A 72089-nucleotide genomic window follows, 5' to 3' on the forward strand; every position below is an offset into this window, starting at 1 on the left:
ACTGATACTACTAATCATGCTATCAAAAGTAGTTATAACTTGTTCAGGAAAAACATATCACCTGCCATTTATAAGACATTTACACCCAGCAGGGCAGACACTATCACATCCAGTATACCTGATTTTGCTGAAGATGAAACAAGTGTAGCTGCGGCATCTGATTGAAGGTTTAATGGTTTTCCTTTAGCTTAGCTTTCTAGTGATGACATTTCCAATATGGATGAAAACCCAGCTCTTACTTTTTCTCCTTTGAGAAAGATGTCGTCCATTAAACCAAATGTTCCTGCTATCTCCACTGAGGACAGAAATAACATGGCCTTTCTAGCCTTCCATCAGAGAGTGTCATGTCTCTAAAACCTACGTCTGTTGGAGTACCTGAAACTCTCATCTTAACTGCTAATTCTCATACTAAAGACACTGCAGCTCCCAGACTTGCAAAAAGTGAAAACTTACATCATCATCCAACAATGTTAATTTCAACAGCATCGGAGCCTATGCCAACAGATTTCGCTTACTTTAAGGAAGGTATTATCTCAGGAAGGCAAAACATTAAAAGTCAAATTGTCCTGAATGCTCTTCCATTGGTCTGTATTGTTCTCCAAGCTGCTTCCACTGACTCTTCAGACAATATTGGAGATGTCAAACCTAACACATCTGCTACTCTTATTACCAGGCACAAAATTTTTGATATTAATGCCTCTGCCATTTGAAATTCAGAACCTAAGAAAACAAGCACCAAGTTTTCTACTTTTGTTCCTAATGAATATGATGATCCGAATTTCTATCACACAAGAGAAATAGCTAAAGCTTCTACAGAGAAAAACACAGCTAGTGAATTTTAAGTCAATCACCTTATAAATGTAAATATAATAACAGGAAATGATCTAGTTATCCAGATGGAAACAAACTCTATACAAAATGGCATTTTTAAAGCCTGTTTCTAAGGTCTCTTTTCCTAGTCAAGTATCCCTGAAAAATCATAGATGTGCCAAATGACCTTCCTGGGGTTTTATTAAGAAATCTTCCTATATTAGCAGTTTTCATGTTTTCACTTGAATGTAAGGAATATACTCTGGAACACATGTCAATAGATATAAATTTAATACTTTCCTTGGAAAAGACAAAATGTTTCAATTAGTGTAATAGACACTCCAACAATGGAAGAAATTACTATTCAGATTAAATAAAATTTATCTATAGAATCTGATTCTTTGTCCTTTAGTCAGATAATGTCTTCAATGGGAATGATCATTTGGTCAAAAATGAGTATATTATTATGTATTCCCTGGAGCACATAACTTCAGTTTCATCCTCAAGAGTGCTAAAATTCCTGCAGTTCCACCAGGATTTTCACCATATGCTTTCTTCTCTTTGATGGATGACACATAGTCAATCTGAAGTGTTCTTTTGAAGGGCAATGTTTTAGAAAACATAGATAATGTGAATAGCACTCCCCTTAGAGAAGGAATAATTATGCTGCAATCAATGTGATCCTACCTCACAGCTATACTAGTGGAAGCAGAGTTAATGGGATCACAAAATTAATGCCTGAAATTAAAGACTATTTGACAAATTAATATCAATGAAGATGATGTAATTATTTAAACTGACATATCTAATTGCAGATGAAGCACTCATAAAAGTAAATATTTTATAGCTTATTCCAACTCTCTTCATCATAACAAATACCTAGTCTTACAAGATATCTTCCAGCAAATATACAGCTAACCTAACCATCTTTTCTTTTCCTTTTTGTACACACAAAAAAACTTCACCAAAGTAGGTACCAAATCTTCTGTTTACAGCATGCTTTATTCTGAATTAAGCTTTATAAAAACTAAATGATAGGGGACAAAAATAGAGGTTAAGAAAATCCTCCCACTAAGTAAGCTTACTGAGAGAATGACTGTCCCTGTGGCATTCTTTACTGGCCCAGGAACTGATGGTATTTCTGTTCAGAAACATATTTTTATAGAGAATTATGATATATCTGCAACCAGGCTAATCGTCTAAGACAGAAAGCTGAAAACTTTGAGGTTGAGTTCATATTTAATAAAGAATAACTATTTGTCCTTGAGATGGAACCCACTATTCAGGCTGATGTTGCTGTCCTTTCTCAGATTTAGTTGTGTCTGAGTATGAAAATTCAATTTCTTCTAACAACACTGGAAAAAGACTCATTCTAGCATTAACACTAGACTGCAATCTGCTTTCATCTAATTAGCTAAACCTTAAGGTTGATAACATAATGATGATGTTTGATATAATTAACATTATTATAAAAAATACTCCCTCTGAAATTGAGAATATAATTCTTAAAAATAATGTAGTTATCCACATCTTGATTCTTGTTTCTGGGTGAATTTTGACACATGACACCAGCTCCCTGCCACTGATAACCCTCCCTGTCTTCTGGGTTAAAATAACAGCCTGCAGAAAAACATTCCTAAAACAATTTTAACCTACAAAACTTGAGACTCTCACTGTTACTCAAGTAAATTCAAGAAGAAGTAAGAAATACAATGAAAAAGAAAACACTAAAGACCCCAACAGGCCAATAACTATTTGTAATTATCTCTACTGAAAAAGTGGGACTTCCTGTTATGAATAAGGGAACTAACTGAATTCCCTGCTACCTAATTACCTTCTGTAGCTATACTTACTGACAAAAACACCATTAATTTTTTTAGATACCAATTTTTTTAATACTATGAATCTTAAGGGAAAACGGCTTCACCTCAAAAATACTCTGTTACTTGCTTGGAAGATAGACGACTTTAAGCTGATACTGATAAACTTGTGGCTTCCAGAGTTTTCCTTACTAATACTAAACCCACAAGGTGCCTGGCAGTCTCTGCTATGTCTGTTTCAAGTGACCCTAGCTCTATATCAGGAGACATTTTCTTTATAAACAGCAACATGGTAAACCTTAAGCTCCCTGCAATTGAAATGCTTGGCTGTAAATTTGATTTCATAATCAGAGCAGACTCTATAGTCTTTTCATCCAATATTCCTGCAATTAGATAACCAATCGCAGCCTAGAAACAACCTCCAAGGAGACCCAGTGACATTGCCCCCATAGTTGATGCAACAATCACCATGATGACCCAAGCTTTAATCACTCTGATGAACACTGCTCTCCTGCCTAGAGATACCACTGAGTCCAGAAGCAAGACCTGTGAGAGTGCACAGTGCCACTTCGCCCCATGGCTGAAGATGGTTTGCCCAAAATTTACTCTCATCCTCCAACAGAAAGCAGTAAAACACCAACTGCAGCAACCATTTACTTTGGGGCTGACAATGCTATTCCCAAATCAGAAACAACTATTACTTCAGAAGGAGACCACGTCACTTCAGTAAATGAATATATGCTAGAAAGCGATTTTTCAACAACTACAGACAACAAACTGACAGCTAAAAAGGAAAAATTCAAATTAGAAGATGATATGGGGACCGACTTTATTAAGTCAACAACTCACCTACAGAAAGAAATTACCTCTCTGACTGGCACTACAAACTCCATAACAAGAGACTCTATTACCGAAAATTTCATGCCAGTGAAAATTGGGAATATTTCATCACCGGTTACTACTGTTTCTTTAATAGATTTTTCCACTGACATAGCAAAAGAAGATATCCTCTTAGCTACCATTGACACAGGAGTTGCAGAGATCTCAATAACATCTGAAGTCTCTGGCACACTAAAGGACAGCAGTGCTGGTGTTGCTGACGCTCCTGCCTTTCCACGTGAAAAGGATGAAGCTGATATGAACAATTATAATTCCTCCATCAAATCCAATGTCCCTGCTGATGAGGCTGTCCAGGTCACTGATTCCATTATTCCTGAGGCTGAAATCCCTCCTGCTCCTGAAGAAAGCTTCACTACTATTCCAGACATAACTGCCCTTGAAGAAGAGAAAATAACCGAAATTGACCTAAGTGTTTTAGAAGATGACACCAGTGCTGTGGCTACATTAACTGACTCTGATGAGAAGTTTATCACTGTGTTTGAACTCACTACCTCTGCTGAAAAAGACAAAGATAAACGGGAAGATACTCTGCTAACTGATGAAGAATCTACCGAGGGAGCCAGTATTTGGATGGAGAGAGATACTGCAAATGAAGCAGAGACCCATTCTGTTTTGCTTACTGCTGTTGAATCCAGATATGACTTCGTTGTCCCTGCATCAATAGCTACAAACCTAGTGGAAGAATCATCTACAGAAGAAGATTTGTCTGAAACTGATAATACAGAGACTGTACCTAAGATCACTGAGCCATTTTCTGGAACTACCTCTGTGTTAGATACCCCAGACTATAAGGAAGACACCTCCACAACTGAAACGGATATCTTTGAACTACTGAAAGAAGAACCCGATGAGTTCATGATTTGAAAGCAACAAAAGGGATACCATGTAGAATTGTGCAATAGTCTAGCCAGCTAGGCTTAACATCTAAGAAGTTTTTCCAACAAGCAAAAACCTTTAGAAATGAAAGAATGTGGGCATTTAAGGCAAGTATTCGACTTAATAAATGCAGATGCTTAGGACTACAGGTCATGTAACAGATTTATGGAAACTTAGAAAAAAAAACCGCAGCGTAAGGGTCCCCCTAGTATCACAAAGTTTCAATATTCTAACAATTACTTAATGTAAAATTTTTCATCCTGGCCTTCAGGGAGTATGAAGACAGAGCAATGTAGGGGCTCATTTCCACAACATTTAATGATGCATATCATTTAGTTAACAGTCAATATTATACTTAAGTGAGAATTAAGGATATGAAGAGAAGCAAATTAACCTCTCAAAAACATTACCATAGCCTAAAAAGTTCTCCCAAAATTTGTTCTAAGCAATTTTTTCATTAGTATTTCACCAGTGATTCTCTTCTATTTAAAAAATTTTTAATCCTCATATAAGAATTAAGACAATTCAGTAATTGTTTAGCACCCACATGTAAGATACATAAGATTTATGATAGGGTTCTTGGCACATGTTAGATACAAACTAAAGCAAAATGATATTTTACAAATATGCATATTTGTCAGAAAAATGTTCTGTAAACATATACATCAATTTAATTTTCTTTCTGTTAAAATGTGTTTTCTGAATTTTTGTCCATGTTTTCCAGGTCTTAAACACTGAATATCACACCCTTCTTATGATTCCTCTTAGCGATTCAAGGACATAAATCTCATTCTTTTCCGGCACAGACTACTTAAATGGGTCTGTTTTCACTTTGCTCATTTTTCTTCAATAAATCTTTTTGGCAAGCAACTGATTTACTGTGTGTAGGTGTGTTTGATATTCTACTACAGACTTCTCAAATTAGGAGAAATAAAGAGAAATGAAAATTCATTGTTTGTTTAAAGAATAATATAGCTCTAATCCCCAGAAGTAAAATTATTCTATAGAGATTCATAACTGTATTACACTAAAAAAAGAAATAAGAACAATGCCAAAACACCAAGTGAATGAAAGATATTATGTACGGGGGGTTTGTATAGGGATTTGCACCATTAGATAAACTATAGACTAGAATAATCACAACAGTGTGTTAAAACCCAGAAACAAATTACGAAACAAAAATTTGTTATACAGTGAAGTGGACTTCAAAAACATGGGATATAATAGTTAATCTTACTTGAACAATCAGTATTTGGGAAAAAAATATGTTGGAATAATAAACAAATTTTTAAATTCTTTTTAAGACCATACTTTAAAATAAATTCTACCTGGATTAAATACTTTAATGTAAAAACTAAAACCATACAAAAACTTAGGAGGAAATGTACCTGTATATCTATCCAAACGGACCTGAGAAATGTAACCATATATGAAAAGGTGATAAGAAGATTGATAGGTTTGACACCATGAATAGTTAAAATTCTGAAACAAAGAAAATTAACATAAAATTAAAAAGTAAATAACTAATTTTATTTTACATAGCAGTGAAAAGATTACTATCATTTTTCTATAAAAGTTTCTACAAAGTATTTTAAATGAACAGTAGAAATTAACATAATTCATGAAACACAAATTGTTAATGAACATGTGAAAAATATTCAATAGACATATTCAAAAAATTAAAATAAAGCTATTACACATCAGTTTTAGCCATTTGAGGATTGACAGTGATTATTGTACATATTCATTGTTGACTCATTTTCCAAACTTTCTCCAAATTTCTCCAGCCTTTCTGGAAGGCTGGAAGCCAATTTGGCAACACATGTAGCAAGCATTTTAAAAACTGGAAGTTTTGGCCCAGTTATTTTACATATTTTACATATTTTAGCCCTGAGAATTTTCCTAAGAATCAGAAATTATTAAAGTTCCAGCAGTTATTGAGCTCTGACTACTGGTCAGCATAGTTGTGTTTATATTTAGAATAACATTTGATCCTCATGATACCCTAGAAGGAGAAACATTGCTATTCTCATTTTAGTGATAAGGAAACAGAAAAGCTACTCAACATGCACCAAGCTTCAAAGTTAATATGTAGCAAAGAACGCTTCTAACCCAGGCAGTCTTCATCCAGAACCCATGCTCTTTTAATCACTATACTGTATGGGCCCTCAGATTTAAATACAAGAATGTTGGCAAACTCTTACACTGAAGAATGTGATTTTACATGTTCATAAGGGAAAAACACTGAAAACAATCTACAATTGTAGTCACATGTAATTAATTACACTTCTATATACCCATATGAAGCCATAGCTTGCATCTTTTAAAATGGTTCTAAGGAAGAATATTTAATCAAATGGATGATATTTTCATACAACTCTAAGCAAATTTACACAGTGGTATGTATGCAATATACACATGCATACACATACACACGCAAGCAGAATGTCTGGATTACATATATCACAATATATAATCTCTAGGAAGGACTGCAGGTGATTTTGTTTCATTCTCTGTGCTTTCGTGCGTTTTTAAATGCTCTCCAATCATCCAGAACATAAACTGTACACAGGAGAGGATGAATGTTTGTCAACCCCATTAACTAGAAAACCTGGAAGCCAAGCTAAATCTTTCACTCTTACTTGCTTCCCATACCCAATTAAAATATTACAATTATTTTGAGTGTTCCCTATGTATCAGACGCTACTTTATTTTTCATTTACAAGGCATGTATATGCACCGACTATGTTCCAAGCACCATGAAAGTGTTTTGAGACACTGTAGTGAATCAAATGACACCATCCCTGCCTTCATGGAAATTAATCTACCATAAAAGACAAATTTTAGACAATCTCAAATAATCACACAGGAAGAAATGACTACATGCAAAATGTGGTGGGTGTTTCAAAGAAAAAACAAAAGATTATAATTGCAGATTTCACATACATTTAAGGCCAAGAAATTGTCTCTGAGGGGGTAGGATTTAAGCTAAAATATTGAAAAATGTGGAGAGATAAGGAAACAACATCTCCAAATCCTTGAGGCTAGATTTTTCAAGGATATGAACAGACACGATATCAGGTGGAACATAAGACGAAACTGGAAAGGTAGGAAAGAGACAAATTATACAGTACTTGTTAAACATCCTGAATCTTATCTGTTTGGAAGATATTAAAGGTTTTAATCATTTTATCCTCAAAACAGTCTTAGTACTGAGAGCACTGGCTAGCTGAAAAGCATCATTATTTTATAAACTCCAACTATACTTCTTTCAAGGGCTTTGTTTAGGAAAATAACTTGATAGTCCCCTTTGCTTGGAGGAGATGAGGCTCTGAGGCATAAACCGAACTGGAACAGTTAAACAATTAAAAAGATCATGTGCTCTACAATACAAGTTAACAGGAATTTGGGGCTAGGGCTTAGAAATAATATGAAGAACAGCACATTGGCAACTGGTTAGAGTCCAGGAAGATGAGTGGCCAGTGAGATTCCTGGTGGTCAATGAACATTTTTCCAAGAAAGCGTGCCTAATTATGCGTTTTACCTTGCGCCATTTCAAAGTTTCTCCCTGCTCTGAAATTTGATTAAACGTCTGTAAGACACAAGGTCTTAAATATGCAATTCTTGAAAAAATAAAGAAATACAGGAGGCAAAGAAGAAACAGATGAGTAATTAGAGAATGAATATGAGACAGTCTTTCTTCCCAAATATTCTAAATAGTGATGACCTGAGAAAGGAGTGATGGGCATACAGTGAGTAGACATTTAGAATAGTCACATTTCACAGATAACCAAAGTGAAACAGAAAAGTCATTGGCCCCAGATAACGATGCTAGTAAGTAACAAAGCTCAGCTCCAGAGACTTGAGTGGCTCCAAAACTCAAGTTCAAATCACACTGCTTTGTGTGAACTATTGAATAATGAATCATTCCATCTCTTTATCATAACCCTTGCCCTTGATCCATTCCCATTGCCACTGCTTTGGTTAAGGCTAATGGCTCTCTTGTAGCTGGTCATCTCACCTCTGGTCTTGTATTTAGCAAATTAATTAAGCCCCACAGCACTCATCTCTAAACCGTTTTGCTCACTCCCTGTTCCCACATGCCTTGCTACAGTCATGAAGAATAAGCACATGAACCAGTCAGAGCAAAGGGGACAAGAAGAAGTGCTTTGGGGAGACTCTGGGGAACAAGTTTCTGAAGGAAACGTCTGTCTAAAGACATTTAGGGCCAGGAGCTGCTAGAATCACCTTGGATGACAAGGAGACAGGTTGCTTGACAGTAAAGTGAACACTGAGGATATTAGAGACAAGAAATATAAGTATGAAATAATAAAAGAATGTGAGACTAGTCACATCATGTAGCAAGCCTAACTAGTCTGCTTATTTACCTGAGACAATGCATTTTCTAATTAAACAAGTTTGGGTTATGCTTTCTGTTGTTTGAAACCAATACACCTTAAAAACTGACAACCCAAGTTACTTCAAGTCCCTGAGTCTATTTATTTATTTATTTATTTATTTATTTATTTATTTATTTATTTATTTGGTAGAGACAGGGTCTTGCCCTCTTGCCCGGAATGGTCTCAAACTACTGGCCTTAAGCAACCCTCCCACCACAGCCTCCCTAAGTGCTGAGATTATAGTGCCTGCTGTTCTCCCAGTGCCACAGTCTCATGTGGTAAATATCGTCTTTCATATTCACCTCACATGCTATCTTCTTTAACCACCCCTCGGTATGATTACCTGTTGTGTATCCCACTATATACATTCTTTAATCACACTACCTATAATATTTCATTGTATTTACTTGATAAAAGATCCTCCTGTGTCACAAGATAATCCTACCCATAGTTTCCTCTGACACATATATCTCTGTCCAAAGTTCCCTCTGTCCTAGTGTAACCCCTGTTTATAATCCCCACTGTACCCCTTCCCTACAAATAACCTTACCCTGGGGCACAGCACTCTCCTCCAAGTCACAGGGAGCTTCTGACCACAAAAAGAGAGGGAGAGAAGCCAATCTTAAGAGGCAAAGACTCCTGACCATGAAGAAAGAACGTTATCCTGAGGAGATTCCCAAAGTTAAACTAGCTCTACACGAGGATGCATTAAAGAACACTCATAACTTCAAGGCACCAAGAACAGTGGGAAATTAAGCCAGTGTCTTTGTAGCATATGTGCTTCCACCAATTCTACCTATTGCAAATTAGGAGTAAACAAAGGATACATGAATTACATTTTGAGTCTATGGCCTTTATTTTCATTACAGCACTACTGGTATGTTGTTTTACTTTTCTCACATGTATTTCAAACATAAGAGAAGGCTGAATTAAAATTGGCATTTCCCTTCCCTCAAATTTCTCCTCTTCTAATATTCTCCATCTCAGCAAAAGGCACTATCTTCACAGTTGTCCAAGCCAGAAACTGGGGATCAGCCTTCACTTCCCTCTCTCTCATTCTCCATACCTAACAAATACAAAGTTTTTACCATGGCATTCTAAATACAGAAGAAATCCATTTGCCCTCCTTCCCACTGTCATTTCTTTATCCAAATCTCTATCAAGCAAAAGTGGAAGTTTATTACACAAATATATCATATCACTTCCACCTCCTAATTCAAAAAATTATCCAGTGACTTTCCACCAACTTTAGGATGAACTCCAAAATCTTTACGATATTCATCAGAGTCACCACAATGGAAACCCTGCTTATCTATGCAGCCTTGTAATATGCTACTATCACTTTCTGTTCTGAAATTTCAACTATATAGATCTCATTTTAATCATCCTTAGAACATAAAGTTATGTCTTGTATCAGGATCACCGAATGTGCTATGCTCTCCCTGAAAAATTCTGTAACTCACCTTTTAAAGTACACCTAAATGTCACTTCCTCAGTTATATCCTCCCTGGACCCTAAATTTATATAAGCCCCAGTATTCTTCTGTCATATAATATTCATAGTACACTATACCTTGCTTTATGTAGCATCCATAATTATTTCAATTGCATGTTATATTACTTTTTTCAGACTACTGTAACAAAGTGCCGCAAACTGGGTGGTTAACAACAAGAGAAATCTATATCCCCCACAGTTCTGGGGTATATAAGTTGAAATCACGGTGTTAGCAGGACCATGTTCTCTATACACTTTCTAAGGGATTTTTTTCTTGTGTTTCTTCCTAGCTTCTGGGAACCAACTGCTGGCAATCCTTGGCATTCCTTGGTTTGTAAACAGGTCATTCCACTCTCTGCCTCCTTGTCACATGAGGTTCTCCTTTGTGACTCCATGTCAAGATGTCTCTCTATTTATAAGCACACCAGTCATTGGATTAGGCCCATCCTAATCCATTATGACCTCATCTTAACTTGATTACATCTGAAAAGACACCATTTCCCAATTTGGGGTCTCACAATTACTGGGGGTTAGGACTTCAGCATATTTCGCGGGGGAGGACATAATTTAACCCATAACCTGGTTAATGCTTATTTTCCCTCCCAGACTGTATATCTGATAATTAGGATGATCACATCATTTGTTATGAAAACCAGAACGTTTTTGAGACTGAAAGAGACAATATAATAATGACTCCAAAACAACAGCTGTAAACCAGAAAGTCCTAATAGAGCTATCAACACTGCATTCAAAGCAAAGAAACCAGATACTATTGTTCACTGCTCAATTCTGAGAGCTTGGAACACAATAGATGCTCAATAAACATCTGTTAAATAAATGAATAAAATGTACCAGTAAATGAGGAAATGATGTTTTCATTTATTAAACTGAATGCTCTCAGAAGAGAGATGGTCTGTACTAGATGCTTAGAATTGAATACCAGTTGGCCAAGACAAAAAGGAGCTCACTGGTTGCAAGCTGTGAAAAGGGGAAGGTCAAAAACACAGAAGCATGAAGGCACTTGGTGTTATTAATAATTATGAAGTAAGCACAATGGGTCTGAGTATAAATCATAACAAATAGATTGTAAGTGATATTACAGCTTTACAAGCAAATCAGAAATATAATCAAATTGTATCAGACCATGCATATTAGGCAGGATTCTCCAGAGAAACAGAACCAAATGGGATATATAGAAAGAGGGAAAAAGCCAGGCTGGGAATTCAGGCAAGAGTTGCTATGGCAGTATTGAGTCTGAAATCCACAAGGGAGGCCAGCAAGCAGAAAACTCAGAAAGAGTTCTGTGTTACATTCTTGAGGCACAATTTCTTCTTTTCCAGGAAACCTCAGTCTTTGCTCTTAAGGCCTCCAACTAATTAGATAAGGTCTACCCCCATTATGAAAGGTAATCTGTTTTACTTAAAGTCAACTGATTGTAAATGTCACAGTAACACCTAGACTAGTGGTTGACCAGACAATAGGGCATCATAGCCTAGCCTAGTTGACACAGAAAATTAACCAATCACATCTTGTGTAGCAATTTAGTGTTAAAACTTCATATAACTAACAGCTCATATTCCCTGAACTAGTTTCACTGAAATTAGAGTTTCAGGGTAAAATGCATTGATGCAATATTGGAATGAATTTCCTGGAGTCTTTAAATAAGAATATATGTAAGAAGGGTTCATTCAGCTCTATCGTCATGGAGCTCTAGTAAACTCCTCTAAGGATAATGCTCTGTAACATGTTTTGGGAAATGCAGATATAGACAATGGGAGGCAACCAAAGTTTTAAGCATTGGATTTGCATGTTAGATTGTATTTTAGAAAGATAATTTCGGTAAAAACGTAAAAGTTGGATGGGGTGATCGAGGAAGCTAAAAACAGAGATACAACCAACTATGGCATTCATGTAAGAAAGAGAAAATAAAGCCCAAAAGAAGAGCAAGAATTAGTATGAATAATTATCAACATTTTAATATTTATCAAGGTATTCCAATCACACTGTTAAACAAAATGATGATGTAATAAAGCATGAGCTTAACTACACAGACTCCTCGACATGAACAATTTACGTTGAAATCTGAAAGCTCTGACCAGCCCTGTTAGGTATGGTAGGTGTTCCTAGCCAAGTTTTCTAAGCAAGAATCTTGTGTATTGGAATCCTGACATTTTCTCTTAGTCTACAGAATTTTACATTAGAATCATTTGCAACAAAGGAAAGGAAAGAAAATTTATTTTTATAAATACATATATTTACTTGGTCAAAAGCATTATATTTCACCTAGATTAATGCCAGGAAATCTACTAACTGATAGAGCCACAAAAATGCCTAAGACAGACTCTCTCTGTCTACAATTTATTCACCATAATGATTAGCCAGAACGTCTCACAACAAAAGTTAAACATACATAAGAATATCTTGGTGCAGAGGAAAGAAAAAGCTGTGGAGAAAAAAAACTGTATTCAAATATTGGCTTTTGAAAATATGAGCAAGTTATTTATTTTCTCAAATTTCGGTGTCTTCCCATACAAAATTACCATCTATGAAAAAGCACACGGATATAGATCTACATCCTGATTTATACTTTAGGTTGTTCTCATTGTTTTTAGTGATCCTAAAATAATTTTTAGAAAATATGAGTAAACTGAAAATCCAATAACCAAAGAGACGTTGCACCTAGTGCCCTCCAATTTACCTTTGGGATAAAAAGTCTAGAGGTCCTTCTCCGTTCTTTCGTTCATCACAGCATGAATTAATGCCAAGAGGATATACCACTGTTAACAGCTAACTTGAAAGAAAAGCATTGAAAATCTGATTATCCACCAGTAGTTTTTCCAGATGACGTTTTTCTATCTTTCTGGTAACAAACAACATTTTCATGGAAATTAAAGCTTGCATCAAAGCAAATGTCAAACTACTACAATGCTCACATTTTGTATTGGTTAATAACTGTCACATTTCTTCTGAGCAAGGTTTCTTCTGTGATACAAAACTCTTGTGTAATAAAGAATTATTCTGAATCTAGTGGTAAAAGATGTATAGTAAGGGGTGTCAAAATGGTTCATTAGTTGCCTTTTTCTCTTTCTTTTTTTTTTTTTTTTTTTTAAGACAGGGTCTAACTCTGTCATCCAGGCTGGAGTGTAGTGGCATCATCACAGCTTACTGCAGCCTCAATCTCCCAGGCTCAGGTGGTCCTCCCACCTCAGCCTCTGAAGTAGCTGGGACTACAGATGCACATCACCATGTCCAGATAATTTTTTAAATTTTTTGTAGAGACAGAAAAGGGTACCATGCCCAGCTAATTTTTGTAGAGATGGCATTTCATCATGTTGCCCAAGTTGGTCTCAAATTCCTGGGCTCAAGCAATCCTCCCACCTCAGCTAATTCTTGCGTTTTCTCTAGAGATGAGGTTCCATCATATTGCCCAGGCTAGTCTCACACTTCTAGGCTCAAGCGATCCTCCCACTTTGGCCTCCCAAAATGCTGACATTACAGGTGTGAGGGTCCTTTTTCTCATTTTTATGTTAAGAAAATGTGAGAAAAGAGCCATTAATGTTTCAATTGAGCTAATTTTATAATCTCTAAAAATTTACTTCAGCAATATTTTACTTTAAAAAGCCAAAAATGAACATAAAAGAAGCTATCATTTTCAAATACTTTCTCCCAGCTCAGAATACACATTAGCATATAATAGCCAAGCATTATATTATAAATAGCAGAGTACAGTTAAAAAGAAAGAAAACATTTTAAGCCTTGGGTTTCTGGTCAAGTTTCAATAATTATTGCTTTGCAGTAAAATGTTAAGTAATATCTGAAATGAAGGAAAGAGTGGATTCAATGTATCACATTTAAATTATAATGAATAAACCTTCACTTTTTCTAATACACAGATAATTAACCATGACATTCCTGAAAAAAATGAAAAGGACAAATGTTAACTTTTAAAAATTATACCTGTCCTTTTTTTGTTTCAGGAAATGATTTGGATTAACCCAGAGGCAAAGGCTAAAATAATAATAATAATATTTTGCTTCACAATATAGAAGGGATAAAGAAGAGAAAAAATAACCCTTTATAAGGCACGAATCACCTGTGCTCTTTCACTGAGCTTCCAGATTTCACAAGCTGAGGAAAGGCTGACATTGCTGGACAAACAAAAAGAAGACCCCCTCATTACAGTATCTTTTTTTTTTAATTTCAAAGGCTTAAAAATCCATTTTCTTTATCTTTGATTATATGCAGTTTCTAATTAGTGGAAGTATTACAAAATCTCAGACTGCTTTCCACATAATTCTAACAGAAAAAAAATGCATTTGAAAGGAAATACTGTAAACAGAAAAAAAATTGATACTGATTTAATAAGTTCTCAGCCTACAAGTTTTATCTATTTTTAACAGTAAAATGGTAAGAATTTCAGGAAAAATGATAATGATAAAAATAGCCTGTCCTCCAGAATCTCAGAATCTTTAAAATGGCCCTTTCTAGACATAATGCCATATTTTAGTTTTGAACCTATAAAAATGAAAATGTTCTCAGTGGCAGAAAAATCAATGTACTAAATGATGCAGGAAATCATTGGGCCTGATTTTATATTAGATGATTGCCTCTATTTTATTTATCTCTTTTGTTACAAAGGGACCTACATATTAATTTTGAAATGTGTCTCATATTTTGCTTGAGATTATGACTGTTTCATATGGAAGCAATACACTTGTTAATTTGGTTTTCTATTCTTATTTTTGGGGTATTGAAATCTGACCACTTCATCAATCAAAAAATAAATCACCTTATTTTAAAAATTAGAAAAATAGGCCTCTGATAGGTTAGGTAATATGACTAGGATTTGGCAACTAAAGCTCTTAGCTACTTTTCTTTGGGAAAAAAATGAATGTTAGCAAAAAAGAAAAAAGAGAGAGAGAGATTCATTATTGAAGTATCATGTGATTGCAAAATTATGAAGAAAGAATATTTTTATAATAGTCTTCAAATAATTACCATTTGAGATGGATTTGTTTTTTACATTTTGTTTGGATGAGAGAATTCAGAAGTAATGATTGTATCAAAAAGATGAAAGTTTAACAGAAACACTAAATTTTAAGAGTTATTTGTCGATAATAAAATTAATGCTGATGGTAAAATTAAATGAGTATTTCATATTTCTAACAATATATGTATTTTATGTTATGAGTTAACATTAAATTTTTCTGTCCAGTGTTTTAAGTATGTAAGGTGAAAATTAGAGTCAGAAGATCATTTTAGTGGAAATTTCTTAGGTTTTTTGTGTGTTTAAATTATGATATCAATAGAATACCATAAATTTTTTTGAGAACAGAAAATCCACACATAAATTACACAATCATCTCATATCTAACTTCATTTATGCTTACATTTTTCTGTCATCTATGTGGATAATTTACATATAGCATGATATTTAAACATTTACCTTATCATTACAACATAAGCATTTTTCAAATTTCCACAAATTTGTATGATTACGAGTATTCATGATTATGAGCATTCATATTATTAATTATGATTATGAGTATTCATATTTTTAATTATCAGTAACACTGAAATGAACACAATTGGGTTTGTTCTATTGCTTAATTAGTTGAGGATGATTTCCATAAATTAGGTTGTAAGTTACAGATATCAACATTTTCATGTTTATTTTGTGTAGTGTTATACGGCTATTTAAAAAATTAGCTAAATTAATAGAACTAATGGTTGTGTAAAAGGTCATATACCTTACCACATTCTCAATCTTATTTTGGGTTTGCCTTCTTAAATAACTGTTTAGTAATCATAAAATAATAGACAAAAAGGTAGGCTCAATATTTGTTTTCTTGACAATTAAATGAGAAATTTTGTCAGGATTCTTCTTTTACTTTATGTAGTATTATTAGAATTCACTATTCTTAACCTTTGCTCCTATCTGTTGAACTCCATGTTTTTCTTTTAAATTGTATGTTCTTCTTATGCCATAGATATGATATATGCCATAGATATGCCATAATAGACATAAGTGTTTTTCCATTGGTTAAAATTTACCAAAAACAAATTTTTATTTCTTTTATTGTCTCATCACCAATGAAGCTGCTTGGTTCCAGAGGACCCAAAGACAAGATGAAGGCTCTGATTTTGTTTGCAATCATTTTGATCTTTACTGCTTACCTCACAGTTATATAAAATATTTTACATATATTTATTTTCTTATTCAGTTCCTAATCATAAGGGGTACATTCAGTTCATTATTTTATGCCAATGTAGCTTTATACTAAATGTACCCTGTTTTTATTTTATGTCTAATACCTTAATTTAAATTCCTCTATGATCTTTTGTTGACCTTAGAATGCAATCTTAATATTTTTCTTTTCCCACATACTGATAGGTCTTTAGAATTCCAAACACATGTAAATTGGACATTGTAGTGTTGTGATTTTTAAGTTTTTAAGGTACTCTGATTCTACCTCTGTGGGAGAACTCCTAAATAAAGTTTAGTTCTTGGTGGACTCTCCAGAAAGAAAAAGCTGGGAAGAAGAAAACTGATCATAAGAAACACTATAAAATGAATATGCAACCACATAAAGAATTCCACACGGATCAAATAAATTAAGAAAATCTAGACATGCTATTAACTTCCAAGCAAGAGCATGTGCTTGCTATCCCATAATGTTTTTAGATTTGTTAACCTAACACCTGCACCTAAATAACATTATCTAGAGGATGAGAGGGACATTGTCTAAGACTTACTGCTGCGAACATAATCCAGTATCATTTCATGAACAAACAGTGTCTCATGGGCACTGCTAATTATGGGAACTGCCTCTTCTTCTCCTTCCCCATGCTAAAATGCAGCCAGGATGATTTCCCATCCCATGAAAAACCCTATTCCAGAACTTCTTTGGACCACTCATTTTTCTCTTCCGTAAAAGACAGGTTGGTTTTCTTTCCTACACCAACTTCTTAAAGATGCTTGTAGTAGTAGCATAGTGGTCTCCAGGCTGGACACCTGAGTGAATGGTAGTTATAATGATAAAGGAAGCCAAATCTAGCAGTACTTGGCCACTGGAGACCAGGCGCCGACACACTCATGTGAATGTGGAGGAAAAGGAATCCTTCTGCTAAAAGGATTCAAGAAAAATACATCATCCTTATTCCACAGACTGTGCACCCTTTAAACTGTTAGAATGTTGCTCATGCAATGATGACACCAGAAATTCTAAAACTGTATTTCATTCTATTCATCCTAATGCAAACACATTTTGCCCTCATACCTGACTTACAATCACTACTCTTCCCAAAATGTCATACGTGCTCTGGATCTAATTTTTTAATGTTTCTGTTTCCCATCTCATTTTAGTCTGTTGATGCGCATAAGAAAACACAAAGTAAGTTTTATTACATTTCTGGTTATGTTTTTATATTTTCAATCATAATCAAAACCCATTATGTCTGACAAGTTGATAAGGTACAAATATTTTATTTCCAACCAAAGAAAATGTTAAGAGACAGAGCCTGAATATCAAAGTTTAGGAAACAAATGGGAATAGTTGTGTAAGCACCAAAATCTTGCCTCAGTTACCTGCGTCTTGATATGTATTAATCTGCAATGGGAGTAGGAAAACTTAGTTCATGAAATGCAATGCTTTCCTAGCTATCAGTTCCAAAATTAATATTTCTTTGTTCAGTGTAGATATATTTTCCTTATATGTGTTGATGGTTTTTTAAATAAGGCACATTTTCTATGATCCTGCAAAAAAAGTGAAAACTCTTTATTTTCTTAAACTCAGTGGTGTCCAGTAAAAAAGGGGAGAAAATCCAAAATCATCTGGAAAGACTTTTCAAAATTCCAAATCCCTGTGTCCACCCTCTGCCATTTCTAATTGTCATAACCCCACCCCACGTCAGACTGGAGGTGGAATGCACAGAAGGATGTGTTACCTGAAAATACTTGTCATAACATCCTGTTAGTTCCCCCTTCTCCTTTTTCCCCACAACCAGACATGTACTCTAAAGGAAGCCTTAAAACAAAAAAAAAAAAAACAAAAAAAGTTATCCTGCCTCTAATGCTGTGGAATATACATTTCTAAGTTTAACGACCCAAATTGTTCTAACATTCAGAAAAAAAAAAAAAAAAACATTCCAAACCTGCCTTGAAAATTTCAGCAATGTACTTCTTCTCCATTCTCTTTTTTTCTCCACCCCTTCAGCTCCATCACCTTATAATTGTCAATGTGAAATAATTCTGAGAAATGGCCAGATACCTGTAACAGGATTGGTCTGACAACCCCCATTCAGTGAAACCTAGACCAATCTTTGAATATTCAATTTGTCTCAAACACTGATCATTCCATAGCATCCCTGAAATCAGCTACTCACATCTACCTAACTGTTGGAATTGTAAGTAGGGAAGACAGAAGCTGCAGAGTAGGATATTTTTCTCACTCACTGATCACTGATTTATATTATTATATCACGTTACCTTTTGATTGCCTAAAGGTAAATGTAGCCACATATACCAAGGCATCAATTTGGGAAATATACATGAGATCTCACATCTACAGAGCAATAAAAACCTTGAAAAGGGTCAAGAGAAGAGAAAACAACATTGTTAGAATGTTAAAGCAGCCCTCTAGTTAAATTAATTCATCCTAAAGGTTGAGTGGCTCCTGGGTCTTCCAGTAAAGATCTACGGGAGTATGAGATCTATTCAGTGAACAGACAACACTGTCAGACTCACATGGCATGGGAGCACCAGAGCCCGAGGAATGAGTCTTCCCCCAATAGTCCACACTATCAGACACTCCAAATTCAGTCTAAAAGATATTGGCATTAGGAATAAGTACAACACAAAAATAGATGAGAACTAATGCTTCATAGAGAGGAAGGTGAAGCATCATATTTAGAACTTCAAGAATTAGCCTCTGCCAGTGAAGACAAAATAAGAGACCTGAGTCTAATCAGAAATCCTCAGGGAATGTCATGTCAAAAGTCTGTAACTGAAACGAATTAAATCAAAGTCTCCTTTGTGTTATTTAATTAAGACTTTCACAGGGTAGAAATGCACCGACTCAAGGTAATTCCCGCTTTTAGTGTCTGTGATTCTGTGCAATGAGTCAGCCACACAGATTCATGGAATGTTTTATCAATCTCATTGTATTCTCAGCTCTATGAAAGGGGACAATGAAAAGTTTATCTTTATTCAGAGCAGTAAAATGCATTATACTTTTTTACAGGATGGAAATTAGAACAGATTTCTCAACAAGTGCTCCACAAAACACTAAAACACTAGTATGAAGAAATGCTACAAACACACACACAAAATTTCCATGATTAAGTAAAATTGAGAAATATCGATATCCCTTGGATATTCTAAATATCCACTATATGTTATGTTAACAATTGCAATAAGTCCTGCAGTAAAGAAACATGTTTTACTTTACCCAAAACCTTTCCAAAGTTATTTGGTCACCAAAATTTTCACAACATAATGCGTATTATGGAACGTATTTTGGAAAAACCTGCAATAAAACTATCAAACTTTGAGAACAGTAGGGACACAGTTTACTTCATTTATATCTCACCCAAAATCATAATTAAAAATGCTGTATGAGGTAGGCATATTATTCTATCAACTTACTTATGAAATGAATTTAGAATAATTGTATAAATGTAAATGGTAATATAAATACATATTTAAAGCTTGACTTTAGTTTATGCATCCCATCTGTGTAAAAACAATTATTTGTTTGTTTTGTGTTCTCTCTCTGAAGTCTAGCCATAGTTCTGAGAAGAATTTTAAACCATTTAAACAAAGTCCTGGAAAGCCAAACTACAAGCAGTTTATAAAATTTGAAACAGTTCCTGTGGTTCCCCTTGGTCTCCATCATCTCTTCCACCATCAAAGCCCTCATCACCCCAACCACCCACATTGTCCATCATCTGGACCTACACAACCACCTGAGAATGATGTAAACCCTAGTTCTCAAGCACTGCTAGCCACCTCTGCTCCTGCAACTGTTGCGGCCACCACGGCCACTTCCATTGCCTCTACCAGCAAAACTGCAGGTGCCATTTCCAACACCACAGCTCCCAGCAGGCTCCAATCTGAGGCTGTCACAAACACTGCAGCAACTGAGTCTAACCCAGCTGAAGTGGCTGACACTGCCCTTGCCAACCAGCAACAATAGTTTTAGTATATTCTGCAACTGTCTGAGACTACAATACCAAATCACAAGAAGATAAAAGCAAACCAAGAAAATGTTTTCCAAAATATTTTCTGAGTAACTTTGAGATGTGTCTGGCCACAGTCAAAGAGAAAGATACACAAATAGTTCCTAACTCTGGCATATGAATTAGAAGCTCTTATTCCCCCTTTATTTCACAAACTACATTTGGTCTCCTTAAGTATAAGTCATATCTATAAACCTGATGCTGGCTGATTCCCACAAAAGAAACACACAACTAAAGGATCACCAAATGTGCACAAGATTTTGCTTTTTTATCCCAGTACTAAAATATGTTTTATTTTCCTGGAAAAGCTTACTTTTAATTAGGGTTTTCGTAAATTAAAGTTAGTTTGGACTTCAATATTTATTAAATTTCACATAGTGCACATGCCACATAGGAAGTCTTCCTCACTCTTTCAGCATCTGCCAACAATAATAAGACAAAAAAGGAGTAAAGATTGTAGGAAATATTATAATTATCCTTGGGAATAGTAATATAAACAAAACCCAACCAATACAAGAGCTCTCTTGCTATAAACAATGACTGAATCACACACATCATGATATAACATGATCATTCAGAAACAATATCAAAGAAGTAGGAGATCATATATTCATCTTATTTCTGAATATAGCAGCTTCTAATTATAAATATAAATGGGAAGAATTATCCTAACTATAGAATGTAAAAATCACAATGATAGATGCCAACTGTTGAACACTTAGTTCAGATGTTGGAGCATTAAATATTCCTATTGAATTTAATTTTTTTGTTTTTTTTGAGAAAGAGTCTCACTTTGTCACCCAGGCTGGAGTGCAGTGGTGTGATCTCAGCCCACTGCAACCTCCACCTCCCAAGTTCAAGCAATTCTCCTGCCTCAGCCTCCCAAGTAGCTGAGACTACAGGAACGTGCCACCACACCTGTCTAATTTTTTGTATTTTTGGTAAAGACGGGGTTTCACCATGTTAGCCAGGATGATCTCGATCTCCTGACCTCATGTCTGCCCACCTTGGCCTCCCAAAGTGCTGGGATTGCAGGCATGAGCCACAGCGCCTGGCCTTGAATCTAATTTAATACTCATATCAACCCTGTGAAACCAGTCTTGTGGACTTCTTTTTAAAGATGAGGGTACTGAGGCTATGAGAATTTATGTGACTTTCCAAAGACCACAAAGTCATAAATGGTAGACCAGTCTTCAAATTCACATCCATTTAACTCTAAAGTTGCAGCTTCTAATGTCCTACCCAGCATTCAGCTATTTTAAAACAATTCGAGAGGGTAGAGTTTATGTACCTTTAGTTAATGGCTCATGATATTTTGTTCTGTTTTTACAGATCCTGAAAAACTGAATATTGATATATTTGTGATCACCTTCTCTCAGCATTTTGTTTTAACAAAAATATAGGAAGAGATATAAAAATACAGAGATATGATTCTTTCTGTTTTTTCTTTCATCTTGCTACACCATAAAATCTTTCAAAGATAAACCTGATTTATGCATTTGATTATATGTGTATTGATCTCTTCTTTATTCCTGTAGAATGACAGTGCTAATACCAGCACATTTATCCTATCAAATGTTTCTATAACACACAAAGTAGGTGTCAAAAAAAAGTAAACTCTTCACAGACTAAAAAAAAGGTGTTTAAAAACCACCCCATATAATGTTAATATATTACAAATCTTACAAATCAATTTTCTTTTTGATATAAAACAGAAGTACATGTAGTCATAATAAAACACATCAATAAACATACAATTATACTTTATATAAATGCACAATATAAAATTACACATGTGAGAGCTACGAAGAAAGAGGTGAAGAAATGGCAGTCCTACTCTCAAAGGGATCATAGTCTAAGTGAGACATTTTCAAAAAGCACAGAAAAAAGTAAGTTAAATTCCCACAGATCTACAGATATGCTTTCCCAATTGCTACTTCATCCACTAAAGAAGTATTTTCACCAGAGATTGTTTAACCAAAATGTTGTACCATCTCATATATCATTTCATCCAGTGATATGTTAATATTAGGTCAATATCTAGTTGATAAATTCACCCCCATGATTTAGTAAAACTTACCTAGATTTAGGACAGGGAATATAAGAGTACAAATACAAGAGCATTATTCCTCACAACACAAGTTCTCCTGGATATTGATGGGTATGAAAAAAGAGGAGAGGAATAAGAAGGAAGAAGAAGAGAAAGGTAGAATCATGTGAGAAACCTGAAGGAAAAAGAGCAAACAGCAGATTAAAAAGGGAGCATTCAGAGGTGAGAGAACTAAGAAACTTACATGAAAGCCAAGCAGAGAAAAAGGTTTCAGAAAGAGGGTTAAACACTTTAGAAGAGAGAGTAAGAAGGAAAATAAAAATAGAAGTATAAAGAGCAAATGAATGGCAAATGTTTGGAAATAAGAGTTTCATCTGTTGCCATTTCTCTCTTCAGATTTTCCCATAAGCCCTGTTTTTGCTATTCACCCATACTTCTTTGTCTCCTATCCTGGGTTCAGTGTTAATTACGTACATCTCAATTTCCATTTCATTGCCTTGACTCACACATCTCTATCATTCTGAAAGAGGCTTCCAATTATCTCCACTTACCCTACTTGACTCAATTACCAACTTCTTACTGAAATCTTACATGACTCATGGATATCAGCTTGACATTGCTCTGTCCTTCAGCCTTCATATCTAGACCGTCAAAAGGATCTGTTGATTATGTCCCGTGAAAATATCTTTATTCTGTCCACTTATCCATCCATAGCCCCTCTGCCACTACGCAAGTCTATCTGGACAACTGTAGTAACAGCCTTTTAACAGGTTTTTCTCTCTTAAGTTTCACTTGCTAAGATCCACTCTCCATACTGTTCTAGGGCTCAGAGTGGTCAAAATGAAAAATACTCTTCAGAGAACTATACCTGAATGAGTGAATTAGGTACTGAAATAAGAAGTGATTTCTTCATCTACACTAGTGGTTTTTTGGCTAGGGATGATTCTGTCCCCCAGGGGACATTTGGTAATGTTTGGAACATTTCTGGTCATCACAGCTGGGAAGATGCAATGGACACCTAGTGAGTAGAGGCCAGAAAGGCACAAAACAGATACCCACAACAAAGAATTACTTGACCCAAACTATCGATAATGCCAAGGCTGAGAAACCCTGCTCCAGACTATACTCAACTTTGTATTCTTCAAAAATAAGTGTTAAGGCATTGAGAACATCAAGTGTGATAGATTTACTTGAATTATGGCCCAACTTTTCACACTTCCCTTTAAGAAAGTCCATTGATTCCCAAATGTCCATCAATGATAGACTGAATTAAGAAAATGTGGCACATATATACCATGGAATACTATGCAGCCATAAAAAAGGATGAGTTCATGTCCTTTGCAGGGACATGGATGAAGCTGGAAACCATCATTCTCAGCAAACTATCACAAGGACAGAAAACCAAACGCCGCATGTTCTCATTCATAGGTGGGAATTGAAGAATGAGAACACTTGGACACAGGGTGGGGAACATCACACACTGGGGCCTGTCAGGGGGTGGGTGGCTGGGGGAGGGATAGCATTAGGAGAAATACCTAATGTAAATGATGAGATGATGGGTGCAGAAAACCAACATGGCACATGTATACCTACGTATCAAACTTGCATGTTGTGTACATGTACCCTGGGACTTAAAGTATAATAATAAAAAAAGAAAGCATTGGTTGTATCCTCTTGCACTGTCTCTGGGCCTGACTATTGGTAATTTTTTTCTTACCAGGGGACAACACTACACTAATCAAACTTGAAAAAAGCAGAGGTTTGAAAAAACATTTGCACATTTCTGTTTTTTTTTTCTTTTGAACCCCTCACATCACCATGAAAACATGCCCAGACTAGCTTGAGGAATGTAAAAGACATGTGGAAGACAGGTGAGCTGTCCCAGCCAAGGTCATCCTAGAGCAATCAGCCCCCAGCCAATTCACCAGCTGAACACAGCACATAAGTAAGGCCAGATAAACGTCAGTCAGGCCTGGCTAATCCAGGAAACCTGCCCAGTGATCACACTAGTATTTTTAGTAAGAAATACTCAACAATTGCCGTGTTAAGTCATCAAGTTTTGCAGTGGTTTGTCATGCAGAAATAGCTAACTGATACACCGAGAGATCCCAAAATCAATCTATATCTCAGGGTCCCATTATTTACCAATCAAGATCCTAAAATGGGCATTGCAGATCTGCCTAGATTGAGATTAAATCTTCTCCAGAAATTTGCTGTTCTTGTGACTGAGTCCTAGTTCTGGTCTTCAGATGCTTCTGCCCTTCACCTATAGGAGATCATAGTTTATACCCATGCTCTGAGGAAGATTTCCTGGCCTTCACATCTATCCTTTAATAGCCTTTATTTATCTTCTTCCCAAAGCAACAATTGCTCCCCAAGACAGCTTCCAGTTAACACGAAAGAAGTATTTTTCTTGTCTATTTTCCTCCTTTCAATTGGATTCTATTTGAATGTTTCTCAAAGAATACTTTATGAAACATCTGCACTGAGAGTATTTAAGGTGCCTACTAACACTGCAATTTCCAGGGCCCTAACCTAAACCAAAATAATCAGAACCTCAGCCAATGGATCTTTGAATTTTTAGTTATCACCAACCTCCAGGTGGTTATTAAGCACATTAAGACTTAGCACAAATATGTGAGATCTTGAAAAGGCCCAATAAGAGATTAATGACAATGAAACTGAGGCATCAGGACTTCTTTGCTGAGGTTCTTCTAAGGTAAGGCCCCCTGAACAGATACAGCAACGTGTTCAAAAAGTCATGTGTTTTTATAAAATTTGAAAAAGCAGGATATTTTAACTGCCATTGGCTAACATTGCTTTTTCTTAATTTTCCGATTTTTCCACGAGCACACCTCCCCTCATATCAGGTGGACTTTGGATAGCTCTGACCATTCTGTATTCATGATTTCTCTTATAAGGTGGCCTTGCAGTGGTTGTAGGAATTTTCTAATCATAAAGCTGTATTGTTTTCCTTGTAGTCAGTGCCCAAATTATATAAGCTTCAGGTCTCTCTAAACCTAGATCTTCTTGTAATGGGGATGCTAGGGAGCTATTCAATTTAACTTTGTCATTTTACAAAGGAAGAAAATAAAGCTCCAAGAGATTAATGAACATTTCCAATGCCATGCTAGTAACAGATGGCAAAGTCAAACAGTAACAATACACTGTTTCCTCTTAAATATAAAGCTGTTATTTAAGGCATTTGTACTAACTTTTAGGTAATCCCTCATTATTTTTAATAGACTTCATTTTTAGAGTCCTTTATCATTTTTAAGTAATAAATTCATACCAGTAGACTGTATATAATTTTAGGAATAACTTTATTAAACAAGCCAGACATGATCTTACTACTAATTCTGCCCCTCTCTGATGTTCTTTCTTCATTTAAATAACTAAGACATTAACATCTTGCAGTTAGTTTGTATATTAAATGACAAAATAAATATACCATGGTTCATCATATAATAAATGTATTACACTAAATTGTTTAAAAAATTGTTTAAAAAAATTTAAGTACTTGATGTAATTTACAGAGAAAACTTGTATATGACTAGATTTGTTTTTGTAAAAATAATATCATGGCAAAGAAAATATATTTTTAGAACTGAGATGAATCCAGGAATATTCCCCAAAAGAGATTTTGAAAGGGGAACTGAATTTATGTGGTTACATGGATGAGGTTATCAATCTAGCAAAATTCTGATTAAAGGGCAATTGAACACTTGTTTACATTCACAAACTGGTGACATCCAGGTTATACTATAAAGACCACTTTCACATTTACTATAGAAAAATACACCTCCTGCTTAAAAACATTGGGAAATTTCCCCCATGGCTCTCAGTGGAAAAAAAAAAAAAAGCTACTTTTCTCAAGAAATTATCATGATTATATTTTATGGACATTGTAAATGTTTCATCTGATTTCTTCTTTTTATAACTTTGGCTACTTGGAAACTTAAGGCAAATTTGTTGCCAACTTTCAGAAAGTTTACAGACCTATGTGATGTGGGTTTCTTGCAGTATCCATGCTGCACAAGTCAGAAAATAACTTTTCTTCAGTCTAAAAGCGCTATTGTTAATTACATTTCATCATGCTAGACTTCAGTCCAAAAGAATACATATTCTCTCAGAGTTCAGTGGCATTATTGATATCCTACACAACAATATTTCCACAGAAATTTTTAAGGTAATCTGTAAACTCTAAAGCTTGATAAATATTCAAGGTGGCATTACCCCAGAAACCATATCACCTCCTTCTGAATAATCTAGAAGAAGTACATACTTTCCATAGGTCCAAAGAAACTATCATTATTGTTCTATTTTAGTGGAAATGAGTGTAATGCAATAGGAAAGCAGACTTCAAATATGCTGCTGCATGACTCAATTTAAATCTGCTAGTCTACCTATATTAGGGAAATATTTTCCACCTGTCACGTAAATCTCTGCACTAACAATAATTTTTCTTTACCGTCACTTTGAATTTTCTGGGACCAGAGACATTAGCTCCTTTAGGTATTGTTCTAGTAAGTACTCAGTCAAGATCTTTTAAAGCCATAAGTTAATTAAAGATTAACTGGAGTGACTGTTCCTGTTTCTTAACAGACGTGTGCTTCCATTTGTTTGTGTTCCTCAAATTCTTTGTTGGTCACAACCCACTCAGAAATTGTCTGTTGGTTTTGCCAGCGTTCATCCTAAGTCCCTCAGAGCCAGTGATCCATTACAATGTAGATCACACCTCGACTTCAAACATTTGGCTGATGAATATGTTGGCATCAAAACAAGAAAGAAGAGACATTCATCTTTTGACACACTGAATTACTGTCAAAGAAAGAAGTGAAAATTTCTATGTTAATTAGGAATAGAACCATTTTCACTGACGTTTGGGCATGTAATCATTCAGCAACATATTAAGGGCTAAGATTAGCAAACCAGGAATATATTGTATTACACTTAATTATGTCATCAGAATTTTTAAAGGCAGTGAAACTCCAACAAAGTAAATGAAATTAAGTACAGTCATTCAAAACTAACATCAACTCTGAAAGTGTGGCTTCTTAATTTCTACATCACCTATGACTCACAAAAATTTTAAAATACTAATCATTTAGATATGCTGTAACTTCAGCAACTTGCACTCTGTCTTACACCCACAGGTAGCTAATAAATGTTAGTAGGAAACATAAAAGGAAAAGGGAAGGAAGGAAGGAAGGAAGGAAGGAAGGAAGGAAGGAAGGAAGGAAGGAAGGAAGTAAGTGAGGGAGGGAGGGAGGGAAAGAAAGGAGGGAGGGAAAGGAAGGAAGGAAAGAAGGAAGGTCTTAATCTCCATGACTTAGAAATTATAAATATAAACATTTTAAATATATATTTTTAAATGAAGAAATTGAGACACCGTAAGGCAAAATATCTTGTCTCATATAACCCAACAAGGAAGTGTTGTTACTGTGCTTTGAAGTGGAATGAACTATTAAGTTCACTTGATTCATCTCTCTAATGTACTGTAACACAATGTTAGTAAAGTGTATGGTGATTGTTAAGATTAGGGAGGTAATATGGAGTACTGGTTAAAAACATCACTTAGGCCTTGAAGTGGGCTGACTTAAGGTCAAGTTCCGCTCAGCTAATTAGCATCTCTGTATAAAACTGAGATGATAATAGAACTCATTTTAACCTGCCACATGGAATATGCTAGAGGCTCAATAAATAATAGCTGTTATTATGATTATATAATAATGTATTAAAACGAGAGTATAAGATCATCCAGCATAGGAAAAAATATCCTCAATGCCTAGATTTATCAAAAAGACAAGGCTATAACTTTCCATTAGACATCCACTTCAAAGTAAAAATATCTGTATAATTTTCCCATAATCAAATCTTTGTATGTCATCGTATTTTCATTTAATTAAAACTCTCAAGTTAATAACAGCAAGGACCACATGATTTTTAAAACACGGTTGTTCTCAGTTCTTCACTGACAAAAGGGAACTTCCTATAGAAAATACAAAAGATGGCCCATTAAAGTTACTCGGGATAGAAAAAGTTGGTGCTTTTTCTTTAAAATAAAGAGGAAATGGTGCGCCACAGGCCCCAGATTGTTTCCCTGAAGTGAGAGGATATTATTTGTTGAATCTGTTTCCCCAGGAAACAACAAATATTGAACGGGTCAATGCTTTTCAGAAATGAGACCCAAAAAATGCGGAAAAAGAATGCCAAATTGGCAAAAACAACTTTCCTATCTTTGTTTGAAGAGTATCAACCCAGAAGTTATTTTATTTCCAAGTAGCCATTCTTTTACTGCCAACAGAAATCTTTTGCAATATATAAGAACTGAAGTTTCTTGTCTCTTTTCACCTTTATTTTCTGTCTTTCAACTGGAAAGAGTCATTTTGACCAGCAGGTTAATCAACTCTAAGACAGATCCTCACACAAAGGTATGTACCTGGAAATATTAACTGAAGAATTTTTTCTCAGACTTTTCATGAGCTTTTTATAGGACATTCATTATCACCAAAAACATAAGCACCTTCACCTTATGTAAAATTGTAAGTCGTTAAACATATCAAATTTTGAAAAATTATGTTATTCACATGTCAGAGTAAAGCATTCATGTTGGGCATTGAGGACAATTAGTCCACCCAAGTACACAATTGACTTTTCCCCTTGATGTTCCTTAAAGTTCCTGAAACTTCATAATGATAGATTATTCTCAGATGTACTCTAAAAGAGGGAATTGTTCTACAGTATATTTTTATTATTAGTTTTTCTTTTGTTTTTCAAACTTCTCATAAGAACGGATCCTGGGAAAAGTAATCCTTAAGGGAATAGCCACACCCACATACAATTGAATATCCAGTGAAACTTTGTCCACATGATTCTTTCAAAACTTGCGTTGTTCAGACAACACACTCAACCTATGTGCAGAGTTGACTGTCAGGAAGCCATTTGTACAATGGTGCATGGAGTTGCTTTCCCAGAACTCAAGCTATCATGTACTTGAAATATTTCACAAATTGTGAGCCAATTGTGAATAAAATATCTGGACTCCTCCATATTCTCTGACTTGGTCTTTGATCTACCATATATGGATTTTTGGAAGCACTTTGAGACCACACATCACAGACTAAATTAATTTAGTAGAATGTTGTTAAAACTAGGAGATATATAATATGACCCTTTTTTTCTTACACTACATCAAATAGAGTGATTTCTTTCTTTTCCTTATTTTTGAGATATCCCAAGGAATTACACTAATAACATATGATCTAGTTAATATGTTAATATTTCAAACCCAAGCCTATAGAAATCTGTAAAACAATGTACCTGTTATTTAAAAATACAAAAGTATTCAAATGTAAATAATTGTACATTTCAAAGTAGTTACCTCTAAAGGCAAAAACTGTAGTTACAAAAGCTTCTATTGTTCAGATCATTTATGAAGAACTCTTTGGCATTATCTCCAGTATCAGTTTACAAGTCAAAAATAAAAACTAGTTCCATTATTTTGAAGTCAAATTTTATAAGCCTACTAATGTTGCCCCACAGTAATACTGAATCCAAAATAATGTTAGGCAAATTTCCTAAAAACGCTACAGTAGTATATCTGTACTACATTCTATCCATGTGTTGAGACATTTTAAATAATACTTTTTAATAAAAAAAAAACATACTGATCACCTATTGTGCTTACTTTCAGAGGTAACCAAAAGGATGAAATCACTGACTTGGATCTTGGGCCTTTGGGCTCTTGCAGTGTGCTTCACAGTAAGTATCATTAATCACGATCACACATCTTTATACTTTCTCATTAACCATTACTTCAGATTTCTTTTTACATTAATGATGTTACCTTTTCTTATATATTAGTAACTATTAACCATTGATGAAACATTGTTCTAGTGCTTAAATTTAAATTTAAAATCTAATTTAATTTAAATAGCCCCATATGTCTGATGGCTACAATACTGGACAGCTCAAGTCTGTAATATCAGACTGCATTAAACAGATAAGTATAAATGTAGGTCCCCATACTCTAGCAATTACACAGTAGGTAAAACTCTGTAAAATGAGATAGTTTAAAGTAGTTGTTCCTAACAAATGGAGTCACCTAACTCACTTATTAAAAATATAGTATTAAAGTCCTCATCCAAGCCTGAATAAGAGTATCCCATAATAGGACCTGGGAAGATGCATTTTGCAGAGGATTTAGGAGAATCTTTGCATGCTAAATTTTGAGGAAATAATAAACACTTATAGTAACACCTACCATATATTAAAAACTAGGTTAAGGACAACTACCCTTATTGTCCTTAACCTAGTGTTTCAGAATTTTTTAATGCATATTTTTAAAAGTAATAGAATGATACTCAATTTCAACAGAAGGGTCAATTAATTCCAGTGTTACAAAGAGGAGATTAATTCCAGAGTAACTTCTCCCAAAGTACCATAAAATCTATTATATCAAATGGGAAAATATGAAAGCTGATTTTTTAGAAGACTATGACTTCCACAAAGCAGGCAACATAAAATTATATCATTCTGAAACATGAAACATAAAATAATACCTCTTTCTTCTACTTTTAAAAACTTGAATAAAAACAGGACATTCTGAGATGACTGAAGTATTCTGACTTTGGCCATGTTCCTGCATGCATTATGGGTGGACATAATTTTTGATAAGCCAATAAAACATATTGACATCCATTAAAGATCATGTCTTAATGAGTTCATCATAAAGCTGATTTTCAACATTTTCACATCCTCAAAATACAAGAGAAAAACATTTTATTCAGGCTTTTATTATACAAATAGTAACTTTTTACAAGATAAATTAGAAAAACAGAGCTTTCCAATAATATAAGCAGTTTAAATAGAAATGAGCCTTTTTCCAGTTGATATGATTAATGATGATTAATAATTACTGAACATTGGAAATGTGAAGGGTAGCATGTCCTTTGCATATACATATTTGTAGATGGGGTAAGTCATCATATTCAGCCTGTTACCTTTTGAGTGTTTTCTCTGTTATAGGTAATTTTCCAAATGCATTACATACATTATCTCTTCTTTAATCCTCAAAGCAAGTCTCACTATTTTTAATCTCATTAAAATACAAATAAATTTAGATTCAAATTATGCATGTCTTAGCTGGATTATTGCTAAATTGAATAATGTAGGAGATTAACATTAGTTATAGCCCTTTGAGAGGGGAGTGTTTCTTCCTAATATAGTATTTTCATCATTTTCATCATTTTACTTTAGCCAGTTGTGGAAAGGGAGCTAATCACTGCGATTGGGTTAAGAGAACAGGAAAAGAATAGATATTTACTATGAAGATTTTTCATTACATAATATTTAGATCAACATCGGTATATCTTTAGGAAAAGGTACTTTCAGCTAATTTTTTAATTGTCTCAACAATAAAAATGTGTGAAATATTTTTCCATACTAAGGATTTGTTTTCTTGACAATAAAAAATCAAATCCTGAACTTCCACATAACCTGACTAGTCCTTGGATTGGCAGCCCTTGGGTCAAACACCCTGCATAACAACTTGAACCATCACTAGCTAGAGAAGACAAACGCGAGGCTGGTCCCACAGAAGTGCCTTGGAATTTTTTGTTTGTTTCATTGGTGATATGAATAAAACTTTTACTGGCATGTTAAGGGCAGAAGCCAGGTTGAAGAGCAAATGCGAAGTGAAAAGTGGGGTTGGCAAATTTAGAATACCCTTTCATAGAGCTTTGCTTTGCAGGAAAGAGGTGAAAAGAAAGTCACAACAACAAGGGTATTGGTGGTTGAAACTGAATCTTTTATAAACAGGGAAATATCAATTTATATTTATTTCTCAAATGACGTCTTCAACCTCTCTGTACGTGTTAGGTGAAAGGGGCAAGATTAGAATCAAGAGGTCAAATCAATGGGCCCTACAGTAATTTGGGTAAAAGTAAATGACAGATTAGAATGAAAGCAAGAAAGATGATGAGAAGTGGTTAGATTTAGAATTCAGGGAGTGGGATGAAGAGCTGATAGGATAGGGAGAAAAAAAAATTGAGTTGAACATAAATGATAGTGTTTTTCTGAAAATGAGCTAATTAAATGGCAGATATTACAGTTGCAGAAAGTAAAAGAGAAGACTGACAGAGCCAGGTCCCTCAGAAAACAATTATAAAGAAAAAGAAACTATCTAGCTATCAATGGCTCCATGGTTGTGTGGCCAGTAAATCAGGGAAGTTCATTTCTAATTGCCTGAAATACCTTGGTGAAGCAGGAGAAAAGCCAGTTTGGTGGGGGTAGATGAGAGCTCAGGATGAAGTGGAGAATGTTTATAAAATTGGCATCAACTTGGAAAATTACAGGCCTCTGGGGAAATGGGAAGAGATAATCTAAGGTAAGATACTCAAAAAAGGATTTCAGGCAGCACTGAAGGACGCTAACTTTCTGACGGTGCAGTGCTTGTGACATCCTCTAGCATTGTTAAGAACCTGGAACTAGGAATCCAGGAGAAAGATGGTTTACCGTAATACTAAAGTTTAGGATTAGCAAGGGTAATGGCCAGACAAATAGGTGAAGGGACTGAGAACCACAAGAAGTGAATGTAGTTTTGTGCCCTATATAAACCATCTGCTCCAAGCAACCTGGACTTCTTGCCGTCAGTAGAGTGGAACTTCATTCTTACCCCAGAGCATTTGCATATTTTCCTTCTATTTGGCATGCTCCCTCCTTATTTTATATTCTTTAAGCCTATTTTCAAATGACTCCTTATCACAGAGACAATCTTTTATCATTTTCCTATCCAGAACTGATCACTTTAAATCCCTAATGTATTTGTTCCTTGCACTACTTTTCAGCTATTTCTAAATTTTTTAATGGAGATGGGGTCTTGTTATGTTGTCCAGGTTGGTCTTGAACTGCTGGCCTAAAGCTATCCACCTACCTCAGCTTCCCAAAGTGCTGGGATTACAGGCATGAGCCACCATATCCAGCCTCAGCTATTTTCATTTCTAAAAATTGTACTCTATGTAAACCAGACCTGAGATAAGCACCACCCTAGGCACTTTACAGGTGATATTTCACAACAAATGTGACAACAACCACAGGAGATGGGTACTTTTATGAACATCATTTTCCTGATGAGAAAAAGAGACTCAAAAAGGATTCCACACTCACCCAATCTCTATGTGCCAGAAGGAGAGCTCAAACACTGGCATGAAACCCCAGACACTCATTCCATTCATTTCACTTCCCTTTAGATCATATTTATCCCCCCTTGTATTGTAATTACTCAGCCTGTGGATTCATAGAAGACACGTTTGTACCCCCGGCAAACTGCCAGGTTGACATTCATGACATGAATGAACCAGCTCCTTCATTAGCTCATTGCACGAAATAGTTGCTCACATGTGTTTCACAATTAATTAATGTTCAAAGCCCAGAACAACCCTGAACTCTTGAATTAGACATAAAAAGACGTGTCTTTCCCATGCTGCAAAAGCATTTGTTTCCATTTGGAATTTGGAATGACAGACTTCACTATAGGCCAAGGATAAGATTTTTGCTCATTATCTATTTTTTCCAGTCAATACTATCCAAGCTTTCATTGAGAGCCTAGGTATTCAGAGGGCAAAAGAGAAACATTTTTCTTTGATACAGAAGTTCATACATCATAACTTAGATACATTTAACAATTTTCTATTGCTCAATAACAAATTACCACTAATTAGTAGCCTTTAAAAACTCATTATTATCTCAGTTTCTTTGGCCATAACTCTGAGCCTGGCTTAGGTGGCTTCTCTGCTCAGAGTCTCACAAGGCTGAAAAGGTGTGTCCATTGCTGTATTTTTTTTTCTGCACCTCAATATCCTTTTTTAAGTTTGTATGGTTGTTGGCAGGATTCAGTCCCTTGGTTGTTGGACTGAAGCCCCTACTTTTTTGCTGCCTGTGAGCCAGGGGCCACTCTCAGCTCCTATAGCCAGTCTACCATGTACCTCCATGTAGCCCTCCCCACAACACGGCATCTTGATTCAAAGCCCAGAGGAAAGCATTTGCTGCAGCTTCAAATCTCTCTGATTCCTTCTCACATTGTAGAGCCTGTTTTAAAAGGGCTCACCTGATAAGGTCAGGCCAGCATGTGCCAGCAGGGAGTAGAAATCTTGAGGCCATCTCAGAGTTCTGCTTACCATAGAAACCATTCACCCTTATATTTAACTGTGAAATATCTGATTTAAAATTATTTACTTCTTTGTTTCCACAGCCTGGTGAGAGTCAAAGAGGCCCCAGGGGACCATATCCACCTGGACCACTGGCTCCTCCTCCTCCTCCACCACCTTTTCCTTTTGGACCAGGATTTGTTCCACCACCCCATCCTCCACCCTATGGTCCATGGAGAATTCCACCACCCCCTCCTCTACTCTATGGTCCAGGGAGAATTCCACTACCTCCTCCTCCATCCTATGGTCCAGGGAGATTTCCACCACCCCTTTCTCCACCCTATGGTCCAGGGAGAATCCCACCATCCCCTCCTCCACCCAATGGTCCAGGGAGAATTCAACCACACCCTCTTCCTCCTCCTTATGGCCCAGGTTATCCACAGCCACCGTCCCAACCAAGACCCTATCCACCTGGACCTCCATTTTTCCCTGTAATTTCTCCAACTGATCCTGCCCTCCCTACTCCTGCACCCTAAATACAGACAACTGCAACAGGTGCCACCACCCACAAAAGACACCACTACCCTCGTAACTACTGCTTCTACTACCCAAAAATAAGAATTTCAACACTACTTCCAAGAGACTTTTAGATAAAATCACTTCCATTTTTGGATGAGAATAAAAATTTCCAAAGCACTGAGCTTTTGGGAGAAATATCTTAGAAATTGTGAAACTATCCCCATGAACCTTTATATCAGTAGGGGAACATAAAGAATTGAGCAACAATATGAAGTATCCACTGTTATCAGAGCCAATAGTTTATACCCCAGTTATGTCACCTAAATGAATATTGGTGATACCAGAGCCTGGCCTTGTCCCATGAGGCCAAAAAAGTGAATTAAGGAAAAATGCAATGAGACACTTGGACTTGAAGCTTAGAGTTACAAAGTTAGAAGAGTAGGCAACAAGATGCCCTCTTCAGTATGGCAACCCATCATACAATTACAAAGCCCAAAATAAGTGTTAATAGATACTAAAATGAAAGAATCTTAGCCCTTACCATAGCTTGCCCCATAAAAATTCCTGAGTACCATCTGATCACTGCTTATAAATAGTTACAGAGAAGAAACACCATTCTAGCAAACCTAAATATCCGAGATGTGAATCACAGGTCTGGGAATTTGATATGAAAAAAATCATTTTCTAAGCTAATATAGAGATAGGAGATGGTTTCAGATAGCAATAAGAAGAAGCTGATGGCTGAGATTTCCAAGTTTCTACTGCATCTATTTGTTGATGTTTGAATCAGAAGTATTATGATACGACTATTTAGGAAATGGCCTCATGATGTCATGAGAGCTTTATCTTTCCATTCCATGTTTGACTTTTTTCTTCAGGACACTTAACTTCCCACATTGCCATCAAACACTTATAAATTAAAACTTCTTAAGACACCTAAAGTAAGCACACAATTTTTATTTGTGTTTAATGCTCTCCTTTTTTTTTCTTTCCATGGAAAGGGTCTCACTCCCATCACCTAGGCTGAAGTACAATGACGCAGTCACAACTCACTGTAGCCATGACTTCCTGAGCTCAGGAAATTCCACCTCAGCTTCCTAACTGGGATTACAGGTGCATGCCACCACTCCTGGCTAATTCTTTTGTATTTTTAGCAGAGATGGGGTTTTGCTACGTTGCCTAGGCTTCTCTTTCACTTTTGAGAACCTACCAGGATACAGGGACTGTTTTAGTAGCAAAATAACAGCAATATTGAAGGTAGTCAAAGTAACTGTCTTCATGGAGCTTATATCTAGTGGGATATTTTTTAAAAAGTACACACATGTCAATAAAATGTAAGATGTGAGAGTGTTTTGAAAAGTAATGAACAATGCATAGGGAGACACTAAGTAGTGGTGACTGGCTGTTTTATATAAGATAACAATGGAGAAGCTCTCTGATGAAGTGATATTTGAGGAATGACTTGAAGAATATTAAGAAGCAAGGTACTAAATGATCTAGAGAAAAAGCAACCAAGTAAAGATCTGAAGCAGCAATAAATGTTGTGTATGAGAAGAGTCAACAAAAGTTAATGTGGTTCACACTCAGAAAAGAGGAGAGTGGAAGGAGATGATATGAAGAAGGCAGAGAAAAACACATCATAAAGGGATTTAGATTTTGAACTTTATTCTACATGTTATGGGAAGTCATTGTAGCTTTAAATGAAGAAATAATATTATGTGATTAACATTTTCAAAACTTCATCACTCTGGCTGCTCTATGGATAGAAGACTTAGAAGAGCAAGAGTGCTTAATACCTAGGTGATAGGTTGATAGATGCAGCAAACAACATGGCACACATTTACTTATGTAACAAACCTGCACATCCTTCACATGTATCCTGGAACTTCAAATAAAATAAAAAGAGCAAGAGTGGTGGCTATTTCAGGAGTCCTGATGAGAGAAGAGGTGGCTTAGACTACGGAAAGATCAGCAGAGATGAAGCGAAGTGGTCAGCCACAATATACAGTTGAAAAAATATCCAGAAATCTTTGATGAAGTACGGAATCTTGGGTTCTAGGAAAAATACATAATCTAGAAGCAACTCTGATAATTTTGGCCTAAACAACTGTGTCAATAATGGTGTCATTTAGTAAGTTAAAAAATGGGAAAAGATCAGCGTGTAAGGGCTTGGAATATCATAAATTCTGCATTGGCCATGTTAAGGTTGAGTTATCCGTTTAACTTCTGCATTATTGTATTGCTGTCATAACATGTTATCACCAAATTAGAAGCACAAAATAACAAATTATCTCACTAATCTATAGAAAGAATTTTGTTAATAGTATAGCTCAAATAGTTCCCCTGCTTAGAGTCTGGCAAGGCTACAGTCAAGGTATTAATAGGGCTGCAGGCCTTTTTGCAGACTCTAGGGAAAAATCTGTTTTGAGGCTCATTTATCTCTCCTATATATCTCTTCTTCCTGACTCTTGTTTGGCTGCATCTCTCTGAATCTAGCCAGAAAAAAAAAATTCACCTGTTTTTAAGATAAATTTCCTTTCCTTGATTATTTAATAAAAGATAGACTAGAGTAGATATGAAGTTTAATGCTTTGTTGTAAAAATTGGGGGCAATTCAACTGCTGGTAATGACAATGTCTAAGGGATTACTGTGAAAAAGGTTGGGATAAAATAAAACCATGCTGGCTTTTCAAATCCAAATGTTGGAAGTAAGCAGGTCAAGGAATTAGGAGGCCATGGGTTGGATGAATTATTTGTAGGGATGTTGAAGTCACCAAATGTGACGAATAAAGGGAGAAGACAGTGACCAAAGTGGTAGTCTTTTAAAAATGTCAAGTAGTGACCGGGCAGGAAGAAATAACTTCAATACAGAAGAGTAGTGGGGAGGCATAGCTTTTTTGAAGGTTCTTCAAAGTTGGAATGATGGAAAAGAGATGAGGTTTAGAAATAGCAATGAAGGCAAGGTCATCTAGCTGACCTTGGTGTTGGTACATCCATGTTATTTGTAACTGGAAGTGATGGAAAACATCACAGTAGAATATAACTCTCAAAAGGCTTTATTATGACATAAACATTACAAAGCAGTGCTATCAGTAAATGAAATAAGGAGTACCTAAACAGAAACAAGTTGCTGTGAATTACTCAACAAGGTCCTGTGTACTTAGCTGACATGTAGTGATGGGGTGAAAAGAATGAGTATGTGTGATTCTTCTTAATATTGTTATTTCACCCTGATTCAAGGTATAATTTTATTTTTATTTGCAAAATATCTGAGCCTCTAATTTGCATATTTATAAAGATAAGTGATCTATACTTTTGCTCCCAAGCCCTGCAGAACAGAGTATGGAGAAAACACAACCACCTCCACCAAGTATTCTAGTACACATAGGGTACTTGAGATACAGACAAGGTTTGAGTTTTGCAATATATTACTGCAAACACACAGAGAAGAAACTGAGAATATAGAGGCTCCTGCTGATGAATTTTCATGAGTTTGAGAGAGCAGAGTTGATGTTTGTAGGTGGGGGAAGAAAGAGATTATACAGCCCTCTGAGGATGACGGTCTGAATACAGGTGGATGAACTTAGAGACATGAAATCTTAGACGAAAAAGATGAAGAAGTGTAAGACACAAGATTAGTCCTGATGGCCCCTTAGAGAAAAGTGGGTAATACATTTTCATTACATCTTCTCTCTCGGGATCATTCTCTCAGGATAAGAGGGTCTTAACAAAAGCATCCAAAGCTCAAAAACCCTCTATTTCAATGTTTTCTTAGTTTGTTTAACATTATTTACTGACCTCCATGTGCCATGAACCATTATAGTTACCCGAAATAACTAAGTGATAAAACTAAAATCTTTGCCCTCCTGGAGCTTAAAGAATATCAAGGGGGAGAAGGTTATGTTTTTTCTGTCAATCCTGTGAAAAACCTTTATCTATTCAAGTTCACCTTGATATTATTTTGGCAAATGCTGAAATACCTATATTTTTGCTTTAACAGTTTTGGTGACTGCAGAGAAAGAAATATGTGATTATCATTCCATCTTTAGACAAACCTACTTCTCAAAGGTGTCTTGAAATTCATGAAAAATGTACATAATTAAAACTATAATATCACCAAAAAGAGGATACAAGGAACACCAATCTATAACCAGCCAGAAAAAAAAATTATTTTTTAAATAATGCATAATTCTAAGTGTCTGCATTTCCCTTGGAATGCATCACAAGTTTCACGTAGGTCATGTGTAACTATCACAACAATGAGAGCTGAATCCCTTTAAAATAAGGCAAGTACATGCCTGAAGCACTTTCAACCTCTGACTAACATGAGAGATCAGGAAACAAGGAGTAGTTGTAAAAGGTCAATAGATAGCAGGTTTATTGGAAGGGGTGAATTATTAAAGTAAGCAAAAAAAAATACAAATAGGGTAGCAGAGGGTTTAATGTTTGAAACTGAGAGTTTGGAGGCCATGCAGAACCATTATCTGGAATTTGTTTCTCTCCCAAATGTCCTCTCTAGGTACTTTTAATTAAATATGCACATACATACACATCTATAACCACCACCTCACCTCATTACTTGCAGGCATTTTAACCAGCAAAGGTAGTATTTCTCCCATCTCATTGTAAGCACATATACTGCCCCAAATTTTCCCCTTACAAGAAAGCACCATCAAAAATCACCTCATCTTACAGTGTTTGGCAAACACAGTTCCTGCACCAACATCTTTCTGTTGCTTTTCCAAGTCCCTTTGTAAAACTGCTAAACAATTTTTTCAAGTCCATTCTAATCCTTCATTCAATTTGTATGCGCTATCAACTAAATATCAGAACTTTACAGTCAATTTTGCATATAAAGTTAAACACACACAATCACTACCCTCAAATTGTTCATTAATCCTTTCTGGTCTGGCAGCCTGTCTGGACACACTACATATTTCTGCCGTTTACTGCAGTATCCTATTTTATCCACACCATCTCCTCTACACCATGAGCAATCCAACAGCAAAAGTATAGATCACTTGTTTTTATAAATATGCAAATTAGAGACTCCGATATTTTGCAAATAAAAATGAAATTACATCTTGAACCAGGATGAAATAACAATGTAAAGAAGACATCATGTATACCCATGCCTCTCACTCTACCACCACGTCAGCTAAGTACACAGGACCTTGCTGAGTAATTCACAAGGATAAAAAATGATCTCACCTACCTTCCTATTTTGTACTTCTTATTTCATTTACTGATAGCACGGCTTTGTAATGTTTATGTCATAATGGCAGCCTTCTGAGGGCTATGTTCTTCCGTGATGTCATCCATCACTGCCAATTACAAATACTATGGATGTAGCAATACCAAGAAGGATGTTGCTTCAGAATGTCTCCTATGCACCCAAGAATCCCAAGTTGCAGATGAAGCATCATATCATTAAATATTGGGCTTAAGAAACCTACAAATATCCAGAAAATTCTGTATGAATATAGATCAAGTGAACCCTTAAGGAAATATTTATTCTAAAGGGTCACTTTGAAGAAATATCCAATCTATCTGAGTATTCCTAAACTGAGAAAAGTAGTTTAACTATATAGAAATGTCAGTTGTAGCAAAAACTCTATAATTTCAAAGGGGTATCTATTTCCCTATTCTTTCTGGACGTACAGCCAGACTACATTTCTCAGCCTTCCTTGCAATTACGCATCGCCATGTGCTGAATTTCAGCCAATGAAAGGAGACAAGAACGTAATAGGAGTTACTTCTGAAATCGTGCCCCAAAGAGTTAAAGAAACCAGTAACTAACAGAAATTCTTGAGTTTTCTGGATGGTAGATGAGAAAAGAAACAAGTTGCTGAAACACTGAAGCTCCCTCTGCTTACGAGATAAAAGAACTGGCAGAAATCGGCTGGAACCAATATGGCCAAATGGAGTTTACACAGAAGGAGCTTGCTGAGGTCACAACCTGAGTTTCCACTGCGTGTTGCATAGTAACTCCCCACAAATTTGCATATGGGACTCATGAGGAGGCATGAAGAGATAACTGTATGCCCAATGACTTTCCAGATCTCCCCTTTCCTTCCACAAATCACTGCTAATCCCAAAATCCACCCACTAAACCTTTTCTTTTTTTTTTAATTTTTAAAAAAATTGTCCATAAGTTGTTGGGGTACAGGTGGTGTTTGGTTACATGAGTAAGTTCTTTAGTGGTGATTTGTGATATTTTGGTGCACCCATCACCCGAGCAGTATACACTGAACTCTATTTGCAGTCTTTTATCGCTCGCCCCCTCCCATCCTTCCCCTCAAGTCCCCAAAGTCCATTGTATCATTCTTATGCCTTTGCATCTTCACAGCTTAGTTCCCACATATCAGTGAGAATACATGATGTTTGGGTTTTCATTCCTGAGTTACCTCACTTAGAATAATACTCTCCAATCTCATCCAGGTCGCTGCAAATGCTGTTAATTCATTCCTTTTTATGGCTGAGTAGTATTCTATCATATAAATATACCAGAGTTTCTTTATCTGCTCATGATTGATGGGCATTGGGGTTGGTTCCATGATTTTGAAATTGTGAATTGTGCTGCTATAAACATGCGTGTGCAAGTATCTTTTTCATATAATGACTCCTTTTCCTCTGGGTAGATACCCAGTAGTGGGATTGCTGGATCAAACAGTAGTTCTACTTTTAGTTATTTAAGGAATCTCCACACTGTTTTCCATAGTGGTTGTACTCATTTACATTCCCACCAGCAGTGTAGAAGTGTTTCCTGTTCACCACGTCTATGCCAACATCTACTGCTTTTTAATTTTTTGATTATGGCCATTCTTGCAGGAGTAAGGTGGTATCACATTATGGTTTTGATTTGCATTTCCCTGATCATTAGTGATGTTGAGCATTTTGTCATACGTTTGCTGGCCATTTGAATACTTTCTTTTGAGAATTATCTATTCATGTCCTTAGCCCTCTATTTGATGGGACTTTTTTTTCTTACTGATTTGTTTGAGTTCATTGTAGATTCTGGATATTAGTCCTTTTTCAGATGTACAGATTGGGAAGATATTCTCCCAGCCTATGGGTTGTCTGTTTGCTCTGCTGACTGTTCCTTTTGCTATGCAAAACTCTTTAGGTTAATTAAGTCCTAACTATTTATCTTTTTTTTATTATTGCATTTGGTTTTGGGTTCTTGGTCATGAAATCCTTGCCTAAGCCAATGTCTAGAAGGGTTTTTCCACTGTAATCTTCTAGAATCTTTATAGTTTCAGGTTTTAAATTTAAGTCCTTAATCCATCTTGAGTTGATTTTTGTTTAAGGTGAGAGATGAGGATCCAGTTTCATTCTCCTACATGTAGCTAGCATCATTCGTTGAAAAAGATGTCCTTTCCCCACTTTATGTTTTTGTTTGCTTTCTTGAATATCAGTTGGCTGTAAGTATTTGGGTTTATTTCTGGGTTCTCTATTCTGTTCCCTTGGTATATGTGCCTATTTTTATACCAGTACCATGCTGTTTTGGTGACTATGGCCTTATAGTATAGTTTGAAATTAAGTAGTGTGATGCCTCCAGATTTGTTCTTTTTGGTTAGTCTTACTTTGGCTATGCGGGTTCTTCTTTGGTTCCATATGAATTTTAGAATTGTGTTTTCTAATTTTGTGAAGAATGATGATGGTATTTTGATGCAGATTGTGCTGAATTTGTAGATTGCTTTTGGCAGTATGGTCATTTTGAAATATTAATTCTACCCATCCCTGAGCATGGGATGAGTTTCCATTTGTTTGTGTCACCTATAGTTTCTTTCAGTAGTGTTTTGTAGTTTTCCTTGTAGAGGTCTTTTGGCTGCTTGGTTAGATATATTCCTAAGGTTTTTTTTTTTTTTTTTTGGTTTTGTTTTTTTGGCAGCTATTGTAACAAAGGTTGAATTCTTGATTTGATTCTCCACTTGGTTGCTGTTGGTGTATAGAAGAGTTACTGATTCGTGTACATTAACCTTGTATCCAGAAACTTTGCTGAATTATTTTATCAGTTCTAGGAGCTTTCTGGAGGAGTCCTTAGGGTTTTTAAGGTAAACAATCATATCTTCAGCAAACAGTGATAGTTTGACTTCCTCTTTACCAATTTGGATGTCCTTTATTTCTTTCTTTTGTCTGATTGCTCTGGCTAGGGCTTCCAATACTGTGTTGAAGAGGAGTGGTGAGAGTGGGCATCCTTGTTTTGTTCTAGTTCTCAGAAGAAATGCTTTCAACTTTTCCCCATTCAGTATTATGTTGGCTGTGGGTGTGTCACAGATGGCTTCTATTACATTGAGCTATGTCCTGTGTATGCCAATTTTGCTGAGAGTTTTAATCATAAAGGGATGCTGGATTTTGTTGAATGCTTTTTCTGCATCTACTGAGATGATCATGTGATTTTTGTTTTTAATTCTGTTTATGTGGTGTATCACATTTATTTAAAGATGATCTTTGAAACCGATTAGAACAAAGACACAACATACCAGAATCTCTGGGACACATTCAAAGCAGTGTGTAGAGGGAAATTTATAGCACTAAATGCCCACAAGAGAAAGCAGGAAAGATCTAAAATTGACACCCTAACATCACAATTAAAAGAACTAGAGAAGCAAGAGCAAACACATTCAAAAGCTAGCAGAAGGCAAGAAATAACTAAGATCAGAGCAGAACTGAAGGAAATAGAGACGCAAAAAACCCTTCAAAAAATCAATGAATCCAGGAGCTGGTTTTTTGAAAAGATCAACAAAATTGATAGACCGCTAGCAAGACTAATAAAGAAGAAAAGAGAGAAGAATCAAATAGATGCAATAAAAGATGATAAACGGGATATCACCACTGATCCCACAGAAATACAAACTACCATCAGAGAATATTATAAACACCTCTACACAAATAAACTAGAAAATCTAGAAGAAATGGACAAATTCCTCGACACATACACCCTCCCAAGACTAAACCAGGAAGAAGTTGAATCTCTGAATAGACCAATAACAGGCTCTGAAATTGAGGCAATAATCAATAGATTACCAACCAAAAAAAGTCCAGGACCAGATGGATTCACAGCCAAATTCTACCAGAGGTACAAGGAGGAGCTGGTACCATTCCTTCTGAAACTATTCCAATCAATAGAAAAAGAGGGAATCCTCCCTAACTCATTTTATGATGCCAGCATCATCCTGATACGAAAGCCTGGCAGATATACAACAAAAAAAGACAATTTTAGACCAATATCCTTGATGAACATTGATGCAAATATCCTCAGTAAAATACTGGCAAACCGAATCCAGCAGCACATCAAAACGCTTATCCACCATGATCAAGTGGGTTTCATCACTGGGATGCACGGCTGGTTCAACATATGAAAATCAATAAACGTAATCTGGCATATAAACAGAACCAAAGACAAAAATGATTATCTCAATAGATACAGAAAAGGCCTTTGACAAAATTCAACAGCCTGTCATGCTAAAAACTCTCAATAAATTTGGTACTGATGGGACGTGTCTCAAAATAATAAGAGCTATCTATGACAAACCCACAGCCAATATCATACTGAATGGACAAAAACTGGAAGCATTCCCTTTGAAAACTGGCACAAGACAGGGATGCCCTCACTCACCACTCCTATTCAACATAGTGTTGGAAGTTCTGGCCAGGGCAATCAGGCAGGAGAAGGAAATAAAGGGTATTCAATTAGGAAAAGAGAAAGTCAAATTGTCCCTGTTTGCAGATGACATGATTGTATATCTAGAAAACCCCATCATCTCAGCCCAAAATCTCCTTAAGCTGATAAGCAACTTCAGCAAAGTCTCAGGATACAAAATCAATGTGCAAAACTCACAAGCATTCTTATACACCAATAACAGAGAAACAGAGAGCCAAATCATGAGTGAACTCCCATTCACAATTGCTTCAAAGAGAATAAAATACCTAGAATCCAACTTACAAGGGATGTGACAGCCTCTTCAAGGAGAACTACAAACCACTGCTCAATGAAATAAAAGAGGATACAAACAAATGGAAGAATATTCCATGCTCATGGGTAGAAAGAATCAATATCATGAAAATGACCATACTGCCCAAGGTCATTTATAGATTCAATGCCATCCCCATCAAGCTACCAATGACTTTCTTCACAGAATTGGAAAAAACTAGTTTAAGGTTCATATGGAACCAAAAAAGAGCCCGCATTGCCAAGTCAATCCTAAGCCAAAAGAACAAAGCTGGAGGCATCACGCTACCTGACTTCAAACTATACTACAAGGCTACAGTAACCAAAACAGCATGGTACTGGTACCAAAACAGAGATATAGACCAATGGAACAGAACAGAGCCCTCAGAAATAATGCCACATATCTACAACTATCTGATCTTTGACAAACCTGACAAAAACAAGAAATGGGGAAAGGATTCCCTATTTAATAAATGATGCTGGGAAAACTGGCTAGCCATATGTAGAAAGCTGAAACTGGATCCCTTCCTTACACTTTATACAAAAATTAATTCAAGATGGATTAAAGACTTACATATTAGACCTAAAACCATAAAATCCCTAGAAGAAAACCTAGGCAATATCATTCAGGACATAGGCATGGGCAAGGACTTCATGTCTAAAACACCAAAAGCAATGGCAACAAAAGCCAAAATTGACAAATGGGATCTCATTAAACTAAAGAGCTTCTGCACAGCAAAAGAAACTACCATCAGAGTGAACAGGCAACCTACAGAATGGGAGAAAATTTTTGCAATCTACTCATCTGACAAAGGGCTAATATCCAGAATCTACAATGAACTCAAACAAATTTACAAGAAAAAAACAACCCCATCAAAAAGTTGGCAAAGGATATGAACAGACACTTCTCAAAAGAAGAGATTTATGCATCCAAAAAACACATGAAAAAATGCTCATCATCACTGGCCATCAGAGAAATGCAAATCAAAACCACAATGAGATACCATGTCACACCAGTTAGAATGGCAATCATTAAAAAGTCAGGAAACAACAGGTGCTGGAGAGGATGTGGAGACATAGGAACACTTTTACACTGTTGGTGGGACTGTAAACTAGTTCAACCATTGTGGAAGTCAGTGTGGCGATTACTCAGGGATCTAGAACTAGAAATACCATTTGACCCAGCCATCCCATTACTGGGTATATATCCAAAGGATTATAAATCATGCTGCTATAAAGACATATGCACATGTATGTTTATTGCAGCACTATTCACAATAGCAAAGACTTGGAGCCAAGCCAAATGTCCAACAATGATAGACTGGATTAAGAAAATGTGGCACATATACACCATGGAATACTATGCAGTCATAAAAAATGATGAGTGCATGTCCTTTGTAGGGACATGGATGAAGCTGGAAACCATCATTCTCAGCAAACTATCGCAAGGACAAAAAACCAAACACTTCATGTTCTCACTCACAGGTGGGAATTGAACAATGAGAACACATAGACACAGGAAGGGGAACATCACACACCGGAGACTGTTGTGGGGTGGGGGGAGGGGGGAGGGATAGTATTAGGAGATATACCTCATGCTAAATGACAAGTTAATGGGTACAGCACACCAACATGGCACATGTAAACATATGTAACAAAACTGCATGTTATGCACATGTACCCTAAAACTTAAAGTATAATAACAATTTAAAAAAAAAAAGAACTAATGACAATCCCACCACCCTTTGCTGACTCTCTTTTCGGACTCAGCCCGCCTGCACCCAGGTGAAATAAACAGCCCTGTTGCTCACACAAAGCCTGTTTGTTGGACTCTCTTCACACGGAAGCGCGTGACATTTCTCGTATAATTTTTATACCAAATAAACCAAATTATGTCATTTTTGGACTTTAGGAAACCTGATATCTTAAAAGATTAATTAGGTCAGAAAAAGACATAATTTATAATTTGATTTTGGAATGTTTGTCAAATATCAAAAGTTTAAAACACCTGAAATCACAGTCCCTTGTAAAATAAGTCATTCGTTTTACCAGAGTCAATTCTGGAACTGAGGTCTTTTCATTTCCATTTCAGGGAACAATACACTGTTTTACTCCAAAATATAAAGCTGTAATTTAAGGCATTTGTACTAACTTTTAGGTTAGAATATGTGTATCTTTCATTTTTTAAACATTTTTAATCCTTCATTATTTTCAATAGATTTCATTTTTAGAGTCCCTTATCATTTTTAAGTAACAAATTCTTACCAATAGACTATATATAAATTTTAGTAATAACTTTATTAAACAAGCCCAACATGATCTTAGTATTAATTCTGCCCCTCTCTGATGTTCTTTCTTCATTTAAAACACTAAGACATTGGCCAGGCACAGTGGCTCATGCCTGTAATCCCAGTACTTTGGGAGGCTGAGGTGGGCGGATCACTGAAGGTCAGGAGTTCGAGCCTGGCCAACATGGTGAAACCCCGTCTCTACTAAAAAAATACGTATATACAAAAATAGGCCAGGCATGGTGGCTCGTGACTGTAATCCCAGCAGCTCACGTGGCTGAGGCAGGAGAATAGCTTGAACCTTGGAGGCAGATGTTGGAGTGAGCCGAGATCATGCCACTGCACTCCAGCCTGGGTGACAGAATGAGACTTCTTCTCAAAAATAAATAAATAAATAAATAAATAACTAAGACATTAACATCTTCCTATGTCTTGCAGTTATCTTGAATATTCAATGAGAAAATAAATATAGCATGATTTACTATACAATAAATGTATTACACTAACGGTTTAAAATTTTTAAAGTACTTGATGTCATTTACAGAGAAAACATGTGTATGACTAGATTTGTTTTGGTAAAAATAATATTACAGCAAAGAAAATATATTTTTAGAATTAAGATGAATCCAGGAATATTCCCCAAAAAGATTTTGAAAGGGGAACTGAATTTATGTGGTTACATGGTTGAGGTTATCAATCTAGCAAAATTCTGATTAAAGGGCAATTGTATCTTTGTTTACATTCACAGTCTGGGGACATCCAGGTTATACTACAAAGACCAATTTGGCATTTACTATAGAAAAATAGACCTTCTGCTTAAAAATATTGGGAAATTTTCCCATGACTCTCAGTGGAAAGCAAAGCTACTTTTCTCAAGAAATTACCATGATTATATTTTATGGACATCGTAAATGTTTTACCTGATTTCTTTCTTTTTCAACTTTGGCTACTTGGAATCTCAGGGAAAATTTGTTGTCAACTTCCAGAAAGTTTACAGACCTATGTGATGTGGGTTTCTTGCAGCATCCATGCTGCACAAGTTAGAGATATTAACTTTTCTTCAGTCTACAAGTTCTATTGTTAATTACATTTCATCATTCTAGACTTCAATCTAAGAGAACACATTTTCTCTCAGAGCTCAGTGGCATTATTGATATCCTACACAACAATATTTCCACAGAAATTTTCAAGGTAATCTGTAAGTTCTAAAGCATGATAAGTATTTCAGGTGGCATTATCCCAGAAACAATATCACTTCCTTCTGGATAATGAAGAAGAAGCACATACTTTTCATAGGTCCAAAGAAACTATGATGATTGCTATATTTCAGTGGAAATGAGTATAATACAACAGGAAATCAGACTTCAAATATGTTGCTGCATGACTGAATTTAATTCTGCTAATCTACCTCTATTAAGAAAATATTTTCCATCTGTCACGTAAATCTCTGCACTAACAATAATTTTTCTCTACTGTCACTTTTTTAATTTCCTGTGACCAGAGACATTAGCTCTTTTATATATTGTTCTAGTAAGTATTGAGTCAGGATCTTCTAAAGCCGTAAGTTAATTAAAGATTAATTTGAGTGACTGTTCCTGTTTCTTAACAGATGTGTGCTTCCATTTATTTGTGTTCCTCAGATTCTTTCTGGTCACAAACCACTCAGAAATTGTCTTTCGGTTTTGCCAGCGTTCATCCTAAATCCCTCAGAGCCAATGATCCATTACAATGTAGATCACACTTTGACTTCAGACATTTGGCTGGTGAATATGTTGGCATCAAAACAAGAAAGAAGAGACATTCAGCTTTTGACAAACTGAATTATCATCAAAGAAAGAAGTGGAAATTTCTATGTTAATTAGGAATAGAACCATCTTCACTGATGTTGGGGCATGTAATCATTCAGCAACATATTAAGGGCTAAGATTAGCAAACCAGGAATATATTGTATTACACTTAATTAAGTCATCAGAATTTTTTAAAGGCAGTGAAACTCCAACAAAGTAAATGAAATTAAGAACAGTCATTCAAAACTAACATCAACTCTGGAAGTGCAGCTTCTTTATTGCTATCCCACCTCACAAAGGATTTTTAAAACACTAAGCACTTAGATATGCTGTAAATTCAGCAACTTGCACTATGTCTTATACCCAGCAGATATTCAATAAATGTAGGAGGGAGGGAGGGAGGGAAGGAAGGAAGGAGGGCAGGAGGGAAGGAGGGAAGGAGGGAAGGAGGGAGGGGAGGGAGGGGAGGGGAGGGGAGAAAGGAAGGTTGGTTGTAAACTTCATGACCTAAAAATTATAAATATACACATTTTTCAAATGAAGAAATTGAACCACAATGAGATAAAATAGCTTGTCTCATATAACCCAGCAAAGAATTGTTGGTATTTGGCTTTGAAGTAGAATTACCTGACTATTAAGTTCACTTGATTCATCTCTACAGTGTACTGTAACATAAAGTTAGTTAAGTGTATGGTGATTATTAAGATTTGGGGAGCAACATGGAATGCTGGTTAAAAACTCACTCAGGCCCCAGTAGGGAGACTTAGGTCTTCACTCAGTGGGAAGACTTAGGTCAAGCCCCACTTAGCTAGTTAGCATCTATGTTATCTATGTGTACAACAGAGATAACAATAGAACTCATTTTATCCTGCCACGTGGAATATGCTAAAGGTTTAATAAGTAATAGTTGTTATTATTAAATAATAATGTATAAAAACTAGAGATTATAGGATCATCTAGCTTAGGAAAAATTATGCTCAAAGCCTAGATTTATCAAAAAAACAAGGCTGTAATTTTCCATTAGACATCCACTTCAAAGTCAAAATATCCGTATAATTTTGCCATAATCAAAAATTTTGCATGTCATTATATTTTTATTTAATTAAATGTCTCAAGTTAATAATGGCAAGGACCACATGATTTTTAAAACACAGTTGTTCTCATTTAGTTCTTCATTGGCAAAGGGAACTTCCTAAAAAATGCATATATAAGGTCTTGTAAATAGTCTACTAACTTAATATAATCACAAAGAAATGAAATATAGTTAAGACTGAGAAACTGCATGAACCTTCTGACTATTATCCCTCTTCTGCCACTAGATTTTTCTTTCGCACTTTTTTGAAACTTAGATCCAAATCTTAATAGCAGCACTCATTTTCATCATCCTTCAGAAACATCTACTCAATGAAGACAACTGTGAAAAACCATACATAGGATAAGATATATACAAACTTTCAAGCACAAAACAATAATACAATTTCATTATTTCAACCAAAAATTAGAAACATGAAACCCACAACATATAGCAAAGTGATCAAAACAGTCAAGTGAAATTTTAGATATTCTTTACATTACTGGCCATGCATCGTACCTGCGTGCATGTGTGCATGTGTGTGTGTGTGGTATTTAGCAACATTTATTTAATTAGGCACTTTTAATTTTAATTATCATTTTTGTTCCCATAGGTTTTCCTGATCATGTTAGAATTCAGTTTAAAAATATTTGCATTTCGCACATATGTAGGCCTTTGAAATAAAATAGAAAATATGATGAGACTAGCAAATAACAAAAGATGGCCCATTAAATCACTTGGAATAGAAAAAACTCGTGCCAGCTTTTCCTTTGAAATAAAGAGGAAATGGTGCACCACAGGCCCCAGATTGTTTTTCTGAGGTGATAGGATATTATGATTTGTTGTATCTGTTTCCTCAGGAAACAGCAAATGTTGAACAGGTCAATGCTTTTCAGGAATGAAAAAAAATCCAGAAAAAGACTGCCAAATTGGCAAGAACAACTTTCCTATCTTTGAAGAGCATCAACTCGGAAGTTATTTTATTTCCGAATAGCCTTTCTCTTATTGCCAACAGAAATCCATTACAATATATAAGAGCTAAGATTTCTTGTCCCTTTTCACCTTTATTTGCTGTCTTTCAACTGGCAAGAGTCATTTTGACCAGCAGATTAATCAACTGTAAGACGGATCCTCACACAAAGGTAGGTACTTGGAAATATAAACTGAATATTTTTACTTTGAATATTGAAATTTTTCTCAAAGATAACATTTTCAACGATAACATTTTATGGGCTTTTCATAGAACATTCATTATCAGCAAAAACATAACTAGCTTACATGAAATTGCAAGTCATTAAATGCATTAAATTTTGAAAAATTCTGGTTTTTACAGGTCAGAGTAAAACATTCATGTTGGGCATTTGGGCCAATCGGTCCATCCAAGTACACAATTGACTTTTCCTCCTGATGTACCTTAAAGTTCTTGAAACTTCATAAGGATAGAATACTCTCAGGTGTACTCTAAAAGACAGAACTGCTCTACAGAATATTTTTATTATTGGTTTTTCTTTTGTTTTTCAAACTTCTTTTAAGAATGGATACAGGAAAAGTAATAGTTAAAGGAATAGCCACACCCACATATATATAATTGAATATCTAGTGAAATTTTGTCCATAGGATTCTTTCAAGACTTGCATTGCTCAGACCACACACTCAACCTATGTGCAGAGTTGACTAACAGGAAGCCAATTTGCACCATGGTGTATGGAGTTGCTTTCCCAGAAATCAAGCTATCGTGTACTTGAAATATATTGTAAAATTTGACCCAATTGAGAATAGAATACCTGGACATCTCCATGTTCTTGCCTTGGTCTCTGATATATGGATTTTTGGAAGCACTTTGAGACCACTCATCACAGCCTAAATTAATGTAATAGAATGTTGTTAAAACTAGGAAATATATTATGTGACTCTTCTTTTAGACTATATCCAACAGGGTGATTCCTTTTTTTTTTTCCTTATTTTTAAGCTGTTCCAAGCAATAAAATTTGTAACATAAGATCTAGTTAAAATGTTAATATCTCAAACCCATCTATAGAAATCTATAATGTACCCACTATTTTTAAAATATCAAAATGTTCAAATGAAAATAAGTATACATTTTAAAGTAGTTACTTCTAAGGGAAAAACCTTAGTCAGAAAAGCTTCTATTGCTCAGAGCAATGTATGAACAACTCTTTGGCATTATCCCCAGGATCAGTTTACAAGTCAAAAATAAAAACTACTTCCACTATTTTGAAGTCAAATTTTATAAGCCTACTAATATCGCCCCACAGTAATACTGAATTCAAAATAACGTTAGGCAAATTCCCTAAAAATGCTATAGTAGGATATTTGTATTACATTATATCCATGTGTTGAGACATTTTAAATAGTACTTTTTAATAAAAAACAATCATACTGATCACCTATTGTGCTTACTTTCAGAGGCAACTGAAAGGATGAAATCACTGACTTGGATCTTGGGCCTTTGGGCTCTTGCAGCGTGCTTCACAGTAAGTATCATTAATCACGATCACACATCTTTATACTTTCTCATTAACCATTACTTCAGATTTCTTTTTACATTCATGACGTTACCTTTTCTTATATACTAGTAACTATTAATCATCGATGAAACACTGTTTAGGGCTTAAATTTAAATTTAAAATCTAATTTAAATAACCACACATGTCTGATGGCTGCCATACTGGACAGCTCAAGTCTGTGATATCAGACTGCATTAAACAGATACGTATAAATGTTAAGTTCCCATACTCTAGTCAGTTACACAGTAGGTAAAACTCTATAAAAATAGATAATCAAAATAAAACCGTTTTCCCAGCATGTAGTTTATGGATCATTTACACCAGAGTCACCTAACTCACTTATTAAAAATATAGTAAAGACCTCATCCAAGCTTCAATAAGAGTATCAGATAATGGGACCTGGAAAGATGCATTTTACTAAGGATCTACAAGTATCTTTGCATGCTAAATTTTGAGAGAATGCTAAGCATTTATATATAAACAGCTACTTTGTATACAAAACCAGGTTAAAGACAAATGAGATACTAAATATCATACAAAATTACAAAAATGTTTTTAAAACACACGTGTTTCAAAGTAGTAGAATCATACTCGATTTCAAAGTAGTGTTAGATTAATTCCAGTGACAGAAAGAGAATATTAATTCCAGAGTAATTTCCACCAAAGTACTATAAAATCTATATCAAATTGAAAAATATGAAAGCTGTTTTTTTTAGATTATGACTTCCACAAATCAAGCAACATAAAATTACATCATTCTGAAACATGAAACATAAAATAATTCCTTTTTCATCTACTTTGTTTTTTTTTTTTTTTTTTTTTGAAACAGACTCTCGCTCTGTTGCCCAGGCTGGAGTACAGTGGCGCGATCTCGGCTCACTGCAAGCTCCGCCTCCCGGGTTCGCGCCATTCTCCTGCCTCAGCCTCCGGTGTAGCTGGGACTACAGGCGCCCGCCACCACGGCCGGCTAATTTTTTTGTATTTTTAGTAGAGACGGGGTTTCACCGTGTTAGCCAGGATGGTCTCGATCTCCTGACCTCGTGATCCGCCCGCCTCGGCCTCCCAAAGTGCTGGGATTACAGGCGTGAGCCACCGTGCCCGGCCTCATCTACTTTCAAAAGGAACAAAAGCAGGAAATTCTAAGGTTACTGAGGTAGTCTGACCTTGGCTAAATTACTGAGAGCATTATATGTTGACACAATTTTTAATAAACCAATAAAATATATTCATATATTTTAAAGGTAATATCTTAATGGCTTGATTATAAAGCTTATTTTCAATATTTTTATTCCCTCAGAATACAAAAGAAAAACATTTATAATTTCAAAGTATCAGGCTTTTATTATATAAAATTTTTTTATAAGATTAATTTGAAAAAGATAACTTTCTGGGCCAGGCACTGTGGCTCACGCCTGCAATCCCAGAACTTTGGGAGGCTGAGGCAGGTGGTAACTTGAGGTTAGGGGTTCAAGGCCAGCTTGGCCAACATGGTGAAACGCTGTCTCTACCAAAATTACAAAAATTAGCTAGGTATGATGGCATGCACCTGTAATTCCAGCTACTCCAGAGGCTGAGGCAGGAGAATCGCTTGAACCCAGGAGGTGGACATTGCAGCGAGCCAAGATTGTGGCACTGCACTCCAGCCTGGGTGACAGAGTGAGACTCTATCTCAGAAAAAAAAAAAAAAGAAAAAAGAAAAAGATAGTTTTCTGATAACATAAGCAGTTTAAATGGAAATCAACCTTTCCCCAACTTAATTATATGAGATTCATGATGATTAATAATTATTGAATGTTGGAAATATGAAGGGTAGCATGTCCTTTATGTGTGTGTGTATATGTACACACACACACACACACACACAAATAAAGCAAGTCTAACTACTATTAGTCCCATTAAAATACAAATAAATTTAGGTTCAAAGTATCCGTGTCTTAGATGGACTGTTCCTAAATAAAGTAATGTAGGAGATTAGTGCCAATTATAGTCCTTTGAGAGCGTAGTGTTTCTTCTTTAAAATAGTATTTTCATCATTTTTCTGAGTTCGTTACCTTTAGCCAGTTGCGGAAAGGGAGCTAATCAATGTGATTGGGTATACTTACTATGAAGATTTTTCATTACTTAATATTAAGATCAATATCAGGATATCTTTAGGAGGCGAGGGCACTTTCAGCTAATTTTTTAATTGTTTCAACAATAAAAGTGAATGGAGTATTTTCCCACACTAAGGATTTGTTTTCTTGACAATTAAAAATCAAGTCCTGAACTTCCATACATCCTGACTAGTCTTTGGCTTGGCAGCACTTGGGTCAAATGCCCTCCATAATACCACAGAATGTCATTAGCTAGAGAAGACAAACATGAGGCCAGTTCTACAGAAGTGCCTTGGTATTTTTCATTTGTTGTATTAGTGATCCTAATAAAACTTTCACTGGCATGTTAAAGGCAGAAGCCAGGTTGAAGAGCAAATGGGAAATGAGAAGTGGAGTTGGCAAATCTAGAATACCCTTTCAAAGTTTCAAAGTTTCACTTTGAAGGAAAGAGGTGACAAGAAAATCAACAACAAGGGTACCGGTGGTTGAAACTGAACCTTTTATAAGCAGGGAAATAATATAACTTGATACTTCTTTTGCAAATGATCTATTTAAACTTTCTGTATATTTTAGGTGAAAGTGTAAGAGCAGAATCAAGCAGTCAAATCAAGGTGTCATTACAGTAATTTGGGTAAAAACAAATGACTTAGGTTAAAGTGGAAGTAAGAGAAATGATAAGAAGCGGTTAGACTTAGAATTCAGGAAGGGAGATGCAAAGCCAATAGGATTGTGGGGGAGAAGGGTGAGTGGAACATAAATGATAGTTGTTTTCTGAAGAAAATGATCCAGTTTATAATTCCTGCCATTTAACTGGCTCATTTTCCTCAGAAAACAAATTCCAATATTATAGTTACAGGAAGTAAAGGGAAGACTGACAGAGCCAAGTCCCTGAGAAGACACTTGTAAAGAAACAGAAAATTCCTAGCTATCAATGACTCCATGGTTGTGTGGCCAGTAAATCAGGGAAGTTCATTTCTAATTGCCCGAAATATCTTGGTGAAGCAAGAGAAAAGCCAGTTTGGTGGGGGTAAATGATAGCTCAGGATGAGGTGGAGAATGTTGATAAAACTGGCATCAACTTGGAAAATTACAGGCCTCTGGGGAAGTGGGAAGAGATAATCTAAGATAAGACACTCAAAAAAGGATTTCAGGCAGCACTGAAGGACGCTAACTTTCTGATGGTACAGTGCTTGTGACATCCTCTACCATTGTTAAGAACCTGGAATTAGGAATCCAGGACAGAGATGCTTTGCCGTAATACTAAAGTTTAGATTTAACAAGGGTAATACCAGACAAATAGGTGAAGGGACTGAGAACCGCAAGAAGTGAATGTAGTTTTGTGTCCTGTATAAACCATCTGCTCCAAGCAACCTGGACTTCTTGCCGTCAGTAGAGTGGAACTTCATTCTTACCCCAGAGCATTTGTGTATTTTCATTCTGTTTGGCATGTTCTCTCCTTATTTTATATTCTTTAAGCCTCTTTTCAAATGACTTCTTCTCACTAGAACAATCCTTCATCATTTTCCTATCCAGAACTGATCACTTTAACTCCTTAATGTATTTGTTCCTTGCACTACTTTTCAGCTATTTTTTTTTTATTTTTTAAAATAGAGACAGAATTTTGCTACATTGTCCAAGTTGGCCTTGAACTGCTGGCCTCAAGCAATCCACCTGCCTCAGCCTCCCAAAGAGCTGGGATTACAGGCATGAGCCACCATGCCCAGCCTCAGCTATTTTTATTTCTAAAAATTGTGCTTTATGTAAACCATACTTGAGCCAATCATCGCTCTAAGCATTTTACAGGTAATATTTCACAACAAAAATCTGACAATAACAACAGGAGGTGGGTCCTTTTATTAACATCATTTTTCTGATGACAAAAAAGAGACTCAAAAAGGATTCCACACTCACCCAACCTCTACGTGCCAGAAGCAGAACTCAAACCCTCACATGAAACCCCAGAGACTCATTCCACTCATTTCACTTCCCTTTAGATCATATTTATCCTGCCTTGTATTGTAACTCCTTGGCCTGTAGATTCATAGAAGATCTGTTTGTAACCCTGGATCCCCACCACAGCTCCTACATTAGCTCATTGCACAAAGTAGGTGCTCATGATGTCTCTCACAATTTATTAGTGTTCAAAGTCTGAACAGCCCTGAACTCTTGAATTAGACATAATAAGACATTTTTCTCATCCTGGAAGGGCATTTATTTCCACTTACAGTTGATTTAAATGACAGATGCGACTATAGGCAAAGGATAACATTTTTGCTCATTATATATATTTTTTTAGTCAATTCTATCCCTGCTTTCATTGAGAGCCTACGTATTCAGAAAGCAAAAGAGAAACTTTTTTTCTTTGATAATAGACTTTCAGACTATGTGACTTAGATACAATGTAATGGTTTTCTATTGCTGCATAACAAACTACCACCAATTAGTAGCATTAAAAACTCATTATTATCTCAGTTTCTTTGGCCACAACTCTAAACTTGGCTTAGTTGGCTTCTCTGCTCAGTCTTACAAGGCTGAAAAGGTGTGTCCACTGCTGTATTTCTTTTTCTGCAGCTCAGTGTCCTTTTTTAAGCTTGTTTGGTTGTTGGCAGGATTCAGTCCCTTGGTTATTGGACTGAAGCCCCTACTTTCCTGCTGCTTATGAGCCAGGGGCCACTCTCAGCTGCTATAGCCAGTCTACCATGTACCTCCACATGGCCCTCCCCACAACATGGCATCTTGATTCAAAGCCCAGAGAAAAACATTTACTGCAGCTTCAAATCTCTCTGATTTCTTCTGTCTCTGACATTGTAGAACCTTTTTTAAAAGGGCTCACCTGATAAGGTCAGGCCAGCATGTGCCAGCAGGGAGCAGAAATCTTGGGGCCATCTCAGAGTTCTGCTTACCACAGAAAGCATTCCCCCTTATGTTTAACTGTGAAACATCTGATTTGAAATTATTTACTTCTTATTTCCACAGCCTGGTGAGAGTCAAAGAGGCCCCAGGGGACCATATCCACCTGGACCGCTGGCTCCTCCTCAACCTTTTGGCCCAGGATTTGTTCCACCACCTCCTCCTCCACCCTATGGTCCAGGGAGAATCCCACCACCTCCTCCCGCACCCAATGGTCCAGGGGTATTTCCACCACCCGCTCCTCAACCCTAAGGTCCACCACTCCATCCTGATGCCCCAGGTTATCCACAGCCTCCTTCCCAACCAAGACCCTATCCACCTGGACCTCCATTTTTCCCTGTAAATTCTCCAACCGATCCTACCCTCCCTACTCCTGCATCCCAAATATGAACAACTGCAGCAGGTGCCACCACCACCACAAAAGACACCACTACCCTTGTAACTACTGCTTCTACTACCCAAAATATGAACTCCAATACTGCTTCCAAGAGACATTTACATAAAATTGCTTCCATTTTTGGATGAGAATGAAAAATTCCAAAAGTGCTGAGCTTTGGGGAGAAATAATCTTAGAAAGAAGTTGTAGAAAAAACCCATGCAGACATAACATTTATACCAATGAGGCAAAAATAAAGAATTGAGCACCAATATGAAGTCTCCACTGCTGTCATCAAAGCCAACATTTTACCCCCAGTTATGTCACCTAAATGAGTGAACATAGATCATTTGAACCCTTAAGAAAATATTTATTCTAGAATCACTTTGAAGAAATATCAAATCTCTTAGAGTATTCCTAAAGTGAGAAAATAGTTTAACTATCATAGAAATGGTGATTATAGCACAAATCTCATAATTTCAAAGGAATATCCATTTCTCTATTTTTTCTGGACCTACAGGTAGACTACATTTCTTAGCCTTCCTTGCAATTATGCATGGCCATGTGCTGAATTTCAGCCAATGAAAGGAAAAAAGAAACAAATAGGAGTTACTTCTGAAACTGTGCCTGTGATGGTTAATATTGTCAACTTGATTGGATTGAAGGATACAAAGTATTGATCCTGGGTGTGTCTGCGAGGATATCACCAAAGGAGATTAACATTTGAGTCAGTAGGGTGGGAAAGGCAGACCCACCCTCAATCCGGGTGAGCACAATCTAATCAGCTGCCAGCGTGGCTAGAATATAAGCAGGCAGAAAAAATGTAAAAAGAGAGACTGGCCTAGCCTACCAGCCTACATCTTTCTCCTGTGCTGGATGCTTCCTGCCCTTGAAGAGTAGACTCCAAGTTCTTCAGTTTGGAATTCAGACTGGCTGTCCTTGCTCCTCAACCAGCAGATGGCCTATTATGGGACCTTGTGATCCTGTGAGTTAATACTTAATAAACTTCCATATATATATATATACACACACACACACACACATATATATACACATACATATATATATATACACATACATATATATATACACATACATATATATATACATACATATATATATTCCTTTAGTTTTGTCCCTCTAGAGAACCCTAACACAGTGCCCCGAAGAGTTAAAGAAACAGTAACTAACAGAAATTCTTAAGTTTGCAGGATGGCAGATAAGAAAAGAAACAAATTGCTGAAACACTCCCTCTGCTTATGAGATCAAAGGGCTAGCTGAAATGGATTGGAACCAATATGGCCAAATGAAGCCATAGCAGGGAATTTATTCTCCACCCCAGATATGAAATAGTTTTGATGAAATATAACTGAATGAAATTAAATAACATAGGATTAGATGGAATGAGATTAATAGAATGGAACGGAACAACAGAGTGCACTGTACTTCATACCCCTTATTCTGACAAATACATTCACCTTTATGCATACTGGGACATGTTGTTCAATGTATTTCTTAACCGTTATTCATAATAATAAAAATTTTAAATACTTATTTAGGGATGAGAAAGAATGTCACTTTAGTGATCTACCATTGACCCTATGCTGAATAAAGAGAGAAAGGTTAAAGAGAGCTGATGGATCCGGAGAAAGTCGTGAGGTCAATTAACTGGTGTTTCCAGTGGGAATAGTTAAACTTGTAAACTTGAAGGAGAGGCAGTTGTCATTCTGGAGTGAGATGTGTGAATGAGCGATTTAGAAATAGGAAATGTTAGTGTAATAGCAATCCAATGTGTGACTGCAGCAGTGAGTAGCTGAAATAGAGAAAAGTCACTGGAGATTAGAAGATGCAAGATGAGAGAAGCTAAGGATTGGATGGGACATCCAGTGGAAACAGACACATAGACCAATAGAACAGAATGGAGAACCCAGAAATAAAGCCACACATCTACAACCATCTGATCTTTCACAAAGTCAACAAAAGCAAGCAACAAGGAAGGGAGTCCCTCATCAATAAATGATGCTGGCATAACTGGCTAGCCACGTGAAGAAGAATGAAACTGGACCGCTACGTTTTACCATATACAAAAATTAACTCAAGATGGATTAAAGACTTAAATTTAAGAGTAAATACTAAAACTATAAGAATCCTAGAAAAAAGTTTAGGAAATATCATTCTGGACATTTGCCTTGGCAAAGAATTTATGACTAAGTCCTTAAAAGCAATTGCAACAAAAACAAAAGTTGACAAGTGGGACCTAATTAATCTAAAAAGCCTCTGCACCGCAACAGAAACTAACAACAAAGTAAACGAACAACCTGTAGAATGGGAGAAAATATTCTCAAACTACGCATCTGATAAAGATTTAATATCCAAAATCTATGAGGAGCTTAAACAATTGAGCAAAAAAAAAAATAACCCCATTTAAAAAATAGGCAAAAGACATGAGCAGACACTTCTCAAAAGAAGACACACAAGTGACCAAAAAACATATGAAAAAAGTTCCACATCACTCATCATCAGAGAAATGCAAATCAAAACCACAATGAGACACTATCTCACACCAGTAAGAATGGCTATTATTAAAAAGTCAAAAAATAACAGATGCTGGCAAGGTTGCAGAGAAATGGAAACACTTATACACTGTTGGTGGGAGTGTAAATTATTTCAACAATTGTGAAAAGCAGTGTGGTGATTCCTCAAAGAGCTAATAACGGAACTATCATGACTATGTATATACCCACAGGAAAATAAATCATTCTACCAGAAAGACATGCACCTGTATGTTCATTGTAGCACAATTCACAATAGCAAAGACATGCAATCAACCTAAATGTGCATCACCAGTGGATTGGATAAGGAAAATGTGCTACATGTAAACATATAGAATACTACACAGCCATAAAAAAGAACAAAATCATGTCCTTTGTGCAACATAGATGCATCTGCAGGCCATTATCGTAAGCAAATTAATACAGGAACAGAAAACCAAGTATTGCATGTTCTCACTTATAAGTGGGAGTTAATTTGAGTACAATGGACATAAAGATGGGAACAACAGACATTGGGAACTATTAGAGGGGAGAGGGAGTGAGAGGAGGTGAGGGCTGAAAATCTACCTGTTGGGTACTATGCTTAGTACCTGGATGCTGGGATCATTTTCACTCCACCCTCAGCATCATGCAATATACCCAGGTAACAAACTTGCATATGTACCCCATGAACCCAAAATGAAAGCTGAAATAAAACAAAAGAAAAGAAAATTTAAGTCACCCAGCATGACTTCAAGCAAATAGCAATATAACTGACAAATGAAATGAGAAGAGGTGATCACATGAGCAGAAGTCAGAGTGTAGAACTGAATGGAATTGGCCTCAAAGGAGCATGTGTTGCCTAAGGAGGTGAAGGAGAAATATTGCCAACTATGAAATTTTAGCTTTTGTTTTCAGTACTCTGACTTTGAGGAGTAACAGATCACATTTACAAGTGGCATATTGCTATAGTTTAGACTGGCCATAGTATTCCCATAGAAATATCCCTGTACTCTGAGCCTCTAGCACAGCCAGTCATGACTCATCAAATACATCAGATTTCCATGCAATCAATCTATCATTAAAGTTTTTCTGAACTGAGGTTCTCCAATCACACTCAAACTTGTTTCTCATGACCATATACATCCCAGGTTCAGAATGGCTGGGACATAGGAAGCTGTGCCTAAAGTTTACCAATTCTCCAGCAAGCTATTGTCAAGTGTGCTATGTTATTACCTGTTCTGTATACTTTCTAAGTAAACACTAAATAAACTTGGTATGTGATGAATCTTTTGTCTAGTGAGTTTGGACATCATCCTGAGCCCGAGACTATTGCTACTAATGGAGCCTAGGGGGTGTTGCAGCCATCAGTCACTGCATCAGTTATGGTGCTGTCAGGAGGCAGCAATAATGCCAATTATTTTTAAAAGAATTTAATATCAAGTATCATTAATTAGGCAGCAAGAATGGTTAACGGGGTAACTGAAAAGGCAAAATGAGAACACCGGATTTACCTCATAGAGGTAGCAACTGCAGAAAGAAGCTAAGACTCCTAGGGCTGAGGAAAGAAGGGTAAATTTTGAAATTATTGAAATTTAGAAGCTTGCAGATGAGGTCCCACAGTATGAAAAGCAAACCTATGAAAAAGTAGAACTTCTTGACTTGTGTTGGTCTCTCTATGTATACAGGAATGGTCCTTTTTGTCTAAGACCTAGTCCAGTAGGGAGGAATGCTGGAAGGTTGGTCCTGGAATCTCTGAGAGGATTTAATGAGGCTGCTTTTGTACATGTTGGAAAAACAACAGAGTTCAACACTGACCAAGGTTCCTTTCCAAATGCTTGACTCAGACCTTCATTCCTGAAGTATCTCAATCCTCAGTGGTTATACATTTTCTTGGTTGTAGTAGTTTCCCCTTAATGTTCACTTTTGGACATGAACATACTAAATGGTGTCCCAGAGAATCTCCTGAATTCCAGACAGTCCTCTGTGTTCCTCTTTTTTAGCAGCAACCCAATTTCCCCCTCGGTAATCAGGAACAATCCTGCTAACCAGTAGAGTAACTCTTATTTATTTTTGTTCAGTGACATGAGGAGATCAAAATGTCCTAATTCCTCCTTTATGAACCAAGACCTCCAAACTAGCATAACTCAAAGTTACAAAGACAGAAAGCAAAGATTCTGTGAGTGGGCTATTAGTTGTAATAATAAGAAGAGCCTTAATTTCTTTTCCCATGAATTCTGGCCCTGGGAAAGCTGGATGCATATGTTGCTCACTGATTGAAAACATGTACTGCATCCTGTAAAATAGAACCTCATTCTTGCAGGGTATATACTCTCAACTGGTATCATAAAGTCTTCAGTGGTCATTACACTGTTTTATTAGATTAGATGATTCTCTGTGATGGGGTATGTGGTAAGAAGAATGAACTTCATGCGCATGAGCTCATAATCACATTCTTTTGCTGTGAAATCAGTTTCTTGATCAGAAAGATGTCATGATAAATAATTTTATTCACCAACAGCAGTGAGACTACACCAGCAACTTGAATTTCCTTAACAAAAGGCAATTGTTGCTTTAAGTATTGTTCCAGAAAATATCTAGTCAAGATCTTTTAAAGCCAGGTGTTAATTAAAATTTCTCTTGAATAACAGTTTTTATTTTGAAAAGAAATGTGCTGCCACCTGCTTTGGAAACTAATCCTTTGTTGACTATAAGTCATGCAGAAATTATCTTAATTTTAACAATGTTCATTCTTAAGTCCTTCATATCCAATGATCCATTATAACAACAAATCACATCTTGTACTTAAAACACTTGGCTGAAAATATACTGGGCATCAAAACAATTTACAACACCCACCAAAAAGAGAAGTTGTTCATCTTTTTCACAAAATGAGCATGTTACTAGAGAAGGTAACAATTCAGGAAGTATTAGATATTAACTTAAAGGATTTCCTGAGTCATAGAAGGGTACAGAAACAAAACTGTCTATAATCAGCATACTAACAAAGGAGACAAGAGTTCTAATTGTCAACTTGTCATCAACAAAGACAGAGGCAAAGAAAACTAGGTAGTTTAAGATCAATTCCAACTTAATTCCCTATTCACTACCAAAAGCTTTTAAGTCACCTTTTAAATTTGAATATGTTTTACCCCTTTACTAGAGATTCATCACACCCAGAATATTTTAAAAACTGCATGATGGAAGAAGAACATTCCCACCGAAAGGCTAACACTTACTAATAACGTGGGTCACAATTTTCTATGTCCTATTTATTTTATCCTCAGAACAATATCAAGAAGTAGACATATTACTATCTTATTTTGTAAATGACAGTGTTGAGACATAATTGGATTAAATAGCTGGTCATATGAAACACAGCTAATAGGAGGGGAGTTGACATTTCAGCTTAGGCCACCTGACTTGAATGCTACACACAATCACTAAACTACCCTATAATGAAAGACTCTTATATTTTATTGACTGCAGCTGACAGAAAACATATATTTTACATAATAACCCAGTACACCCATATGTATAACCATATAATGTATCCTGAAAAGTACTTATATATAATGCAATCTGATATTTACTTCTATTCTGCTCTATCCATCCTCTAAATTCCGTTCGCTACTCCCTAAATAGATTTCATGTATTACTGATGAGTTGCATTCAAGCATAAATGAGTGCTACTATTAAAAATATAGTAATTACTTCAGTGGTTCAAATAATTGGATTTGAGAGACAAAGCAGCGTAATGAAGGGAAAAGTTCAAGCTCTCAAATATGGCAAATTTAAGGTCAATTCCTTTCCCAGCTATTTTAGTGAATTTGAGCAAGTTACGTGACTCCTCTCTAATTTATTATCTAATCAGTGATCTGATAATAATAACATAAATTGCAAGGGGTTGTTGTGAGCATGAGGAGAGCTAATCTACATAAAGTGATTAGCACATAGTCTAGGACATGGTAAGGATTCAACAAATTATGGCTATTAGAAAATAAAGCATAACATCTTCTAGCATATGGTAATTTCCTCTCAACTGAATAGATTTTATTTCCTATGAGTAAATTTCTCAGTACCTGCCTTCATTTTATACATAAAATTGTGTAATTTACTACATCCTTTTGCCATAAATTGAAAATAGGTTGTGTAATACCTCCCATCTTTGGTAGACAAGTGTACATTGAATTTATCCATCTGATTTAGATAATGGGATAACACCACATACTTACAGAATACAACATATATTGGAGAATTTATTATCCATTAAGCAGTCCAGATATTCATTATTAGCTTCGGAAAAATGTATTAAGTAATTTCTATATATTTAACATTTTAAGTAGCTCAAATGCATGTGTACAGTATCTTTAAAATTACACATCTGGGAAATAAATATGAAATTGAAAATAAGAAACTAGAAGGATTCTATTTCCTAATTATCTCCCACCACTAGACATCTTCTGTTATTTCCAAAATTAAGACAAAGAATTTATTTCAACTGCCTCCTTTTTCCATTATTTAAATTCCTTCTTCCCAAATAAGCTTCTTCTCAAATAAACCAACTCTTACTATACATATATATATGTCAGTTCTGATACATATGTATAGACACATTAAAACTCCAGTATCTATAGCCTTTAACAACAGTGGTTCCCAAACAAAGCTTCACTTTGCAATAACTTGGGGAGTTTTTTAATTCTTGTGTTCCTTTGCAGCAACATGCATGCAGGTGGAAGCCATTATCCTAAGCAAACGAATTCAAGGAGAGAAAACCAAATACTGCAAGTTCTAATTTAGAAATGAGATCTAAACATTGAGTATACGGGAACATACAGAAGGGAACAATAGACACCAGGGCCTACTTGATGGTGTAGAGCAGGAGGAGGGTGAGGATCAAAAAACTACCTATTGAGTACTGTGCTCACTACCTGGGTGATGAAATAATTTATACAACTAGCCCCAGAAACACACAAATTGCTCATGTAACAAACCTACACAGGTACCCCTGAACCTAAAAGTTGGAAGGAAAAAAACTAACATAAATAAAATTAATAAAATTTTTAAAACTAAATTAAATTATTTTGTCTGTCTTCTGCCCCATAACTTTTGATAAATTGTTCTGGGGTAAGGTCTGAGAAGTGGAATTTTTTGAAGCTTCCTAGATAGTTGTGATGTGCAGTCAAGTTTGAAAACCACTGTACTTGAGCATTCTGCGTGCTGCCCCAGGGCCTGCTAGGACAGTGATTGGATCACAGTTCTATAGATGAAGCTGCCAAACTGGCAACTGCAACTATTATTTCTTTGTTTCGGTAAAGAATATCAATACAGAACTTTGCCCTCTCTCAACCTTTCTCTTAACTCCAATAAAAATCCAGACAGAGGTATTTAAGAAGAAAGGCTTTTCTATCAAAGTTCTTTCTCTTCTTGGACTTTTAAATTGTGGCTACCTAAATTGAGTAACTGGCAAGAGTAAGATTAAGCAGTAATTTGTTCCAAAGAAGAATCTTCTACCAAGGTAGGTATATAGAAATATAAATGTAAGAATTTTCACTTTGGAATTCTAGCTTTTGCTCATATTCTCAAGAATATCATCCTCATGGCTTTTAATGGAAATAGCCATGTTACCTAAAAATCTCAGATGTGTTTTAAAAAAAAAATCATTGTCTGTGGTAAAATTGCTTAAAATTCCTGAAAAAATGTCAAGAACATTCATATTGATTAGTTGCACAATTTACATCCGATTTCACAATCTATTGACTTTTTCCACTGCTGTATTTTATGGTCTCTAAAGTCAATCATGAGTAGAAGAGTCTTAAAAAGGTACATAAGTTAGATTTGCATTTTTGTTGTTCTTGTTTGAGTTAGGTTTCTTATGTATTGTCAAACTGCTTTCTAATATGAAAACATATAAGAAAAAAGCTATTTTAAGGGGGTAGACACATGCACATACAACTATAGGATCTGTCGATCTGTCTTACATCACTTTCAAGGCTAATGCCAATGACAGATACCACATAAACCCCAAGACAATCTGTCAGCCTATGTGCTTGAATTTTGCCTTCCCAGAACCCAGGGTGCCATGTGCTTCTTATATATTGTTGAAAATTATAAACAAATTAGGACAAAAACCTCTTTTTTCTAATTCACACACTGATAGACAATAATTGACTTTTGGAATAACTTGGAAAAAAATAATATCAAAGTAATAATACTTCAGTAGAGTGATGTTAAAGGAAAAATACACATTACATGGTTTCTTTTGCTTCAGACAGATCTAATAACAATAACACAATAATTGTATTAAGAAGTTATTTTTTACAATAGTCGTGTCACGTTGACAATATTTAGGTCACAAATCTATAGAAATCTGCAAGCTTTGACTAATTTTAAGTAAACATACTAAAAGTATACCCTAATTAGTTATCTTGCAAAGTAGTCACCACTAAAGGCAACAGGGAATTTCCAAAAATACTTTAATTTTAAAATGTACTTTCAACAGTTATCTGAAAATTATCTTTCATAAAATAAAGTGCCACCATTTAAAAAAAAATCACAAACATGACAGTATTGCTGTGCATCTATGCTGCTTCCTCTCCCCAAAATATCACGCATATCTTTAAAGGTTATGTTGGTGTTTCTTCATCATTTTACATAACAAGTGTTAAAATGTTTTAAAATTTTTTTTCTGAAAAACACTGTTGATCGATTTGGCTAACTGTGGATAATCTTTGGCCTGTTTGTAGGAGCAACTTTAAAGAATGAAATTAACTTTCCTCTTGGGCCTGTTGGCTCTTATTTCATGTTTCACAGTAAGTTCCCTCAATTCTAAATTTACTTGTTATATTTATTGTTAATCATGATTTCAAAGAAAGTTTTGATACCAAGAATTTTGTCCTGTATATAAAAACACAGTGTCAGGCTGTTGATCATTATGGACTTGCTCTTACTTTCCTTTTCCTTTCTCATTTATGACTAACCATCTAGTCAGCGGTTGCTAAGCATGAAGGGACAGTGGACTGCAGGAAGAGGACACAGGGCAGGTAGTATCTAGGAGAGCTAGCTCTTATTTAGAGACATCTCTTCCTTTTTATTTCTTTTTCAAAAGGACTACCATCAAATTGTCATAAAAATATAATTTAAGCTTACTAAATGTTTAAAAGCTGTAGGGAATAAAAAAGTATACAGTTGGAGCTTCATGATAAATTTTCTAAAAAGACAATATGATATATCAATGCAAGGATTGCTGATTGTACAATAGTTTTTTATTGAAAATATTTATAAAAACTAAAATCAGGAAGTCTTTCTGATGCCTGAAAATATATTCATTATGACTAAAATATTCCTTTAACTGACTGGAAATTAAAGTGCTACTCACTTGGGAAAAAAATAAAAACAGAAAAAGAAGTCATTCACTCAAGAAGCACTTACACTAATTCAAACTTTTGAAAATCATTTGTTAAAGCTCTATAGGAGATCCAAAAATATATAATGCAAAGTAACAAGTGATAAGTGCCATAGCCAAAAACATCACAGCATAATACGAATTTCAGAGTAAGATCACTTTCCCTAGCATATGTTGGGGTTAGGAGGGCTTGCGAGGAGAGAAAGAGCCCTATTTATCTCATTTCTTAGTAATTACTGATAATCCACTGTGTGTTGGGCCTAGTGGTGGTTGACACAGAAATCCCAAAGTCGAATTCCAAATTGGGATCTTCATAGATTAGGTCTTCTTTTCATAATATAGTATCTACCTAAGAGAAACTAGTTAACAAATAAATATCAATAGACCCTAGGAATGACACTGTCAGATAAAGTAGCATTATTTTTCTGAAGCATTTTTTGATATTTAATGACATCTGTATTGTTCTGAAGCATATAGTGCTATGTAATAACATTTGTATAAAAAAATTATACTTCTGAGGTTGAAATAGAAGAGTGTTATACTCCATGAGATACCTATATCAGAAACACCTGATCCACTTATTAAGAATGAACATTTCCAGACCTTATCCCAGACCTGAGAAAAAAAGAATAGCTGATCTTGGGGCCTGGAAACCTGCATTCTAGGATACTCTTACTCATGCTGAAATCTGAGACCCCTTGAGTAAATTTTCTTGAAATTTACTTCTCAAGCTATTATGTTATAATTGCATGAAATATATAAAGGGAGCTTTCAAGGTAAATTCAACTTAAATCAATCCATCATATGAAAAAACCTAAGTCAATAATTACAATTAATTATCAAATTTATTACTCTGGAATAAACCACTTTTTTTGGTAGAATTCCCCAAATATGACAAATATGACTTCTCTGCTAACATTAATAAACACTAATTCAGACTTTATACAATAGATTAGAAGGTAAAGGAAGATCCATGATCAAGTAAACTTGAGAAATTTGGGGAAATGAAATAGAGGTTGTTGACTAGAATACTTCTCAGAGACGATAATAGACGAAATGCTGTCTTTGATTCTCTATCTACAACCTTCTGTTTCATACTGAGGATAGACAACTTCTGAGGAGTCCTACATAAAGCATCTATCTTGAGGATTCATATGAATTAATGGCATATTTTTATTCCAGAAGCCTGAATTGCAAGACAAATGTAACTTAAATTCTTTTCTTGAAAGAGTATAGAATCCCATTTATATAAGAAGCAGAGGATTCCATGTCCTAAAAAAAATGAGTTTAATACATAAATTTTCTCATGTTAGAATTAAATATTATTGGATATAAGAAAACAAGAACCACACGACATAATTTTAATGTCACTCTAGCAAAAATTTCTTGCTGTATTCATTGTCTCATGAGAAGTTGGTAAATCTTAACAACAGTCTTAAGTGTTAGTCTAAATAAAGAAACTTTATTGTACTTAGCATCTAGAACTTTCAATATATCAGAGATTATCTTTTATGAGACAGGGACTATCTAGGATTTAAATTAAAAATAACAGTTCATATTTGTATATTTACAGTGTACTCTGGAGCACAGTTTTACCCCCAAACCTCACAAAAACCCAGGAACTATTTGGGATGCTCCTTTACATAGCACAGAGCTGAACATGAGACAAACCCTCAATAAGTATTAGGGGAATGACACAACAAGTGAATGGGCCTTTGTGTAGTTGACGCCAAGTAATAACAAATAGGTTTCAGAGTCTTACCTGTTCATTCATGCCATTGGATAGGCTATATGAAGTATGACACAGGGATGGATAATAGGCCAAGTGTAAGCTCAAAGGTAATGTATCTCATGATGGACAAGGACATCTGCCATGCTCACAAGATGAGTAACGACAGCATTTTTGCCAATACCTGCCATCCCTAACTTAGAGAAGCCTCTGTTTGCAGCACAATCTGTCCACTAAACTGCTGTCAGCTGTCAGTTGGTTAAGCTGTCAGTCTGGCAGTTTCTAATCCTTAAGAATAGGAAATAGAAGTTTAAAAAAAGTAAAAAGTAAAATAAACTTAAAAACAGAACATAAATAAAATACTTTACAGAAAGTGCTATGATAAAATAATTACCAAAAGCAAAGCAAAACCTTTAGCCTGAACTAAACCAACGATAAGCAGATATCAAATAACCGAAGACAGCCAGTGGTTCTCAAAACTCTACAAACTCTAGAAACTCTATCAGGAACACAAATCATCTAGGGATTTTGTAGAACTGCAGACTCTGATCCAGTAGGTCTGCCTGAGCCCCATAAGTCTACATTTCTAACAAGCCCCCAGGTGATACTGGTGCTGATCTGCTGGTCAGCAAATAACATTTTGAGTAACAAGGCCCTGGTCAACTGAGAAATCAGAGAAAGGCTGAGGACTTCTTACGGGTTTGTATAAATGCTCAAATGTTGTCACGGGAAAGCCTTACGCTCCTTGCCAGGTGCAAGGAAGGAAATGGCATTCTGAAATCAAGTAAGAGAAATTTCTGCTTATCACCAAATATGGGGAATTCATTCAACCCAAAATACTTATTGAGCACTTATTATTTACCAGGCACTATTCTAGATGTTGGGTAAACAGCAGTGAACAAAACAGACAAAAAGTTTCTAACCTCATGGAGCTTATATTCTACTCGGGGAAGACAAGCCATAAACAAAATAACTGACTATGTAATGCAGAAAATTTGGGAAGAAGGAATTTTAGGAGGAGGTAGAACAAGGATGTGATTTTAGATAGGGTAGCCCAGTGGAAAATGGCGTTTGATTAAAGACCTGAAGGGGGTGAAAAGGCCAACCATGCAAGCAGAGGAAACAGGGAGTTCCAAAGTCTGGAGTAGGGTACACTTGCCTAGTGTGAAGAATAAGGAGGCTAGCATGGCTGGTAGAGAGTGAGATGGGAAGAGAGGAGCAGGAGGTGATACTAGAGAGTTAGAGGAGGGTGAGGCTGCATCAGGTCTCATGGGCTTTTGCAGAGCCTTAGTTTTACACTGAGTGACATGCAAAACTTTAGTACATGAAGTCAGTACAAAACCTCAGAAAGATGCCGTCTCTTCCCACACACTCTTGCTTTCCATCATCCATAATGATTTCGAGAAAAAAAATGAAACTTCTAAAATATCTGAACGGCATCCATAAATATTTACTTAAAGTCACCTACAGTGTAAGAAGGATACAAACACTGATAAACATGACCTCTAACTTCAAGGGGTATATGACTGTCAGAGGATACAAGATAGATTGGTAATAATAGCCAGAGCAGGAATTGACAAACTTTTCTGAAAAGGGCCAGATAACAAATATTGTAGGCTTCTGTGGGCCTGTAATAAGTGGTCAACTTGGCTGAGGTAGCTTGAAAGCAGCTACAATAAACGAATGGGCATGGTTATGTTCCAGTAAAACTTTATTTACCAAAACAGGCAAACTACATTTGGCCTACAGCCTTAGTTTGCTAACTCCCAGTCTACAGAGACAGTGAACAAGGCAATATGGCATGCAAAAACCCGATATTTCATTTACAAAATAATCATAAAATTAACCCAACATTATTCATGAGTTTGCAAAAAATATTTATGTTTCATTGAAACATGTTTGCATGTTTGTGTGCATGCAAAATACTATGCTAAATTATGTCATTTTAATTATTTTTTCTAAAGAACATCATGTGGTAGATACTGTTACTTTCTCTCTTTTAAAGATAAGAAAAGTAACAGAGAGGTTACATAACTTACCCAAATTCACATAACTTGTGAATGGAGAAACAAAATTTTAACTTGCCTTGATCTACTTGCCTATCTTCTGCCTTTTCTTCTATTATCTGGGATGAACTAAAATCAACCCAATATATTCTA

The 72089-nt window shown here is 35.7% G+C and overlaps 4 protein-coding genes across 4 annotated transcripts in view; all 4 read left to right on the plus strand.

The window, feature by feature from the left end:
* The first annotated feature begins 3142 nt into the window (after positions 1–3142).
* Positions 3143–5280, plus strand: CABS1 (calcium binding protein, spermatid associated 1). Its single transcript, XM_004038775.5, has 2 exons — positions 3143–4513; positions 5131–5280. Exon 1 carries the CDS (start codon positions 3207–3209, stop codon positions 4392–4394), a length of 1188 nt encoding a protein of 395 aa, XP_004038823.4. The 5' UTR covers positions 3143–3206; the 3' UTR covers positions 4395–4513; positions 5131–5280.
* Positions 5281–30299: 25019 nt separating this feature from the next.
* SMR3A (submaxillary gland androgen regulated protein 3A) lies at positions 30300–35274 on the plus strand. The gene is made up of 3 exons (XM_004038776.3): positions 30300–30353; positions 34843–34960; positions 35039–35274. Exons 1-3 carry the CDS (start codon positions 30300–30302, stop codon positions 35272–35274), a joined length of 408 nt encoding a protein of 135 aa, XP_004038824.3.
* Positions 35275–51418: 16144 nt separating this feature from the next.
* Positions 51419–58537, plus strand: SMR3B (submaxillary gland androgen regulated protein 3B). The gene is made up of 3 exons (XM_019025885.4): positions 51419–51500; positions 52786–52853; positions 57956–58537. Exons 2-3 carry the CDS (start codon positions 52800–52802, stop codon positions 58139–58141), a joined length of 240 nt encoding a protein of 79 aa, XP_018881430.1. The 5' UTR covers positions 51419–51500; positions 52786–52799; the 3' UTR covers positions 58142–58537.
* Positions 58538–67557: 9020 nt separating this feature from the next.
* The window catches only part of LOC101149238 (uncharacterized), a 10895-nt gene continuing 6363 nt past the window's right edge, over positions 67558–72089 (plus strand). The window contains exons 1-2 of the mRNA XM_019025886.4: positions 67558–67608; positions 67784–67839. Of these exons, the coding sequence (XP_018881431.1) occupies positions 67558–67608; positions 67784–67839 (107 nt within the window). The remainder of the gene's footprint in view (positions 67609–67783; positions 67840–72089) is intronic.

Source organism: Gorilla gorilla, chromosome 3, assembly GCF_029281585.2.
Source record: "Gorilla gorilla gorilla isolate KB3781 chromosome 3, NHGRI_mGorGor1-v2.1_pri, whole genome shotgun sequence".
Taxonomy (NCBI): Eukaryota; Metazoa; Chordata; class Mammalia; order Primates; family Hominidae; genus Gorilla; species Gorilla gorilla.

Bases quoted from the DNA above. Each gene is read 5' to 3' on its own strand.
- SMR3A (XM_004038776.3), top strand. From the start codon at position 30,300: ATGAAATCACTGACTTGGATCTTGGGCCTTTGGGCTCTTGCAGTGTGC. The intron at 30,354-34,842 runs GTAAGTATCATT...TTGTTTCCACAG, and splicing joins CTCTTGCAGTGTGCTTCACA to CCTGGTGAGAGTCAAAGAGG. The intron at 34,961-35,038 runs CCTATGGTCCAT...CTCCTCCTCCAT, and splicing joins TCCACCACCCCATCCTCCAC to CCTATGGTCCAGGGAGATTT.
- SMR3B (XM_019025885.4), top strand. From the start codon at position 52,800: ATGAAATCACTGACTTGGATCTTGGGCCTTTGGGCTCTTGCAGCGTGC. The intron at 52,854-57,955 runs GTAAGTATCATT...TTATTTCCACAG, and splicing joins CTCTTGCAGCGTGCTTCACA to CCTGGTGAGAGTCAAAGAGG.
- CABS1 (XM_004038775.5), top strand. From the start codon at position 3,207: ATGGCTGAAGATGGTTTGCCCAAAATTTACTCTCATCCTCCAACAGAA.